General features: G+C 43.1%; 1 protein-coding gene across 1 annotated transcript; it reads left to right on the top strand.

Moving 5' to 3' along the window:
• Positions 1–28,719: 28,719 nt before the first annotated feature.
• LOC108929577 (axin-1-like) lies at positions 28,720–62,722 on the top strand. Its single transcript, XM_018744214.2, has 11 exons — positions 28,720–28,916; positions 32,243–33,199; positions 46,140–46,280; positions 48,947–49,043; positions 50,967–51,104; positions 52,399–52,916; positions 55,806–55,982; positions 56,121–56,369; positions 57,095–57,202; positions 61,974–62,123; positions 62,324–62,722. Exons 2-11 carry the CDS (start codon positions 32,337–32,339, stop codon positions 62,448–62,450), a joined length of 2,568 nt encoding a protein of 855 aa, XP_018599730.2. The 5' UTR covers positions 28,720–28,916; positions 32,243–32,336; the 3' UTR covers positions 62,451–62,722.
• The last annotated feature ends 9,367 nt before the right edge of the window (positions 62,723–72,089 follow it).

Raw genomic sequence — 72,089 nt, 5'->3', positions numbered from 1 at the left:
ATGACTGGGAAATCTGGCAGGGGGTGATTGAGAAGAACGGCTTACCCAATCTGAACCCGCATGGTGAAATGTTATTGGACTTCTGTGCTAGTCATGGGTTGTTCATAACAAACAGCATGTTCGAACACAAGGATGCTCATAAGAGTACTTGGTACCAGAGCTCCTTGGGCCAAAGGTCAATGATCGACGTTGTAGTCATTTCATCTGACTTGAGGCCACATGTTCTGGACACTTGGGTGAAAAGAGGTGCTGAGCTGTCAACTGATCACCATCTGGTGGTGAGTTGGATCAGATGGCGGGGAAAACTGATGGACAGACCCGGTAGACCCAGATGTTTAATGAGAGTGTGCTGGGAACGACTGTAGGAGGACCTTCTCCAGAAGGATTTTAACTCGCACGTCCGGGAGAGCTTCTCCCATGTCCCGGAGGAGGTAGGGGACATGGAGTCTGAATGGACCCTGTTCAAAACCTCCATTGTGGAAGCAGCCAGGCACAGCCGTGTCCAAAAATTTGCTGGTGCCAGCCAGGGCGGCAACCCAAGAACCCTCTGGTGGACACCAGCGGTGAGGGAAGCCATCAAGCTGAAGAAGGAGGCCTTTAGGGCCTGGTTAGCTCTGGGGACTCCTGACTCAGCAGACAGGTACCAGCAGGTGAAAAGGCAGCAGTGGCTGCGGTTGCAGAAGCAAAATCCAGGGCATGGGAGGAGTTTGGAGAGGCTATGGAAAACGACTATCGGTCGGCTTCAAAGAGGTTCTGGAGAGCCATCCGGCAGCTCAGAAGGGGTCGAAGGAGTTTCGCTCAGGCTGTGTACAGCAGGAGTGGAGAAACTCTGACCTCTGATGAGGACATTGTCAGGAGGTGAAAGAAGCACTTTGAAGAACTCTTAAACCCAAGTGATATGCCTCCCTTACAGGAGTTAGGGCCTGAGGCTTTCGGGCTATCAGAGTCAATTTCCCTGATGGAAGTTACCGAGGTAGCTGGTAAATTCCACAGTGGCAAAGCACCAGGGGTAGATGAGATCTGCTCGGAACTGCTTAAGGCCCTGGATGTTGCAAGGCTGTCATGGTTGACACGCCTCTGCAATGTTGCATAGACCTCGGGGACAGTGCCTTTGGATTGGCAAACTGAGGTGGTGGTCCCTATTTTTAAGAAAGGGGATCGGAGAGTGTGTGCCAACTATCAGGGTATCACACTTCTCATCTTCCTAGGAAAGTTTATGCCAGGGTGCTGGAGAGGAGGCTCCAGCCGATAGTTGAACCTCAAATTGAAGAGGAACAATGCGGATTCCGCCCTGGACATGGAAGAGTGGACCAGCTTTTTACCTTATCACAGATAACTGAAGGGGCATGGGAGTTCGCTAATCCAGTCTATATGTGTTTTGTGGACTTGGAGAAGGTCTAAGACAGTGTTCCCCGGGATATTCTGTGGGTGGTGCTTAGGGAGTATGGGGTACCGGGGCTGCTACTGAGGGCCATTCGGTCTCTGTACATATGGAGCAAAAGCTGTGTCCACATACTAGGAATTAAATCAAGCCAGTTCAGTGTGGGTGTTGGACTCTGGCAAGGTTGTGCCTTGTTTCAACTCCTGCTTGTGGTTTTCATGGACAGGATATCAAGGCGTAGTCAAGGTCAGGAGGGCATTATGTGTGGGAGTCGGAAGGTGACGTCTCTGTGAGGGGAGATGGGAGCATGAGATCAGCCACAGACTGGGAGCAACGGTAGCAGTAACGTGGTTGCTGTACCGGACTGTAGTGGTGAAGGGGGAGCTGAGCCATAAGGCGAAGCTCCCCATTTACCCGTCGAGCTACATCCCTACCCTCACCTATGGTCATGAACTTTGGGTAATGACTGAAAGAATAAGATCCCGGATACAAGCGGCTGAAATGAATTTTCTCCACAGGGTGTTGGGACTCAGTTTCCGTGATAGGGTGAGGAGTTTGGATATCCAAGAGAAACTGAGTAGAGCCGCTACTCCTCCACATTGAGAGGAGCCAGTTGAGGTGGTTTGGGCATCTAATAAGGATGCCCCCTGGGCGCCTCCCTTTGGAGGTATACCGAGCACGGCCAACTGGGACGAGGCCCCGAGGTCGGCCCAGGAACCGCTGGAGGGATTATGTCTCACAGTTGGCCTGGGAACGGATAGGAATCCCCCATGCTGAGCTGGAGGAAGTTACGAGGGACAGGGGCGGCTGGACCTCTCTACTCTCCCTGTTGCCACTGCGACCCTATTAGGACAAGCGGGATGGAAGATGGATGGATGGATGTTCTCTGCATGCTATAAAGGCAGCTGAGGTTCGGTAGGAAGCAGCCAGAGTTGTGAGCTCTCAGGTTGACAGTTAGTTTACAGGGACTGACAGACAAAATGTCCATTAATAATAATTTTATTAGTGCAGTTTAAAATATATTGTCACAGCCCCCGCTCCCACGCAACCAGAGACACCTGCGGCTGATCAAGGAACAGAAATATAAAGGGCTGCTCTGGACATAACGGATCGTGGAACCTCCGTTCAGCCTACAGCAACCGTTGCGTTAAAACCTGTTTTCCTTGACTCTCTCCGTGTTTCCTGGTCCTTTGTTTGTCTGCCTCCGTGTCATCATCTCCCCGGTTATCCTGACTCATGGCTAGTTTTCGGAATTCGACCTTTGGATTCTCCCTGTAACCATGTTTGCTCCTCAGTGATCCATTGCCTCTTTTTCGACCACTAGATTTAGCCTGCCCCTTTGAATGAAGAGCTGAGAACCAGCAGTTGGGTTTGTCGCTCCTCTGGAAACCATGATATATATTAAATGTATATTGTTGATCTTCTGCACAGAGCAGAAAAGGAGGACTCCTATAAAGCCTTCTAAGACCAGACCTTGTGATTGTGTATTTCTAAAATGTATCAGCTTCATACAGAACAATTTAAAAATAAAAATACATTAAAAAGTAATAAAATTATAAAAAATATTATGGAGATTACTATTGTAAATTACAAAAATGTGGTAAAATTGAAATGTGGTATTGCCTTGCTAGAACTTGAGGATTATGTTGAACATCCACTTGGTGATCCCTAAAAGAACATTCTACTCAGCTCGCTGGGGCTTGTACCATGCCCAACCCATCCAACTTTCCAGTTCATTATCATCCCTCCTAAGTTGAGCAAGATCAAGGAAAAGAAAATAAAGATTCTCTGTAAAGAAAGCCAGATCTGCTTCAGCCCCAAGCCCAAATGGCATACCATACATGTTATATAAGAACTCGCCTGTGATTCCAAAGCTGTTATGGATCCTGATGAGAATGGCCTGGAAGAATTCATCCTCACCATCTGTGTGGTGAAGAGCAGTGGCTATACTCATCCCGAAAGAACAGCAGTCCCAAAACATCAATCAGTTCAGAAGCATTGGTCTACTGAGTGTGGAGGGGAACATCTTCTTCTCCAACTTGGTGGTGAGTTTAGAGGGAATTATGGTGTTAAATGCTGAGCTGTAGTCAACAAACAGCATTTTAACATAATTTCCCTTCCTGGTGTCAGATGACTCAGTGCTGTGTAAAGGAGGTACACGATGGCATCCTTTGTGGAATGGTTGAAACAGTATGCAAACTGAAGTAGGTCCAGTGTGTCAGGTAATGAAAAGGTGATGAAGTCTCTGACCAGTCTCTCAAAGCTATTCATCACAACTGAAGTTAAGGCTACTGGGCGATAGTCTTTGAGGTAGGCAGTCTGTGGTTTCTTCGGGACAGGGACAATGATGGACTGCTTGAAGCATGTGGGGATTGTCGACTGCTCCAGGGAGAGGTTGAATTTCTCCATGATCACCAGTGCTAGCTGGTCCGCACAGGCTCTTAGGACCCGACCTGAGATGCCGTCTGGTCCTGCTGCCTTCCTGGTGTTCACCCTCCTGAAGGTCCTCCTCACCTTATGCTCTGAGATGGTGAAAGCATTATCCACCCTGGCACTGTCCGCATGCAAACTGGCAATTGCGCTGTTAGTATCACCAGTGCTGATTGCCCCATTAGCGCCTTCAGCAACAGCAGTGTTGTTAGCACCATTGGCGCCTTTTGCACTGACAGCACTGTTAGAGCCATTAGCGCCATTAGCTGCAGCTTCGAAGCGAGCGGAGAAGGTGTTCAGCTCGTCTGCCAGAGAAGCATCTGCATTCACCATTCTGGAGGGTGGTGCTTTGTAGTCCATAATTGTTCTTAGTCCCTGCCATAGGCTTCTAGAGTCACTCTGCTGGACTGTGACTCTAGTTTCCTTTCATAGCGCTGCTTTGCCTCCTTCATCACAGACATCTCAGAGCATCGCGGATGATTTTGTCCACCCACGGCCTCTAGTTGGGAAACGTTCTGATGATTGTTTTATTCACTGTATCATCCACTAGATTCCTGATGAATCCCACAACCGCTTCCGTAAACTCGTTGATGTCATCAGAGCTTTGCCGGAACATGCCCCAGTCTGCGTCTTCCAGTACGTCCTGCAAGGCAGCCACTGATTGGTCCATCCAGCGTGCGACCTTCCTCTTGACCAGAGCTTCCTGTTTCAACCTTTGTTTGTATCTAGGCATGAGGAAGATGGTGACATAGTCTGATTTCCCAAACAGTGAAAGAGACTGTGCCTTGTAGCCCTCTTTGAATGGTGTGTAACAGTGGTCTAGTGTCCTTTTGCCCCTGGTGGGGCAGCTAATGTGCTGGTGGAGATTTAGCACTGTGTGTTTGAGGTTGAGGGGTGTGGTGGCGCAGTGGGTTGGACCGCAGTCCTGCTCTCCGGTGGGTCTGGGGTTCGAGTCCCACTTGGGGTGCCTTGCGACGGACTGGCGTCCCGTCCTGGGTGTGTCCCCTCCCCCTCCGGCCTTACGCCCTGTGTTGCCGGGTAGGCTCCGGTTCCCCGTGACCCCGTAAGGGACAAGCGGTTCTGAAACTGTGTGTGTGTGTGTGTGTGTGTGTGTGTGTGTGTGTGTGTGTGTGTGTGTGTGTGTGTGTGTGTGTGTGTGTTTGAGGTTGGTTCTGTTAAAGTCCCCAACTACAATGAGTGCAGTGTCCTGATGAACAGTTTGTATGTGAGTGAGAACTTCTTGCAAGTCACATAAAGCAGTGTCCTTGTCCGCTTGAGGTGTTAAATAAACGGTGCTGACTATGACCGAGGTAATTTCTGAGGAAGAAAGAAAGGACGACATTTGATGGTCAGAAGCTCCAGGTTGGGTGTGCAGGAGCGAGTGAGTGTAGCAATGCTTGTGCTGTCACACCATCTGCTGTTCACCATTAAACACGCTCCACCTCCCCTTGACTTCCCTGACTCCAGTGTTCTGTCTCCGTGAAGCAGAGGATGTTGCAGCCCCAATTGTCTCTCTGGAACTTAACCTGGGCTCTGAGGTTGTCGAGCTTGTTTTCCAGAGACTGGACGTTGGCTTAGCAGGATACTAGGCAGGGGAGCATGGTGTGCGTGAACCCTCAGCCTGTTCCTGACGCTGGCTTGTTTTCCTTGGGGTCTCCGCGACGTGTCGCATCCTTTGTTTTCTAATGCAGGCCTGATTGGAACACATACTCTTCAGGTACCCTTAAAATTCATCAGCTAGGGTTACTATAAGTAGGGGAAGGCTAGACTGGTATTGGAGCCTGTGGGAGTCAGCAGATCAGTCTGTGTGAAGCAGTTATGATGGAGTTTGAACAGATCACAAGTGGAAAGCAGAAGAAGCAGTTAACCAGGTATTCAACAGACTGCAATATCAGGAGGTAGTGGGGGAGGACCCTTACCTTTGAATGGGGCGGCAGCACTCAAGTTGTGGCATTCAGCTTCCAGGAAGGACAAGAAAGAGATGGAAAGAAGTTCAAAAGAAGCTGGGTCATACATTCCTGATCAGCAGTTCCACCATTTGGTTGAGGTTACTACAAATTAAGGAGGTTCCACTAGTTAATAAATATAAGGGTTCACATACTCTTTTGTTAATGTAAAATGTTGTGTGTGTGTTGTTTACTAAGTAATTCCAAATAATTCCAAAGGGCTCACCAAGTTTTTCTCATAACTGCACATCTGAGAGAAGCAGAATGCTTATTAATCTGTCACCAGTAAACATGAATGTCATATAATCCATATTATTCTAGAATCTGGGCTTTATTTCTATTGTTCAGATTCACTTCATGTTAAGACTATCTTTATTATGTCTGCAAGATGCTTCTTCTCTCTGCTAAAACAGAGGTCAAAGCCAGACAAGATTAATTGAATGGACACACACAAACACACATATATTTTGAACCGCTCGTCCCATACGGGGTCGCAGGGAACCAGAGCCTAACACGGCAACTCAGGGCGTAAGGCTGGAGGGGACACACCCAGGACAGGACGCCAGTCCATCGCAAGGCACCCCATACGGGACTAGAACCTCAGACCGACTGGAGAGCATGACCCGGTCCAACCCACTGCACCACCGCACCCCCTTGAATGGATGCATTTTTTCTTATTATTTTGCTACTTATTTTACCACATTTATTAACTGGAAGTATATAGGTGAAGAATGTTTCTGAAAGTATGGGAATTGAAATGGCTAATTAAATATTCATGCCCTTGTGTCCTTGAGATACAAAACCCTTCAAGAAAGGCTCCAGCTTTTGATAAAGAATGAACATCTGTCTGAAGCATAGGAAGAGAATTTAAATAATACATGTATTGTATGAAAGTAAAAAGAGACATATTTACAAAAGTGATAAAAGTGGGAAAAACATGTTGACAGTATCACGTAGATTCTTGAAACACACTTAAAGGTATGAGAACCCCTTGTGTCCTTTAGTTTTACCTCAACATTGTTATTAAATAAGAACTAGTCTTTCTCATCTGACATAATAGGTATGCAATTACCAGCTCCATGTGCTGTTTAGAGGAAATCATGCGTGTGTTAGAGAAACGGAAGTAGTGTGGGTGAAATAATAAGTGAACCCCTAGTTACATTCATTAAACCAAGTGAGCAAGTATAACGCAGAATCAGGTGTGTAAATCATAGAGCTTATTCATTTTATTTAAAATTTGGTTTATTTTAAGATTTAAGATGTGGATTTCATACGTTTATTTTAATAGTTTATTCAAGAATAATGACCATCTCTGTAGGGTCTACATACCTTAAAGCAATGCTGTATCTCTTCTGTTGAAGGGAAAAAAGGGATAGAATCTAGCTGCCCCTTTATGGTTTACACTCACAAGCGATTTTCACTGGCGTCAATCCAACAGAGTAACTTACTTTCTGTTTCCTGTGCATGTGCAAAGGTGAAGAGCTGATAGTCTGTTTAGGTATAGCTAACTCTTTTTGCCAGAAGTGTGTAAGGTGAGATTTCTATAATCCAGTAAAAATCTATGGCTTCAGGTGAAAGATAGAGAATGCATAGAGCATGAAACCTACAAAATTCCTTCTGGGAATGTATTGATGGTGGGTAAATTTGTATTGTGAGATACACATACCTTAACTACTTGTACACATATTCACAATTACAAGCATAAAGACATGCACGTTCTGTGCACACATGCTTTTCTTTGTGTTCTCTTCTCCTGCAAGCTGCTCTTGGCTCTCCTCTTTTCCTCTGATCCACCTGTATCATCCTTCTTCATCATCTTCACATTAATTGGACTGTTGAAATGTTGCCATTGCATTCCTTCCCATTCTTGTTCTCTGGCCTGACTGACCTCACCTCAATCGTATGGGGAACCCGTTTTGCTGGTTGAGGCTGTTTGTTTGCCAGGAGCAGCATAGAACTGGGCCACTTGTTTTGGTGGCCATCAGCTTCCGTGTGAGCTAACTGCATGGTGTTCCTTTTAAATCCATCCAGTCCCCAGTGACTCCTTACAGGGCTTTCAGTTATTATCAAGTTTTCTGTGTGATTCTGTTCAGCTTAAAAAGAAAACAAATTGTTTAATCCTTTGTAAAAAAATATGTTTAGTTCTTGTGATAGATTTGTCCTCTCAAGTCAAGAAAACTTGCTTTCTACTGTATTTTACATATATGTGTAGATGCATTAGAAAATTTTTGGACAAGTGATGTTTCTAACATTAATCAAGTCACATTATTTCTTTTGACTCTCTTTTCTTGACATCCTGGCACTATAATGAAGCGGTACCAATTTTGCCATAAAAAATTATGCATTTGTTCAGACTGATAATGACATGCAACCAGTTATTACATTTAAAGGAAACTAATTCACAACTTTACTTGTGTGTTCTCTATTAAAATGTTGTCGCATTATATTGTTTTTTGAAAACCTTTAGCACCTATCTGATGTTATCATGGATCTGAGTGTGTATTTATCTTTAATGAGTTCTGCTGGGACGAGAACATCAACATGGTGAAATCATCCACAGGCAAAATGTAATCACTGAATTTTAACAACAGGCCTAGAGCTTAACTTCTCTAATAAGGACAACTCAGTTGAATGGAAAATCATCACAACTGAATAGCATTAACCCTTGCCATTCTCACTCTAACGGGGGTTGGAGGTGAAGTGGAGACATTTTTTCAGTTAGTATCCATAGAGATTGTAACAAGTGGACTACTTTGCAAGGAACCTTTTATAGAAAACATGTAATATTGACCTAATAGGAACTAATTCTATGGAATTATCAGAAAATTGTGTAAGTATTGTAAAATTTATGTAAAATCTTGTCCAAATATGGGAGCAGTAGAACCTTTCATTTAAATATATTTAATACATAGTACATTTACATTTACCTTTACATTTATTCATTTAGCAGACACTTTTCTCCAAAGTGACAGACATCTCATAGAATATACATTTGGTGCATTACGTTGGGAGAATGAGAGCTGCAGACGCGTGATTCTTAACTACAGTTAGTTTCTTTCCACAATATGCAGCAATGTTCATCACATGAGCAGCTGCATATAACTCAGCATACTGACGATTCTTGATCACCTTCCTATTAATTTTTTTCTTTTTTTTTGAGATATACAAACATTTACGTACACGTGGACGAAGTGAGCCTGGAAGAGGTGAGTTTTCAAACCCTTTTTAAATGTGGACAGAGAGAGTGTATTCCTCTGATATTTGGATGAGTGACCCATTGTAAGTAGTGTATCTAGCAGTGTAGTCACCTTGATGAATAAGGTGTGTGGGCTGATAGCAATGCAGCCAGAACCGAGAACCTCCGTGCTTTACCTTTTGTACGCTGGACCACTAAGCAAGCAGAAGTGGAAGAGCGTAGCGGTCTGGTTGAGATGTAGCAGGTCAAGTCTTGTAAATAGCTGGGAGCAGTTCTATTGATGCATTTGTAGGCAATAACTCGGGTCTTGAATTTGATCTGGGCAGCTATAGGAAGCCAATGCAGAGAAATGAGTAGAGGAGATACACTGGAACACTTTGGCCAATCAAACACCACTCGTGCAGCAGCATTCTGTATCAGCTGTACAGGTTTGATGGCAGTAGCGGGAAGGCCAGACAGGAGAGAGTTACAGGAGAATAGTCCAGACGGGACGTCACCATGGCCTGGACAAGTAGTTGGGCAGAGTCAGTTTTGAAATAAGGACAGATCCTGCAAATATTATGCAGGATGTATCTGCAGGACCGGGTTGTGGCTTTGATGTGCTGAGAGAAAGATAGACTTGAGTCAATTGTTACTCCCAGGCTCTTAGCCGAGGAGGTAGGCAAAATGAATGAGTTGTCCAGTGTGATCGAAAGATCGTGACAGGAAGACAGCCCATCTGGGAGATGTAATATATAGGTGTAATATAATACATAATGCTTAATACATTTAATATATTAAAGAGTTGGGGGGTGTGGTGGCGCAGTGGATTGGACCAGGTTCTGCTCTCTGGTGGGTCTGGGGTTCGAGTCCCGCTTGCGGTGCCTTGCGACAGACTGGTGTCCTGTCCTGGGTGTGTCCCCTCCCCCTCCAGCCTTGCGCCCTGTGTTGCTGGGTTAGGCTTCGGCTCCCCGCGACCCTCTATGAGACAAGCGGTTCAGACTGTGTGTGTGTATTAAAAAGTTGAAAATAAGACACACCTCATTTCCCAAAAATCTATATTGAATAGCAAAAACATTTTATATACCGTTTTCACAAATTATTTTGAAATAAATTACTGTATTTGTATTAACTATTGGGAAATAAAGGCCAGCTTATAGCACATATAGTCCTTATTGTCACATCCACGCCCACAACTCAGTCAACAGCATCTGACTCCAGCTCAACACCTAGCCTTTAAAAGACACTCCACAACTCCCAGACCTTTGCGGAATCTCGTCAGGGACGACTGCCCTTTCCCGTGACACTTCGTTTATAAGTATAGCTAGCTCTTCGTTCATGTCCTCCGGTAGTTGACTCTTTGCTTCGTTTCCCGACCACGTCCGTGGATCTTCCCTCTGACCCTGACCGCTGATCGACCGACCCTTCGCCTGTCCCCGACACCGAGAACTCGCCTCATCCCTCGTCTCCGGACGAACGACACTGCACATGGGTTCAGCCGTCCCAGGCCCCTATTTTTCGCGTGACACCTGTTAATATTGCTTGATACTGTACAAAACTATACAACTGCAATTCAAGGGCACAACCCCTCTTGCCCTCAGGTTGAGTAAGTGTACAGAGGGGTCTTTGCATGTAAGTTACTTTAATTACAACAATTGACTGATATGAAAAGCTAATAAATTGGATCTTTGATTCCATTCTGCCATGCTGACTTGTTGTACCTGAACATATTCATTGTCCATACAGTCCATGATGTCAGAACGTACCCCTGAGAGATGTTTCGGAGCAGCAATGAGAGCTGTGCTGTGCACCTCTTGAACCTCCATGAAAAGGGTTAATGTACATAGTGATATACAGCTGGCAGCCCTTCTCATTCCAGTGACTGTAGTGCCTGGGTGTACTTTTTTGAAATCTCCAACCCTTCAGACAGTATTGTAATGACTCACATTACCGAGAGTTTGAGCAGGAAAATGGGTCTATTGTAAATAGCTGAATTGTGGGAAAATTGGAATTAAGTGTTCAACCGCTGGGAGGACTTACGGGGAATATAAGGGGGTGACTGTGTTTGCCAATGGGAAAAAAATGGAGAAAGCCTGAGAGTTGCTAAGTAGGTTGGAAAGACTAGCTTGAGGTGCAGGTCCTTGAGAAAAAGTTGTCCTTGAACTGAGAGCATTATTTCGTTGTGCACCGGTATTCCAATAAATGTTCACAATAAATGCTGTCCCTGCTGTCTTCTTCACTCCATCTTAACCTGTGTGGTATAATATGTTTGTTGCTTACACAATGCCTGTGCACCTCAGATATCTCAACAGATTAATTAAAGGGTATCCACTATTTAAAAAAAAAAAAAAAAAACATTTTGTATGAAAATATTATTGTAATTTCTAATATGTTATTATTCATCTTACTGAGGTTTTTCTCCAAAATAATTGTAGTATTACAATGTGACACAATTATTTACACAACTGTAAAAGTTTTAGTAGAATGATTCAGATTAAATCCCTTGATTATGAATGACACTGCAAGAGGTTGGATTTGAATTTGGCACCTTGGAGCGCAACACAACACTACGTACTATGCTACCCGCTGCTTAGAAACTCTACAGCACAAATCAAGTTTCCCAAGAGCAAAAGTTTTTGTTTTATTAACAAATACAGCAATAAGCATCTGATTATGTTAGAATATTTCCATTTTGGCAGATAGTACAAAAAACCCTGTCAACACTATTTTTTGGTATGGTAAGGTGTTAGATGTAACCAAAAGGGATGCCCTTATTTTCCATGTGAAATTCAGAGCCACAGTTGCCATGGCAATTTACCAAAATTTCAGATAATAACTTGACTGTATTGTTGTAATGTGTCAGCCAAGAGAGTGTCACAAAAAAGGAGACATGTTCTGGTATTCAAAATGGAGATAAGAAGCACAGACATTTAGCATGATCAGGCTCATTTGGACTAATGGGGCATGTGCCCACTCATGTTTACACAATAAAGAATATAAAGAAATAATCTTATATATAATGCTTCAAGGCTATTGTGCCTTGTCTAAGGCTGAAGTAAATGTCCCACATCAAATGATTCTGTACACATTCACTTTGTGCTCATTTTTAATTTTACATATTAGATTTCAAAATGAAAATAACTAAAAATACTGAAGCATTGAAATAATTTTTTTAAGAAGCCTGGGGTGTAACCCCATCCCCCCAGCTCACATTAAAGCAATAGGAAGTGAATACTCAGGAGTCATCCCTGCCTCCTGCATTTACCTAACCAATTTAGTTTTACCACCTACCCTTCCCTCGGTTTTACTGGCTGACTAGTATACATCTTGAGGTCTTGTGCTGATATACAGTGGGAGGCCCAGTGTTCCAAGGCCAGCCTGAGGAAGGGCAAGAAGATTGCAGTAGATCTGTTGATAGTATTGCCTGGGAGGGCTGCCAGGAGCTCCAGTGCTTTCCTCACATGCAGTTCTGGCAGGTGTCCTCTTTTCCTGTGTTTAGACAGAGGGGTTCTGAGAAGCTGTTAGCTTGGCACTTGAACCAAATCCTGTGCTAACTGCCTTGATAGATTACACACACACACACACACACACACACACACTTTCAGAACCGCTTGTCCCATATGGGGTCACGGGGAACCGGAGCCTACCCGGCAACACAGGGCGTAAGGCCTGAGGGGGAAGGGGACACACCCAGGACGGGACGCCAGTCCGTCGCAAGGTACCCCAAGCGGGACTCGAACCCCAGACCCACCGGACAGCAGGACTGCAGTCCAACCCACTGCGCCACCGCACCCCCTTCCTTGATAGATTAGCATTTGATTATGACTGTTCAGCAGATTATCATGGTGTATATTTTCTGTCAGAGGAATAATAATAAACATCTTACAGAAGGGGGCAGAACTGTAAGTGGTATATATGTTATAGTGTTTTTTAATTTTTAATTACCTCCTAAAAATGCCCTTCTCACGCATTTGTCTAAACTTGCATTTTTCTGTTTGCATGTGACAGGTGAAGCAAACACTTTTTCTTGGTGCTCTGTTACAGAAACAAATGGGTAGGAGGTTTGCATATGTATATGCCTGTGGATATCAGTGATTACAAATACACACACACACACACACACACATTTTCAGAACCACTTGTCCCATATGGGGTCGCGGGGAACCAGAGCCTACCCGGCAACACAGGGCGTAAGGCCTGAGGGGGAGGGGACACACCCAGGACGGGACGCCAGTCCGTCGCAAGGCACCCCAAGCGGGACTCAAACCCCAGACCCACCAGAGAGCAGGACTGTGGTCCAACCCACTGCGCCACTGCACCCCCCTCTGATTACAAATACACTTTTTCAATTTTAATTTTTATATTACCTTTTCTATTGCTCCATGTTAAATTAAAAATTTTAAAAGTATCAGAATTTATGAGATTTCATATGAAATATATTTTTCAATCATAGTGTTTCAAACATTTATTTGAAAAAGATAATATTTTGTGGCATTTTACAAGTTGTTCTAAATTCCATCCACATTACAACCAAAACAAAAGTTTAAAAGCTGTTAACAGGTATTTATATGGTGGGAAGTCATGCAAAATACATTTTTTTGGGTAAATAATTTCCATAAATTACTTTTCAAAAGTGTGTCTAATATTGACTTTGTGTTGGATTTAAACATTTTTGAAATGGAATACATCCTATTTTGATTTTAAAATTCATGTTTTGAAATGTATGAAAATTTTAGTGCAATACAGATATTCCAAGGTTTCCCTGTACTGTACTTTAACATGTACTAACTTACAAAGTGAACAAAAAAGTGAAACAAACACTTTTTCTTGGTGCTCTGTTACAGAAACGAATGGATAGGAGGTTTAACCTGATATGGAAAAGCCAGCCACAGACAGTGAACAGCTCTGTGGAACTAACAGGAGCAATGATCTCTCAACTGGGACCCTGTTCCATTTATGATCCAGCAATGGAAGCTTCCACTGATGGACCTGTGTTCATAAGGCCAATGTTGAAGTTTCTCAACAGGAGCCACTGTTCTGTGGAGGTAAAACACTTTATTGTAATTTTTCTCAAGCTTGAGATCTAAACATGCCTTTTATGGGAAAAGGAAGGAATTTTCTCTCTGTGTTTTAACTTAGCACATGGCCTCCTTAAGTGGAATGGAAGAGAAACCGTTAGCGAAATGAAATCCATTCATGAAATTTAACAATACCATCCTACTATCCTGCTAAAACAGTAGGATGTGTTTGTTGTGTGGAGGAATTTTGAATAAACTAGCTTTAGTTCTGATAGCAATACTCCTGGGTGAACAGCATATGTGGGAAAGTAGCATCTGACTGGACCAGATCTTGTCCTGTGTATGGTCATAGTGGTTCAGAACCTGTCCATCTGTCCACCACAGGGCAGATGCAAACACACTAAAGGCAGTTCAGAATCACCACTTCACTTACAACGCATGTAAACGGACTACAGAAGAAAAGTAGAGTACCTGGAGGAAACCCGCACAGAGGTAGGGAGAGAGCAGACAAACTCTATGCAGACTGAACTAGGATCAAACTTACATCCAAAGCTACAGCTCTGACACTGTGAGGTACCTGTGCAACCTTCGCTGGCATCACTATCCCACTTATTGCAAAAACAAAGTGTGCAGAAAAATTGGTCAAGAACAGGTGACTGTAAACTAAAGATTGCCAGCTCAGGATACAGGAGGATTCCACCAATTGTAGTTAAATTAAATCAACCTGAATAAGTGTTTATTAGGGTTAATAAACTTTGAGAGATATCCAGTGTTGCTTAGGGTTAAAACTTCAGTCAAGAACTAAATATTGGCTTATATTTAGCTAATGCTCTTGACCAAAAAGTTGACCATGTTAAGCTACTCTACTTATAACTATTTACTCATGTATACAGCTGCATAATTTCAGAAGAACAATTTAGGGTAGGTACTTTCCTCAAGGGTACTACAGTTGGAGATAAGACCCAAACCTGTAACCTCTGGGGCCAAAGACAGCAGGTCTAACCACTGCACTACCAGCTGCACACTGAGATTGAAGGGCAAAATAGTAGCAGCCAGGAGTGAGGGTGTAGGCAATGTTAATATAGTCAAAGAAATCCATAATAGCCCATAAAAGGACCACATTTATTAAAATGAAGCTGGAGGTATTTCTTTCAATGTAGGATTTTGTTCTGAAGTGATTTTCCTCAGTCTGTCCCCTGTCGGTCAGGTCAACCTTCTGCATCACCTAACATGAGACTAAATATGCTTGTTCTTCCTAATGAGACTCTGTAGCCTCCAAGATTGGTCATAGCCCAGCCTGGTCATCTCTAAGACACATGCTAAGAATGATGTACTGAGGCCCTCTGTGAACATGCAGATTCTTTTTTTGGCATGCAGAGCCTTCAAAAAGACCACAACAAATGAAAGGGCAGCTTGGTGCTTTTGATGGTAACCCAGCCAGTAATGGTCCGTGCAGCAAAGGGGTTTCAACTGGAGTACAAGTTCTGTTGATCCTTTAATTCACACTCTCCTGGACTGCAACTCAGAAAGAGCAGTTCTATAAATAAAACAAACTTAATGGCATTATGAGACATAGCTGTTATGCAACTGCATATAAAGCAGATTTTTATGACAAAATGATTTTCTTGTGATTTTTTACCAACTAAGTGCTATACATGTCTGAAGTCAGGCATAGTCTACTCTCATACAATTACAGTATATTTTAAATAGTACATTATTTATTATGTAGTACTATGTTTTTCTAAATATTGCATTATAGATCAACAAGTGACATAGTGCTTCTGACATGAGTGTCCCTAAAGTAGATCAACATCAATGCTTTTCACAACAAAAGTTCACAGAATACTTTTTAATTCCTGTAAAAGACATTATGTTGAGAACATCCAGAATACAGACTTTTCCCAGGTTAACCACAGAGTGAGGTTGCAACACTAATACTTTCACTCTTGAATAAGCAGAGACTAACAGTGCACAACTGTATGGTAACCCTGAATGAAGTGAGCCACAGATTCTTTCAGGACTTCAGCAGTATTAGAGAATTATAGGTTTGGTGTGGTATAATGTGTAGTTCCAATGAATCACATTTGCCAGCAGCCCTTAGCCAGTGCTGTGTTTAATGACTGTGATAGTTCAAGTGCAGGTCAATAAACTGAAGTATTTTGTTTAGAGAAAGAGAAATATTCTTTGGCTAAGCTTGCTGTAAAGTCTGTTGTGAGATGGCTGGTACTTTCTTTTTATAAATGTATGTGTTTTTTCTTGCATCCTGTACATTTGTTATTATGATTTCTGACCTGTTTTAATTTCAGGGACTACTAAGCCCTTCACACAGTATTTTTTATTTTGAAAAATAAGAAAAGAAAAGAACTTGTAATTGCAGAAGAAAAATACTACATCCTTCATAGAGATGGTAAAAATAGGCTCTTTTGAAATTCTGATTTCTTAGAATACATTCTGAATTCTTAGATAAAATGTTCAGATACCTTTGTTTCAGTGTGTTCCCAGTATATCTACTGTGTTTGGTACGGTATTTGCAGTGTTAGTTTTACTCTGTTTTTAATGATTCTTCTGAGATTTTGTAAAAATAAAAATCACACCGTAATATCAGTTTGAATACATTCAACATGCACAAGATATTGAATTCTGTGCACCTGCGAGCTAGATCCTTCCCTCGCAGCACAAGGCTCAAGGTCAAAGCCGGAGGGGACGGACGCCAGGCTGTTGCAGGGCACCCCAAGCAGGGCTTGTACCCCAGACCTGCCACACAGTTGGCACTGGCCAAACCTGTCGCACCACCACGTCCCCCACAACAACAAGAACAACAACAACAATAATAATTTGAAAGCTTACGCTTTTGACCAAGGCACCTAAAATGCTGGATACACTAAACTACTTACAAGTACCTATCAAGCCATATAACAGAGTGATCCAGTTAACACTGTCAAAACAATGGGAAATTCTCAGTACACCTGAAACTCTTGCCTTTGGACTGTGGGAGCAAACCAAAGTATCTGAAAGCAAACTCGTGTAAACATAGGGAGAACATACAAACTCTGTACAGCCTGAGCTGGATACAAACTCACAGCCCAAGATCTGTAAGGCTCCAGAACAACATGCTGCATCACTGTGCTGAAAACATTAATTTAGTGAGATTTGTAGTCATCTGATGACTGTACAGTCCAGTTTAAAAGTACTTCAAGGAAATGGAGATTGCTGATTTGAATTCCACCTTCACCACTTCTAGAGTAGAGTACTTCACATCAATTACGCCAGTACAACACACAGCTGTTTTAACATATAAAATGCATGACCCATTTTTGATTTAATCATATGCTAAACAAACTAATGTCAGAGGTGGGTAGTAACACACACACACACACACACACATTTTCAGAACCGCTTGTCCCATACGGGGTCACGGGGAACCGGAGCCTGGGTAGTAACAAATGTAGTGAATTACATTTACTTCATTACCATTTTAATTGTACTTTTGGAGAAACTCTACTTTTCAGAGTAATTTTCGACATTAAGAATTTTGCTTTAACTGGAGCACATTTATACTGAAAAATTATTTTAAAATTGTTTTATTATTTTACTCAATTACATTTCAATTACATTCACCCACCTTTTTTTTATTTCAAAAATGCATTTCACCAGCAAATGGAGAATCATACATGTAAATGTGATTCTTAAAACACTGTCCCATGTCATTGTTCAAACCAGAATACATTGAATGAGAAGTTGAATATAGAATTTACAGGAAATAGAAAGGTATTTGTGACAGAGTAGACAGAAGATCTGGAGACAACGGAATCTAAAAGAGATGTGTTTGAAGATCCTTCTTGAATGCTGAGAGAGATTCAGCAGTTATGAGTGAAAGAGGATATCATACTACTACACTACACTGGGGTCAGAACCAGGAACATTCAGGCTTTTATTTTGCATCTATTGTGTGAAGGTCCATCAAATGGCCAGAGATGGAGGACTGTAGGAGTTTGGATGGAGCATAGTGAGCAATCAGGTCCTGTAGGCATCAGGAAGCTGATCAGGTGATGGTCCTATTAGCCAAAATTAGAGTCATGACCTTGATATGAGCAGTGTCAAGCAGCCCGTGAAGAGAGATGAGGAAGGGAAATAGATGGGAATTCTCTGACATGTCAAATACAACTCGTGCAGAGATCAGACCACCTGGTGAGATCCACCTCATGGATACCTACCTCACTGAAACAATTTCAGTGTCGTTCCTTTGAGACCAAGTTGTCCAAGAGAGGAATAAAGAATCTGGTGGTCGACAGTATCGAATGCTACAGACAAGCCGAAGAGAATGAGGAAAGGGAGACTACTCTAGCTGACTGATGAGCCTTTGATACTGTAAGGAGGGCACTCATGGTGAAGTGGCTAACATGTTGTCTTCCTTGGGTAACAGACACACACACACACATTTTCAGAACCGCTTGTCCCATACAGGGTCACGGGGAACCAGAGCCTACCCAGTAACACAGGGCATAAGGCCAGAGGGGGAGGGGGACACACCCAGGACGGGACGCCAGTCCGCCGCAAGGCACCCCAAGCGGGACTCGAACCCCAGACCCACGGGAGAGCAGGACTGCGGCCCAACCCACTGCACCACCGCGCCCCCGCCCTTGGGTAACAATGTATGTCAATCTTGGTGTAAGCTAGCTAGCTGAAATCGACTAGCTCTGCATTTTGTAGCCAGTGCTACAAACCAAGCCAGTATATTCTACTGTCTAGTTTTGATGTCCTAAAAGAATCATTGCCAACCTAAATAACTGTCAAAATAGGTACAGTAGATTGTCTGAGTCAATCAAGTTCAGACAATGTGACCAACCCTTTAGTGTTTACCATCCATCCATTTTCTTTCCTGCTTGTCCTAGTAGGGTCGTGGTGGCAACAGGAAGAGCAGAGAGACTCACCTGCCCCTGTCCCCCACAACTTCCTCCAGCTCAGCCTGGGGGATCCCCAGCGGTTCCCAGGCCAGCTGTGAGATATAATCCCTCCAGCGGTTCCTGGGCCGACCTCGGGGTCTCGTCCCAGTTGGCCGTGCTCGGTATACCTCCAAAGGGAGGTGTCCAGGGGGCATCCTTATGACATGCCCAAACCACCTCAACTGGCTCCTCTCAATGCGGAGGAGCTCTACTCTGAGTTCCTCCCAGATGTCTGAACTCCTCACCCTATCATGGAGAGTAAGTCCCAAACCCTGTGGAGAAAACTCATTTCAGCTGCTTGTATCCACGATCTTATTCTTTCGGTGATTACCCAAAGTCCATGACCATAGGTGAGGGTAGGGACGTAGATTGACCAGCAAATGGAAAACTTTGCCTTATGGCTCAGCTCCCCCTTCACCACTACAGTCCGGTACAGTGACCACATTACTGCTGCTGCTGCTTCCAGTCTGCGGCCGATCTCACACTCCCTTCTCCTCTCACTCGTGAACAAGACTCCAAGATATTTAAACTCCTCCACCTGGGACAAATTCTCTCCCCTTACCGGGAGGGGGCATGCCATCCTTTTCCGTGAGAGAACCATGGACTCAGACTTTGAGGTGCTGATCCTCATCCCATTCGCTTCACACTCAGCTGCAAACCGTTCCAGTGTGTGTTGGAGGCAATCATGTGACGGTGCCAAAAGGATAACATCATCTGCAAAAAGCAGAGACATCACCTTCCGACTCCCACACAGAATGCCCTCCTGGTTTCAACTGCGCCTTGATATCATCTCCATGAAGACCACAAACAGGAGTGGAGACAAGGCACAACCTTGGCGGAGTCCAACACCCACATTGAACGGGCTTGACTTAATAGCGAGAATGCGAGCGCAGCTTTCGCTCCGTTTGTACAGAAACCGAATGGCCCACAGTAGTGGCCCCAGTACCCCATACTCCGAAAGCACCTCCCACAGAATTTTCCAGGGAACACGGTCATAGGCCTTCTCCAAGTCCACAAAACACATGTAGACTGGATTAGCGAAATCCTATGCACTGTTTTATTTTTTGAGCTTCTCCAGTGTTGTCCTGACCTTGAGACCATTATCTTGTTGGAAAGTGAACTTTCTCCCAAGACAGTTTCTGAACCCCCTAAACACATTCTCTTCCAGTATTTCCGTGTATTTAGTTTGATTAATTCTTCCATCAGTCTTAAGAAGATTCTCAGTCCCTGCAGAAAAAATGTATCTCCACAGCATTACGCTGCCAACACCATACTTCACTGTAGGGATGGTGCTTTTTGAGGCATGGGCAGTGTTACAGCTTGTCAGCCAAAATTTGTACAGTACAGTTTGATCTGTCCACAACAGCTTTTCCACATCCTTGCTGGGTCCCTCTTACACATTGTAGCAAACTCCAGATATTCCTTTTCATAGATTTATATTATTGAATAATGGTTTCTTTCTTGCCACTCTCCCAAATAGGCCAGTGTTATGAAGAGCTGTTGATATTGTGGACTAATGCACAAGTACCCGAGTTTCTGTAACTGACTTCTGTAGTCCCTTCAAAGTGATGGCTGGCACCTTTGTCGCTTCCCTTACCAGTTTATGTTCTGCTTGGTTATTAAATTCTGAGGGACAGCCTTCTTTACACATTGATTGTAAGGTATGATACGCCTTCCACTTTCTGGTGATAGATCCAACAGTGCTCACTGGGACATCCTTTGATATTTTTTTACTATTTGTATTTCTTTTCCTGACATGCATCTGGATCACTTTATCTCTCTCTTCTGTGGTATGCTCTTTTCTCTTCATTTTCACAACAGGGTCATCACCTGGCTAATAGCTCCTACACAGGGTGATTTTTATACCAGGAAAACATGGCCTTTACATTAATTGCTCACTGGGAGGAACTAATTATTGTATTTTGTCAAAATAAGGGGCAAATGAGTCTTGTTCAGGAAAAATTTTCCACTTTAAGCTTTTGGAGCACGAGGGGTTTGAATACTTACGCAAGTAGCACATTTTTGTTTTACATTTTCTTATTAATATATAAGGACAAGGGGGTGCGATGGCGCAGTGGGTTGGACCACAGTCCTGCTCTCCAGTGGGTCTGGGGTTCAAGTCCCGCTTGGGGTGCCTTGTGACAGACTGGCGTCCCGTCCTGGGTGTATCCCCTCCCCCTCCGGCCTTACGCCCTGTGTTGCCGGGTAGGCTCCGGTTCCCCATGACCCCATATGGGACAAGCGGTTCTGAAAATGTGTGTGTGTGTGTGTGTGTGTGTGTGTGTGTGTGTGTGTGTATATAAGGACAAATAACTCATTTTGGCTTTTGAAGAAGACTGTTAGCATGAAATACTCTAGGTCTCAGTAAAAATAGTGACTGAGAGAACATTTGTATGTATCCTTTGAAATCCAGAAAGTGGTGCTAACTTTCAAGGGGCTTGAATATTTTTGCATGGCACTGTACATACATTTCCCTGCTTGGGGTGCCTTGCGACAGACTCGCATCCCGTCCTGGGTGTGTCCCCCTTCAGCCTTGCACCGTGTTGCCGGGTAAGGCTCCAGCTCACCACGATCCCGCTTGGGACAAGCAGTTGTTGACAATGGATTGATGGATGCATATACATTACTTAACAAATGATTACAAATGAAATAAAGGTATACGCGATACTTTGTGTTTAATGTTTATAGTTAAAATCATATAATCACCGGATGGCATGGTGGCACAGTGAGTAGCACTGCTGTCTCACAGCACCTGGGTGGTGTGAGAGAAGGTGGGTTTGATCCCATGCTCAATCTGCGTGAGTTTCCTCTGGGTGCTCCAGTTTCCTCCCACAGTCCAAACACATGTTGTTCAGGTTCACCCACAGTGTGTGAGTGATACATAGTGTGCGTGTGTTCCACTGATGTATGGATGAGTGACCCATTGTAAGTAGTGTATCTAGTAGTGTAAGTCACCTTGGTGAGTAAGGTGTGTGGGCTAGTAACACTACATAATATCCATTGTAAGCTGCTTTGGAGAAAAGTGTCTGCTAAGTGAATAAATGTGATGTATAAATTTAACCTTCAATAAAAAAAAGCAAGAACAATAAAAAAATTTCTTATACAGGAACATTCAGGTGGTCAGTAGCAGAGAGACTCTGGTTTAAAAGCAACGTATGTCTGCTGGTCTGCAAAACATCTTTTGTACCCAGATTCTTAATGAGCTTCTCTGAAAGTTTCACCTGCATGAGCTTTACCTGGCCTTTCTCATTCTCTGTCAAATGAGGAATCCATTTTGACAGAACCCTTGATAGCCATCTCTGAGGAACCTGTGAGAAGTGGTTTGAAGAAGTCAGAGGGCATCTGTGCACTTAAAAGAGATGGGTGTCTCCAGTTAGTGCTAGCCTGAGTTGATTGAATGAGAAGATATGATACAAAAGGATTCCACTGCCACCATGATGTGAGCACGTTTCATGACAGCAAATCTCTGTGCTTTGCATGACATTTCAGAATCAGAATCAGAATCAGAACGAGCTTTATTGCCAGGTATGTTTGCACATACAAGGAATTTGTCTTGGTGACAGGAACTACCACAGCACAGACAGAATGACAGTGACAAGACAGTTGAGAAGATAGAGTATGTGAGCAAGGGATAAAAAAAATATTTAAAAAATATAAAGTACCCAATATACAAAAACAGTCACTAGATACAAATGCAAGGGAGTGTGAGTAAGAGATATGTGATAAATAGTTATAAATATAAATATAAATAGCATTATGTATTGCACGGTTTACTCTCTAGGGGAGAGATTTAGGTGTTCATGAGGTAGATGGCCTGAGGAAAGAAACTTTTCTTGTGCCTGGCTGTCCTGGTGCTCAGTGCTCTGTAGCGCCGGCCAGATGGCAAGGGTTCGAAGAGGAAGTGGCCTGGATGCAAGGGGTCTAGAATGATTTTGCTAGCCCTTTTACTGACTCTGGACGAGTGCAGTTCTTGGAGAGCTGGGGGGGATGTGCCGATGATTCTTCCAGCAGTCCGAACTATCCGCTGCAGTCTTCTGATGTCTGACTTCGTAGCTGAGCCGAACCAAACAGTTATAGAGGTGCAGAGGACGGACTCAATGACTGCGGAGTAGAATTGCATCAGTAGCTCCTGTGGCAGGTTGAACTTCCTCAGCTGGCGAAGGAAGTACAACCTCTGCTGGGCCTTCTTCACAATGGAGTCTATGTGGGGCTCCCACTTCAGGTCCTGTGAGATGGTGGTGCCCAGGAACCTGAACGACTCCACTGTTGCCACAGTGCTGTTCATGATGGTGAGTGGGGATAATGCTGAGGTGTTTCTCCTGAAGTCTACGATCATCTCCACTGTTTTGAGCGTGTTCAGCTCCAGGTTGTTATGACTGCACCAGACAGCCAGCTCTTGGACCTCCTGTCTGTAAGCAGACTCGTCGCCATTCTGTATGAGGCCGATGAGTGTGGTGTCGTCTGCAAACTTCAGGAGTTTGACAGAGGGGTCTTTTGCGGTGCAGTCGTTGGTGTACAGGGAGAAGAGCAGTGGGGAGAGCACACATCCCTGGGGGGCTCCAGTACTGATTGTGCGAGTTTTGGATGAGAATTTTCCCAGCCTCACTATCTGCTGCCTGTCTGTCAGAAAGTTGGTGATCCACTGACAGATGGAGGTGGGCACAGAGAGTTGGGTTAATTTGGACAGGAGGAGGTATGGGATGATGGTGTTGGTAGATAAGGTAGATAAGAAACAACTTGAACCTGTGGATAAAGCATATAGGGGAGCTTCAGATTTGTTATGTGCAGATTTTTTTTGTATAACTGCTGTCTTTAATCAAACCAAACTGACTAGGCAGCAAAAAAGACTGAATTCAGGACCAAGGCACAACTATTGCACAGCAATTGCTTTGATTTTAACTATAAAGTTATCTTGCCTCCATTTACTTTTTAATACACAAAAACTGATTTCATGGGTTCATTAGATTTCTTTGCGTGTGAAATAAATTAGTAAGCATTACAAAATGTGGGATTTAAAATGTGTAAATAAATTTACATTTGAAATCTGATTTTAGTTTTATAGGGAGCACTTTATGAGTAAACAGTACTAAATATGTCAACAGCAGGGATTTGTAACCATGGCATTGAAAGTAAAAATCCCATCATGCAAATTCTTCAGTGAAATTTAACCCAGCCTGAATAAGGCAAGAAATGGTGCACGCTGAATTCCTTGATTCCAGTGCATGAATCCAATATTTTTAGAGTGCAAACTAAAGTTTGCACATTAGTTTATGGCATTAACACAAATTAATTACAGTTCATTTTTATTTGTAGTATTATATTCGTTGCATTAATGGCAGTTGAAAGAATACTAAATCTGAGTTTCTGAAAGTATAATTTAAACAAAAAGGTTGGTAGTACTGCATTCCTTCAAGAAAAGCCACTCAACAAAACCTCTCAGTGTAACATTCACTATCAGCTAAACATCTTCCAGCTGTTTATTAAATCAATGCATAATGGTACCCTCTGCAAAGAACGGTGACCTTGTGTTATACTTTTACCAATACTTAGTAAATGTTTTGTTTTACAAACTGCATATCCCTTCCAGACATGCTGTTTATCATGATCTTCTCTGATTTATTGTCACCATGTCAACTGGGTCAGGACAGGTGATCGGTACAAAAGAAAAACTTAATAGATCTGCTTTAAAAAACTAAATCTTGCCTTTGGCAGGATTGTAAAGCTTGAGGAAAATAAATTCTTATAGAGTCTAAAAAAAGTATATGACCGTTGTGAAGAATTTCTGTCTAAATTCCATATTGCTAAATTAGTAATTGCAGTAAACTGTTATGTCTGTTCTATTACATTTAATCTTACTGGAATCAGCAATTCAGCAACATGGAATTTAGAGACACACAAATATCGTAATGACATAGTGTACATAGTCTGCAGATTAATTTTCTGTCTTAAAAAACTCACTAATGCACTGTGACTTGCTAAATAAGGTCACCTTAAATAATTAATTTCACTCATAACTATCACTAGCAAGTTTTCAAGGATGATCCAAGTACTTTGTTCTCAAGTATTGCAGCACTCTGCACTTGGAGTTCAGACGGGGAAGAAGGATGCACAGGCACCGTTCATTATGAACGTTTATTTGAACACCAGCACACAGCGAGAGGTATAGGCACGAAACACAAGGAAACAATGCTCTTGGGCCAAGGACTCCTTTTCCTTAAGTACCTGCACCTCAAGCCAGCCTGCATAGTGCCCCTCAGGCACTACCAGAATATCATCGATTCCTAAACATCTTCCTTGTAGTTTTTTTTTTTTTGAGATACATATAAACATTTACATTACATTGCAGGAGTGGCTCGGTAAAGGATTGATCCGAGCATGATCATGAACAATTATACAACAATATAATAAAAATTATACCTTAGATGAACTTAAGAGATCATGGGCAAAGTGAGTCTGGAAAAGTTTTAAGAGACTTTTTAAATGTAGAGAGAGATTCATCAGTTCTGAGCAAAAGGGGTAGGTCGTCCCACCACAATGGAGCCAGAACCAAAAACCTCTGTGTTATACCATTCGTGTGTGGGACCACCAAGCAGGCAGATTTAGAAGAGCGTAGCAGTCTCGTTGGCGTGTGTGTGTGTTGTTTGTCCGTCGTTGTCAACGAGGACCATCTAGTCAGACTGGTGTAGGGGCGGGGGTGCGTTGTGCGTGCACAGGTGGCCGATTAGACCGATTTGTGCATGAAATGTTCTGTGACACTGTGGACACGTGATTGTGAAATTTTGTTGGGAACGAGCTCCTTGAGATTTCCGTTCCTGTCATTTTTGCATAGCTAAAGTTGTTTTATTAGCTTTGTACAACATAGTGCCTTTATGTATGGAGGTGCGCCATCTTGTTCTGTTCTTTGCAGATTCTTCCCAGCTATCCGTGTCAATGCCAAATGCCTTTATGGACGATTTGAGTGTGTCCTTGAATCGCTTCTTCTGACCACTTCTAGATCAGTTACCTTGGGATAGCTCGCCACAGAAGAGTCATTTGGGAAGCCGTAGGTCTGACATGCATACCAAGTGACCTGCCCATCTAAGCTGGGAGTGCATTAGAATAGTGTGAACACTTGGTAGGCCAACAGGGACGAGAACCTCCTTATCGGGAACCTTTTCTTGCCTTTTAATAGCAAGAATTCTATGTTAAAGTTTTCTAGATAGCTGGGAGCAGTTCTACTGATGCATTTGTATGCCATAATCAGGGTCTTAAATTTAATCTGGGCAGCTATGGGAAGCCAGTGCAGAAAAACAAGTAGGGGAGATACATGGGAATGCTTTGGCAAGTCAAACACAACTCGGGCAACAGCATTCTGTATCAGCTGTAGAGGTTTGATGGCAGTAGCGGGAAGGCCACATAAGAGTGAGTTGCAGTGGGTCCACACGGGTTGTCATCATAGCCTGGACAAATACTTGGGCAGAGTCTGATGTGAGGTAAGGGCGGATCCTGTGAATGTTATGCAGGAAGTATCTGCAGGTCCAGGTTGTAGCTTCGGTGTGCTGAAAGAACCATAGACTTAAGTCAATCATCACTCCCAGACTCTTAGCTGAGGAGGTTGGCAAAATGAGTGAGTTGTCCAGTTTGATCGAATGATCACAACAGGAAGACAGGCCAGATGGGAGGTGTAGGATCTCTGTTTTGGAGAGGTTGAGTTGTAAGTGGTGATCAGACATCCATGCAGAGATGTCCGATGGGCAGGCAGCAATGTGCATGGAAATGTCTGATGCTCCAGGTGGAAAAGAAAGGAAGAGCTGAGTATTATCAGCGTAGCATTGGTATTTGAGTCCATGGGAGGCAATGACAGGGCCGAGGGAGGAGGTGTAGATCAAAAAGCGCAGAGGGCCCAGTACTGAGCCCTGTTGGAGAGAGGCAGAGGAGAAGAATGGGAGCCCCGCCAGACCATTTGATAGAATCTGTCAGATAGGTAGGACTCAACTCAAACCATCTTAATGCTGTTCCTTAGATCCCAAGCTGACTAAGAGAGAAGAGTAGAAGCTGGTGATTGACAGTGTCAAACGCTGCAGACAGGTCAAGAGGATGAGGACCAAGGAAAGGGAGGCCACTCTGGCCAACTGGAGAGCATTAGACACTGCCAGAAGCGCCATCTCCATGGAGTAACCAACTTTGAATCCAGACTGATATCCATTGAGGAGATGCTTCCGGATGAGGAATTTAGAAAATTTATCACAGGCCGCTCATTCTAGAGTTTTAGACAGAATGGAGAGGAGGGAGACTGGCCTATAGTTTTGGACCGGGTTAGGTTCCAGAGAGGGATTCTTTACCAGAGGTGAAATGAGAGTAGTTTTGAAGGCAGATGGGAAGCAGCCAGAAGAGAGCGAGGAGTTCATGATCTTAGCGACAAAGGTGGAGAATTGCAGGGAGATGGTCTGTAGGAGCGAGGATGGGATTGGATCTAGCGAGCAGGTGGTGGATCGGTGTGATATCAGGAGGTTGGAAAGTTCAAAACTCAAACCACTAGTAACCCGGAAAAATGGATTTATTGTACAGTACTGTGCAAAAGTTTTAGGCACTTGGGGAAAAAAGCTGTAAAGTGAGAATGGTTCCAAAAATAATGCTCTTAAGTAGTAAACTTTCTACAAAGCTTAATAACCACACTAATAGAGAAGACATTAAATGCCCATCTAAAACAAATAAACAAATGTTTATTTTCTGGAAATATATCTGTCAGTGATAGTCACTGAGAAGAATTAACTCAACAGTATATATGAAATAGGATATGCTGTTTGTCCTTAGATGCAGAAAAGTTCCATATTTCACTGAAGGTGAAATATCTGAGAGTGAGTGTAAACTCTTTGCTATTTTCATACTTAAGAACTTGCAAAAATAACAATTGCGTATTATAGTCATAAAACTTTAATGTTAAATCTTTCATTTGTTTTACTAGGCTTTTTCGTGTGTCATTTTACATTATGATAGCTATTTTACATGTTTACAAAAGATATATTCTGCAGTCTACATTTACATTTACATTTATTCACTTAGCAGACACTTTTGTCCATAGCGACATACATCTCAGCAAAAGTACAATTTATCCATTAAGAGAAGGAGAGGGAAAAAGTTTTCTAATTCTAACTCAAAAGTTTGCAACATTACTTCCCATAACAAAACAACTAGAAGTTTTGTTATATGATGTTAAGGGAATTAAATAATCCAGAAACCATTACCTTACGTATACAGGGAAAAACTGAATTTTTATTTTAAGCTTGATATGATGCTGACAGGAATCAGAAGAATGTACGAATGTTAAAAGGCTCTATATTTAAATGCTTTATATCTGTAGAGCCAGAATGTGGATCTCCATCATAAAAAAAAGATACGTTATGAAGCGCGGATTAAGAATATGTAATAAAATAACAAGATAAAATTTCTGTATACTGTTAGTGTTAGGCCAACAGTTTAAAGGCATATTTAACCTGTTACAAAGAAGCAAGGGTTAAAAAGACAGTGAGATGATGATGGCCATGATGACAGTTATGATTAAGTATGATTATTATTTCTGGCGTCGTTTTATGTACCCCAATCCTTTAGTGACATGCTTTATTAGGCTTTATTTTTGTTAGGTTTACTGAAAGATTTGCGGTTTTATTGTTGATAACTGTAACTGATCACATCAAGAGCTCTTTTTTCTGTGGTTCTTCTCTTTTTAATTTTTTGTCATGATACCAGGTATACAACTCCCTGCGTCTTGTAGCATCCCACCCCCCACCTTCCCGGCTCCCCTCCGCACACGACATGCGCGTCGATGTCCGCGCGTGGCGCTGTGCCGCATCCCTCGCTCCACACACACACTCACGCACACAGTCGGAATAAGAGTGAGACACAGCCATGGAGAGGTGGAAGAGAATCGATTGTTTTCTTTGTCATTTTTAAACTGTTACTACTCGTCCCTACGAGCCGACTGGAGGCGCGCGATGTGCGCCGACATTCTCGATGCACTCGGAAGCTGGAAGCGGCCTATCACGGGTAAAGTACCAAACTTTCCCTCCTCCTTGCAGTGAGCAGGCTGTAGGATAGGATTGCGTTAGAAAGAAATGAAACGTGCCATCGCTTTGCTGTGTTTCAGTCGGTTTCGGGGTCGAGCGGATTTCTTCCTGAGACTCTGAGAGCGATTACTTGCATCGTAGCGGTTATCCTAAAGGAAATTCTCTGCTCTTGTGGCTGCGAATAAAAATATATATATAATGTTGCCAAGTTTAATACTTATTTGTCTGCAGCAGGAGAATGGCTTGGCTCTCTCTCCTCTGTCTGTGTGTGTGTAAGAGGGAGAAGTTTGGCTACTAGCTCCCCTCCCCCGCCGCCCGGATTCTGCTGCCGACGTTCCGATCCGAGAGGCCGACACTTGAATGCGGCGAATATGGCTTACAGTTCAAAGCTCAGCGGTGGCGGACACAGACTGTCAATCACAGCGCCGTGTCCGCGCAGCCTCTGCCTCGCACCTCCTCACGCGCCGCGTCTCTCCTGGACGTAGGCGCTCGAGCGAGCGAGGTTGCTTCGCGAGCTGGATCCTCGCGATGCGCCCACTGTGACTGTGCACGAGCCCGTCTCAGTTTGCCAGCCGCGGCGCAGAGTAGCTAAGCGGCTAATGCAAACTTGGATTTCCGTGACTGTTCCAGCAGAACATAATATGGAGCCGGCCGCCCAGGCTCGTAGGGTTATACGCCGCAGACTCGAATTGCATTGGTTAGGAGGAATTCCGATTTCAAGGCTTTATTTAAAATCAGCATACCACTGTCAGTGAGCTGACGTTCGTACACACATGACATGGCGATGAACAATATCATCATGTGAAGCCGACGCTGATAAATCAACCGGCAGCTCGTGATTCGCTGCATCTCGGTTCAGTTCAGCAAGAAACGCATAGCGAAGAAGAGCACACACACACACTTTAATCCATGTTGTTTGTATTTTTCCCGTCACAGGATTCTTGCTGCTCGTGTTTTGCGGGACTCTTTGTTTGTACATGTGTGACACTCCGTACGGCACGGCTCGCTTAGTCGGAGACACCCGTGTGTTACATGTATGTTTAATCGCCACAATAGGACGCAAACGCATGGCCACTGGCCTTCTGCCTATTGTCTGCACTACCAGTTGGAAGTTTATATTTCACCTGCACAGATTTCCCGACTTCACAGTAAATTGTGCCTTGAACGGTACTAATTTGTTTTTAAATAGACATATTCTTGGAAACAATGGTTTCTACGGGTCTGATGCGTTCCCATTTCCAACATAAATGTCAAAGCAAAGGCTACAGCAGCCTTACAGCTCATTCATTGTCATGTTCCTGTCAAAGCATCCCTGCAAAATTTTACTGATTCCATAGAGCTGAACTGAATGTCATGCAGTGTCTGTGTTCAGCCTGAACCTTAAGTACATTTTTGAGATCACACTGTCATAGATGTTTTGGGAGAGAAGAATTAGCTGTATACAAGTTCTACATCTTCTTGTGTGTGAGGTTTGGAGTGAGGAATGATCAGTCCACCTGTGAGTAACAAATGACAGGTTTTTAACTGACAGATCTACAGTTGTCACCTGTTAAAACAGCCTATATGGCCTGATACTGCAGAAGTCTCAAACAAGTTACATGCCAAAGAACTCAAAACAAAATCCATAATTTCATGGTAGATAAAACAAATGTTCTGCTGTTTAAAAAATACTTTTAAGATATCTGCAAAAGGCTGTCCTCACTCAACTGCAGTAATTATGTTACTTAATTTAATTTTGTAATATCAGGGTATTGTCTTTTAGAAAAACAAAACTAGTCAAAGATAAGGAAGGTATTTTTTTGGGAGGTCATACTTAAAAGTCCATGTTTTTTTTTTTTTGTAAAGCATTTTTCTTCCAAAACAATGTTAAATCAGTAGTGTCCAGCTTTCATTTAATTGTCTTTTCATTTCATTGGCTTGCAACAATGGAGGTGGGTTTTTGTTTTCATATGTGCAATCTCAGAATTTCTGATAAGGTTTGCTACAGTGGTTTTATCCAGTACATTTCAATATCGCAGTTATATGTTAGGGAGCATAGGGTTCAGATCTGCTGCACTGTACTCAAAGGACTTGGGTTCACATCCCATCTCCTGCTGTAGTAACCTTGACCAATGTACTGAACCCTGAACTGCACCTGTAAAATTTGCCCAGCTCTCAGCAGGGCCCACTTGCATTCATCAGTTGTACAACTTCATGCCACGAGCTTTGAATTGTTACGCTGCCTGCTGCTGCGATATCTCCCCCTCCCCTCTCATTCCTTAGACCTTCTGATTTTTAAATACAGCTTTCTCTTTGTGTAGGTGACTATAGCTCTTTTCATTTATTTATTTATTTATGTGCCTTTAGTACGGTACATAAAATTGCCTTCCTCTAAATTTACAGCTGTGGCCGGGGCACCTGGTGGCGTAGTGGTTAGAGCTGCTGCCTTTAGATCCAAAGGTTGCAGGTGTGAATCTCATCTGTGGCTGTAGTACCCTTAAGCAACGTACCTACCCAAAATTGCACCAATAAAATGACCCACCTGTATAAATAAATGGGTAACCAGTTGTAACTAGATTAAAATTGTAAATTTGGAGAAAAGTGTCATCTAAATAAGTAAATATATAGCCATGTGGGATGACATAGTACAATGTTATACATTGTATAAGTAATGTAATAATGCCTGTTTTTGCAGACCTCTGGCAAATCATATTTGTTCTAAAACAAATGATTTCTGAATAAATATTTTTAGCATTTTATTTCCTAAAATGTACAATTAGAAGTGTCATAATTTACAAAAGTAGCAGTTCTAGTAAATAATATTTCACTCCTGTAGTTGAAATGTACACAGACCAAACAGACTTGGAGAATATATACAAATTTACAGGTTTATGGTATGAAATAACATTGCTAGAACCTGGATTATTTGTGACTGATCTGTAGCTGCATCTGTAAATTGAAATGGAGTATTCTTTGTTGTGTTCACAATTCTGAGTGTTCAAAGAAGGAAGTTGGACATACCTTGAGCCTTGTGCTTCATATTAATGAGGTCTGTGTTTTGGGATGTGTTCAATATTTCATTTTTGCAGTCTGTCTCATAAATTGGTAGTATATTAATGTTAATAAAATGTGAATATTGTGATGTTTTTTGCCTTGTTCCTTTCTTGTTTTTGGCTTTGCAGGCTGCTAATGTGGCCTCAGGTGAAGACTGAGCTATGTCCTAAAGGAGTAACTTTCTAACATTGCACTCTTCTGCTGGCACTGGGTCAGAAGCATTGAGGAGAAGTGATGTTTGGGCTCATTTTTTTGCTTTCTCTTTCTTCTCAGGAGGAATTCTTTGGCAGCCACTTCGGTGAAAATCTGGATTTGATCACTTTGAAGCTCGGGCTGTGCTGGGGCTTGGCGTGTGGACACAGTGAGCATGAGCGTGAGAGCGAAGGAGTTGCTGGTAGACCTGGGGGGCAGCTTCAATGAGGATGCCCCGAGACCCCCTGTGCCGGGGGAGGAGGGCGAGCTGGTGTCCAGAGATGCATGGCAGTGCGGTCAAGGTTTTCACTCCATTAAGGGTGAGGCATCCATGGCCACACCTCGGCGGGCTGACCTGGACTTGGGCTTTGAGCCTGAGGGTAGTGCCTCCCCCACACCACCCTACCTAAAATGGGCTGAGTCTCTTCACTCACTCCTGGATGACCAGGATGGGATCCACCTGTTCATGACCTTTCTCAAGCAGGAGGATTGTGCTGACATGCTGGATTTCTGGTTTGCCTGCAGTGGCTTCCGCAAGCTGGAAGCCAGTGAGTGCAGTGAGGAGAAGAAGCTGAAACTGGCTAAAGCTATTTACAAGAAGTACATCTTGGACAGCAATGGGATTGTGTCACGACAGATTAAGCCGGCTACCAAAAGTTTCATCAAGGACTGCGTGGCCAAGCTCCACATCGACCCTGCCATGTTTGACCAGGCCCAAACTGAAATTCAGACCCTTATGGAAGAGAACACCTACCCGCTCTTCCTTAAGTCAGACATCTACTTAGAATATACCAGGACAGGTGGTGAGAGTCCAAAGCTGTTCAGTGACCAGTGTTCTGTGCCAGCAAATGGCAAAGTGCTACCAGGATACCTGTCAACAGTCAAGGAGGATGAGGAGTGGCAGTGCGACCGAGAGGCAGAGGAGCAGCCTCTGCGCGATCAGACCCCCAGCAACCTGCTGACGCAGAAGCTTCTAATGGAGACTGCTTCACATCGGGTGGTCCCAAGCAAGAAGTACCAGGATAACCAGGAGTATAGGTAATCCTCTGCAGTGGTTGTTTTCTACCTCTACTTTGCCTGTCATCCCAGGTTCTCCCCTTGTTCTGAGCATTTTTCATATTGCACCAATCTGAATCTAAACCCAGTTTTTCTGCTATCTTAATGATTTGAGTTGTGAGTGAATATTTGTGCTTTGTCAGGATCAAAAGGATTTCTGAGCTTGAGTGCAACTGACTGCAAAGGATAAGAGGCACACTGTGTAGGCTGTAGCTTTTAAATTGCTGTGGCAGCATAGCTGCAGAAGGGTGGGTGGAGCTACTTCTACATGTTTGTTGAAGGGTGGGGCTGAGGTGTCACAAACCCTTAAGAGAACAAAAACTGGGAACACAGGTTACAATTCATTATCCAAGCCGAAGGTTTCTGGTCCCATTGGCTGTCTTACAATGTTGGTGGTTTCAAGCGGTGAAGTACATTTACATTTATTTATTTATTTTTCTCCAAAGCAACTTTCAGTGAGCTCTATGTAGTATGATCAGCCCACACACCTTATTCACCAAGCTGACTTACACTGCTAGATACACTACTTACAAAGGGTCATTCATCCATACATCAGTGGAGCACACTCTCTTAAAAAGCATCTGAAACTCACCTCTTCCAGACTTACTTTGTCCATGATCTCTTAAGTTCATGTAAGGTGTAGATGTTCATGCACCATAACCCTTTATGCAGCTACTCCTGTAATGTATGTAAACGTTTGTGTATCTCAAAAAAAATTAGTAGGAAGGTGATCAGGAATCATCAAGTTTTATGCAGCTACTCATGTGATGAACATTGGTGCATATAGTATAAAGAAACAAACTTACTTAAATCACGTCTGCAACGATGTCTCCTAATGTAATGCACAAATTGTATTTTCTATGAGATGTGTCACTTTGGAGAAAAGCATCTGCTAAATTAATAAATATAAAGCAAGTGCTTGTAAAGCGAGGTAGATGTGTATTATGTATATGTTAGAAAAACATAGCCCCAAAAAGTTCAAAGTGGAAGCACAAGGATTTACAGAAAATTTTTTTTCTGACTACCCAAAACCCTAACTTGATGTAGTACCCTCACTACTTATTTAGGAGAAAAACAAAAAAATGATGCCCACAAAGTAATCATTGCAAGAAAAAATTACAGGGGGCTTTAAAGGGATATAAAGGGATACCTGGATGTTACAATCCCCAGGCATCTCGGTTTGTGGTCACCAGCAACAAGGGGCCCCAAAAAAAAAAAAAATCACACCTACAAAGATGAAGGCCTTAGGGAAAGTTCTTTTTACTGTGCTAATTGGTGTAGATATTCAGACAACTATTTACAGAACATAAATATACTTTCTAGGGGAAAATGGAGCTAAGGTAGTGCCAAAGCACTATGGAAAAATCAAACCAAACTATCTCAAGTTAGCACACCCACTTATGGAAAACAAAGTGGTTTTCAGCATCTATGATGCTGTAACCTACTCTTTCTTCCAAAAACCAGAACTACACGGGCTGGCACCTGGCTCTTCCCTAGTATGTCTAGAAAGGCTGCTGAAACCTACATGTTGGATATGTAGATAATAATGTAACATGCTAACCTCTCCACTTTTCCTCCAAGACAACACTGCAAAATCAAACAACTAATCATCACAATAAACCAATGAATAAACAAATACATAAATCAACTGAACTGAAACAGTCCTAATAATGATGGACAAGGATGACAACCAATAGTAGGCAACAGAACTCTACAGGAAGCAGAAAATACAAAACCACAGAAAGGAATAACAAAACGCACCAAAACTCTGAATAGGGACATAGCAATGGGGATCCTGAGCGCTATATCATTATGGTGTCCTACTGCTCTCAGCCCAGATCTACCCCCAACTATTTGCTAAACTGAGTTCCAGAAATTGTCTAAAGGGTTGTTGGCTATTTCATTTTTATTTTCAGATCAATCATCGATGAGCTTCAAGCTTCTAAGAAATAATTTTAACCTACCAAATACAGACATATATATCTACAAGTACATCATTTTATTGTTGCCCTAGAAAAGAACAGATTATGGACAGAATTTAAAAAAAAAAAAATTAAACTGAACACCTCCAGGGCCATGATTTCTGTACTCTATACCATTTTATCAAGTGATAAATTGTAACCTTTTGACCCTGAGCCCTTGTTCTATGTATGTGGACATGTTTTTTCTCAGTGTACTGTCTACCTCTATGCTGTTTTGACCCTGTGCTGTGCATGAAACCAATAAATGTGGTGATTCACAACCACAAAAAAAGAATGATGGAGCTGAGAGTGATATTGACTCCTCCAAAATGAACTGAGGGATGTAATCCGTTGCACATGAATTATATGTGTTATATGTAATCTGTATGCACATATGCACTACATCTCCAAACTGCCAATAAATGGGCCCCCATTTTTTTCATTAGTGTTAGGACTCAGTGATTTCTCTTTCCCATTTTGTCACTGAAAGGTATATTCCTGAATCAACACATGACCATTAATGAAATCTGGAGAGATTTTTTGTGGATTTCCTTATTTTGTTTGTATTATACAGTTTGTGTAAAACCTTCTGCCATTTCTATTTCTTTGGGTAAAAGAAAATTATTCATTCTCAACCTAGTAGATTCTTCAGTTTTTTATTTCAGTGTGAATAATGGACATGTTGTGGTGGGGGGGCGCACTGGAAAGATGGGGTGTTCAGAAATAGTGTGCTGTGATTTCCTGCTATGAAAATAGAATGTATATTCTCTTCCCATGCCCTCTGAGCATAACAAGATTTTAAATAGTGGAGAGTACTGCATTTTGAGGCTTTCCTATTATTTTTTCATTTGTGAAATAGTTGGCAGGAAAAAGACAATCTTCTTATTTAAATAGGTCTTTATGATCTCACTCTTTGGGTTTTTGTGTAGCTAAATTTTACATCAGTCATATGTCTGATTTTTCTGATAAATTGCAAGAAGCATGAAAATTCTAGTTAACATCTAACTGCAGAATTATACAGTCACTTCAGTAGTGTCCTGAAATTGTCTAGATAGTGTGTGTGTGACCAGAAAATGAAGCTATTTTGTTTGCTTTTGTATAGTTTAATTGAACATGGAGTTTTTATGAAAAACACTTTCTGCTTTACATTTCATGTGTAGATTTTTTTTTTTTTTTTTTACTGTTTGAAATATTTTAATGCTAAGTATTATTCTAGTCCCACACAGACCTGGGGATTTGACGGCCCCCGGGCCACATCCGGCCCTTTGACTGTCCCTGTCTGGCCCGCGAGAGATCAATCGGAAATTAGAAACCAAATGTAAATAAGTGTACGCCATGCACAGAATACAGCCGCATTGCTTTTTTTCAATTTATGTATGTTCATGCGTGCCGTAATGAGAAGGATCGAGGACATTGGTCGCGAAAATCTGAAGCTTCAGCTGCAAAACAAAGCGGACAAGTTTGACTGTTTCTCCTTCGCTTTGATGAGAGCTGCGATGTCCGCAACACAGCCCAGTTACTCGTCTTTGTACGTGGGATAACGAAGGAAAGTTTAAGATTACGGAGGAGCTGGCAGCAATGCGGTCAATGAAAGGGATGACGACAGGCAGGTATAATGGAGGTAAAATGCATAGTTGGACAAGCTGGGACTGAAACGGGACAAATTGGCAGGTGTTACAACGGATGGTTGTCCAAATCTGATGGGGAAAATGTCGGACATATGAAGCGTATGCAGGATTAAGTGACTGAAATGAACCCAGAAATTGGTATTTTTACATTGTATTATATCAGGAGGTGGTAAGTCAGTGCTAAAAATTACCAGTGTTACTGATGTTGTGACTAAAATAGTTAAATTCATCAGGGCATGAGCATTGAATCAGAGATAGTTTGTCGCACTTTTCTTTATCCCCCTGCAGTGTGGATAATACACCCAGCGATGTTCAGCTCAAACTCATTGACCTGCAGTCTGATACACTACTGGCAGAGCACTTTTAGTCAGTATCACTGCTGGATTTTTACTCTTCTCTCAAAGAGGAGAACTTTCCACACATGAGGAGGCATGCTCAGAAGATGTTTGTTCTCGTTGGCTCTACCTACATATGTGAACAAACATTCTCAGTGATGAAGTTAAACAAATCTAGATACAGATCCTTTGTAACTCATGATCACCTGTTAGCTGTCCTTCACATATCCACCTCAGATATTCAACCAGACTTCAGTGCACTTCTTCAAACCCAAGACAGACTGGATTTTTCTCACTGAACATGAAAAAAGAACCAAAAAACATCAAAAGCACTTAATGCTTTTTGTATAAAGTGAATTAATTGCTGGTCTTTAACATAGTGCAAAGCATACACATTTTCAGTATTGTTTTTGTGATGGTTAAAAGTATGTTAAAAATAAAATGAAACAGTGGTATAATGCTTGGCTTTTCTACTATTTTTTACTGCTATATTTGACCTACTCAACATTTTTGTACCCTTATTGTAACATGTATTCGTACGCGTAGCAGCTAATCAAAACCATACAATTTCTTGCTTTTTATGAAGCAATATACAATAATACACAAGGAAAGATGTTCAACCCCTCGTGCCAAAATCAAGGGGGCTAGACACAAACCAACCACGCCGCAATATTCCATCCCTCCCAAAACCCCACCAAACAATTCCCTTCACAAAAAAAAAAAATAAAAAATAAATAAAAAAAATAAAAAAAAAAATCAGCCCACATCATGGGCAAACACCATCCTCCTTGCCGGGAGCCACCGCGTGCACTTCGTTGGGGTTGTCAAGTGGGCACCTTCCTTCGTTGATGTTTCATTGAATTGAGCCCACGACACCTCCAGAAGGCTCAACGGCGAGATCTGGCGTCCCAGACCCACCCCCCTCCATGCCCACAGTGCCATCCCAGCGACTCCACCCACAAAAAACCCACCCCAACCACCAACAACCAACCAATACACCACATCAGCATATGGAGGTGACAACAAAACTCAAACCATTGATGTTCACCTAGGCGAGTACTCCCCACTCAAGTGTGCTTCCCCCAAACACTCTGGTGCCTTCTCATCCACAACCACTGACTAGATCTTTCTGCTACCTCTGACAAGCCTTTAATGGCTGCTCTTATCGACTGACCCCTAAAACCAAACTCCAACAGTAGCGACGTGGTTGATTTTGCAACAAACCCTCTAGTACCGATCTCCACTGGTCTAATAACGCACTGCCAGCCTCGCTCCCTCACCTCACCAGCCAACTCAGTGTACTTCAATTTCTTCCTCTCAAAGGCATCTTCCAATGAGTCTTCGAAGGGTATTGTTAATTCAATGAAGTACACTATCCGTGCGCCCTCGGAGTACAGCACAATATCGGGTCTCAACGCCGTGATCGCAATGCACTGCGGCATCTACAGCTGTTTTCCCACGTCCGCCACCAACTTCCAGTCACGCACTTCACCCCATTTAAAACTCGTATCACCACGACCACGCACGTGACTTATAACACTCTCCCCCTCCCGCACAAAAGAAATAAGCTTATTTCTTCCATACTGCGGGAGTGAATTAACTTCAACCCGCTTGTTCTCCAACAAGCATGCCAAGGATCTTAACACCAATAAAATAGTATTGATCAGAATTAAGTTCAGCCTATTGGGTTGGCCCTCCAGAGCAGTCCCAGTTTCTCATGTGGCCCCTTGGAAAAATTAATTGCCCACCCCTGCACTAGAAGGTAACATTTTATTGCTTTGTTTCTGGTAAGGTTTTAGCCTTCTGTGATTCAGTAAGACCTCATGACATCTTTATTTTGCTAGTGGAATTAAATATGATTCCACAGTATGCTTCAGACTTCAGGAATCACAGTAGACCTCATTGTTTTATGTACAGGCAGTCCCCAAGTTACGGAAGTCCTACTCGCATACAACTCGTACTTACGAACCACCCCATTACTGACCGAAGTTGATTTTTTTTTTTTTTTTGTCACCCTTAAGTAACAATCAAATGAAAACTTCATTATTAAGCCTATTATATTAAAAAAATTCCAGTTACTGTATATACAATGGTTTGTAATAAGAAACGGGCACTTTGCAAAGCTCATCAAAACATTGTGCATCTACAGCAGTTTGTTGGCTCGTGAGCGGGGCACGTGAGCCCGAGGTAGGACAGACTTCCTTCTTTTCCCATTAACAGTGTCTCGTGTTACTGTATTTGGCTTAATTTTTTTTTTTTTGTTTTTACCCTCCTAACCATGGCACCAAAGTGTAAATGTGATGCAAGTGATGGTGATGCATCCAAGAAATGGGAAACAATCATGATTGAAACTAAAGAGTAAATAATAAAGCAAAATGTGAAACACCAACGAATAATGGAAAAGTGAACATTAAAGCTTCTTTAATGTTTTGCAGGCGTGTGCACACACGCACGTGTACACACCGTCTCTCTCTTTCAATCGACCGACCATCCCCCCGTCCCCGACCACGAGAACACGTCTAGTCCTTTGATTCTGAATAAACTATCCTGCATTTGGGTCCAGCCTCCCGTGTCCTCTGTTCATCACAACAGTAGTAACATGTATTATCTCTTTCTGTGTCCCTCTCTATTATACATACCGTAGTTACATTTATTATTATTACATTTATTATTATTAATGTTCTTATTATATTGTTATAGTAAAGATGTTTTAGTGTAACCAAAGTGTTTCTTTAATGTTTTCATACATAGAAAGGTACACGATATACTAAGTCAAACATTTGACAAACTGACATTAGATACCCACCATATCTAACTGTTCCGACTTAAGTCAAAATCCAACTTTAAGACAGACTGAGGACACGGAATTCATTCGTAATTTGGGGACTGTCTGTATATTGTTTTTGTACTGCAAGTCCATTGCCAAGCATTATAGATGAAAAAATGTGCACAACGCATGATACAGGGTAGGGAGCTACAGCTGGTACGGCACCTGAGAGCATAGTGGGTAGAGTTGTTGCTTTTGGACCCAAAGATTACAGGTTTGAACCCCACCTGCAGCTGTATTACCTACCTTTAAGGAAGGTACTTATCCTAACTGCTCTTGTAAAATTGCTTGGTTGTATAAATGGGTAAATAATTGCTGGTACCTAGCATTGTATGTTGCTTTGTAATAAAGCATCAGCTGAATGAATAAATGTAACGATTCAGTATTGTACAACTATATTTACCATGTGCAAATTCATATTAAAAGTTCAAATAAATAGATTTGAATAAATGTAACAGTTACGATTCAGTTTTTTAAAAATGACATAATGGGACAATACAGGTAAGTGAAGTATAGCAAGAAAAACAAATAAGTGATAATACCAAACAAGGAAGTCATGGTCCCAACAAAAGAAAGGCATTATCCACATGGATTAATAATAAAATTCGAATTACAAAAATGTGTTAATTGTAATGCAGATGTTTTTTCACTGTTTACTTTGTAGTATTGTTGTATCTACATATTCTGCATTTTTCCTTGTGCATGCCAAGCAGCCACTTTTCTTCGGCCCTAAATGTTGACAGTAATAACAAATCTTGCAGACCCAGCCTTGGCTATGGTGGCATGAGAACGAGAGATTTTAACATTTTTCTGTGTTCTGTTGTATATTCTGGAATTGTGAAAGTGTTTCATGTTTGGCTTACCTGTATTCTTAACAAATTCTCCTTGAGAACCTGCCTTTTCAGATTTAATGTATGTAACGTACAAGTAGTGCTTTTTTAGGTTCTGTTGCTGTATGTTTTTCACTTGAAGTAAAGGGTTTAACTGAATATATTGCTCTTTTGAGGGGGTGCGGTGGCGCAGTGGCGCAGTGGGTTGGACCACGGTCCTGCTCTCCGGTAGGTCTGGGGTTCAAGTCCCGCTTGGGGTGCCTTGCGACGGACTGGCGTCCCGTCCTGGGTGTGTCCCCTCCCCCTCCGGCCTTACGCCCTGTGTTGCCGGGTTAGGCTCCGTGACCCCATAAGGGACAAGCGGTTCTGAAAGTGTGTGTGTGTGTGTGTGTGTGTGTGTGTGTGTGTGTGTGTGTGTGTGTGTGTGTGTGTGTGTGTGTGTGTGTGTGTGTGTGTGTGTGTGTGTGTGTGTGATATTGCTCTTTGCAAGGGCTTTTCTAGCACAGTCTCATGTTGCAGGTGCTTTACATGTTTGATGGGGAAATTCCTCTGTTGCCATGCTCTGTAGATAATCAGTCAGTCATCGAATTCTCATACCAAGTGGCCATCTGATGATACAAGCTGCTTGGCTCTCAGGTGATTTATCAGACTAAAGGTGGGGATAACAAGATCCTGTATGAAGAACGAATATTAGTAGTAATAATGATGGTGGTGATGATGATAACCTTCAGCAGTGGGGCAACACAGTGGTGTGTCCAGAATAACTAAATTTAGTGTGATGTTATTTATGATCAAGAAAGAGCTGTAGGAAACGTGTATAATTAAATCAGATGACACATTGCAGGCTGGTAATGGTAGCTGGCTGAGGAATGTGAACTGCTGGGCTAGGGAAGTCTGCTCAGGAAGCATAAATAACTTCTATATTTATTTGAGTTTTACAGACGTCTTTATGGAAAATAGGAAAATGCAGGCAACCTCTATGCCGTTTGTTAAGACATGCAGGGCTTGTACATAGCAGTGCTGAAGCAAGGCAAGGTTTTCAGAGCAATTTCACAGCACATTGACTGAGGAATATGCTTTTTGGTAATAATGTTTAAAATTAGATATTTTGGGAAAATGAACAGTCTTGGTTTAAGATTTTAAACAAGTGGCATTTTCAGTGCTAATTTTAATCCCAAATCTTGAAATGAATTATGACTGTTTCAGAGAAATAATAATTTTCAAGGCCAACTGGGTTATTTTAAAGATGATGAAAGAAACATTGTTTCTTAATGGTTATAATTTTGTTCAAGAATAAGCAACCGATAATTAATTAAAATAAGAACATTAGACAATTAAAACATTTATTATCCCTTGTTTTTTAGATTTGGCATTGGATGAAAAGATTACATGCTAAGAATAGTAAATTGCAAAATAACTGCAGTGGTACACCTTCTTTTGGTTCATTGGAATCATTAACACATCTTGAAAGACTTGTAAGTTTTATAGATCTGTTCAAGAGACTGCTGCTATTGATCAGGCAAGGATTTTGCTGTCTAAAAGTAGCTTAAAGTTTATATCTTCTCAAGCTGTTTTTTTATTTGCTTCATGGGTCATTGTGCTTTTCTTTTTGTGCTTTGTCCTTAAAGAGTTTGAAATGCAGATGTTGGAAAACATTAGTTGTCTTGGGCTTGCATTACAGTTTGTTACATTCTCTACTGGGAAAGTGCTTTTAAAAATGGCACCATTTGCAAGAAAATTAAATGAATGCAATTTTCTGATTATAAAAATTGACACACGGACTGTAGCCTTTCCGGCAGATACATGATCCAATCGCACCCCCCGCTGACTACAGCCCTGCCCACCAACCACTATAAATACTTAAACTCCTCAATCAACCTAACAGACTACGTCAATGATCCGTGAAGACAACATCTAACGGTTTACGATGCAGAACCCTGAGGATGTTTCCAACATACGAAACGAAACGTTGGGATTAGTCTCTATGACAACGTGGTCTACTCCGGAAGATGTTAAATTCCAGTCTAATGACAATGGCCACGGAAGCCTACGTGACTTGATGTAGCCTTTCAGTTAATTTTAAAAGATCAGTTCTGGTTTGAGTATTTGTGGAGCATGTCATTTAACTAAGGTTATAAAAAGCTTCATTCAAGTGTTTTACTGTCACTCAAAAGTCATAATTATAAGGCATGTTGTCAGCATCCAGTGAAGTGATGGATCTGGAGTCTGACAAACTGGTGGAAACACAATGAACAAATTTAAAACTGTAACTACAGTAAACAAACCAAGCTGTTTAATAATTGAGTCAAATGCAAGAGAGACAGAACACCTGAGTGCAAAATTTCACCGGCCTACATCCTGGTCTAAGGTAACAGAAGATAGTAGTACCTCCAGGCTTCCAGGGTATGAACTCAACCGGGATTATTATGCAGTACTAGATCCATTAAAAGTACATACAAATAACTCTGAGCCTAAGGGTAGATTTCTGCTCTGCTCATTTTGTATAGTGTTGTGTGAACACCACTAGCATCCTGGAAGTCTCAGTCTTATATGGGCCAAAAGGTCTGCTAGAATGGCTTTAATGTGAAAACAGCCTTTGGCCAGTTTGGGTGGCCTCTACAATATTTTGTTTTTGATGTGTTGGTAGGTATATCTGGATTTACTGCATATTTAACTCAGCCGTGTTTGTACCATGAAGTTTTTAGGTAAATTTACCTGAATGTTTTCTTCCAAGGAGGGCGTGGTGGTGCAGTGGGTTGGACTTGGTCCTGCTCTCCTGTGGGTCTGGGGTTCAAGTCCTGCTTGGGGTGCCTTGTGATGGACTGGTGTCCTGTCCTGGGTGTGTCCCCTCCCCTTCTGGCCTTATGCCCTCTGTTGCTGGGTAGGCTCTGGTTCCCTGCGACCCTGTATGGGACTAGCGGTTCTGAATGTGTGTGTGTGTGTGTTTTCTTCCATCTTCACCCATCTTTCACCTATTACATCTGTCGGGGTGGAATGGAAACATTCACTGATATAAATGAATTTGACATTGTATAGCAGAGTGTCCAGGTCAAAAGATGAAATATCTATACAGCTGTTTTACACAAAGGGTTCAAAAGTGACAGTGATAGAGAGAATAAGTGTTTACAGCATAGTGGCCAGAGTGCATTTATGCAGTGAAATAAATGGAATTAAATCACCTCTGACAAGCTTCAGTGGATCCCTAGTTATTCAGAAGTTGAATTAAATCCATGTTTTCCCCTGAAATGTGCTGTAATGCTTTAATCCGAAGTTCGAGTTTAATGTGATTGAGACTCAGTCTGTAATATTCGTTTCACTACATGTGGCATGTATGATTACATAAAATATAAGCTTAAAGTTGGTGTATCAAATTTCCGGCCCACAAGAGGAGGTAGTACGGCCCTCATTATATTGCAGAGTGTCAATGCCTTCCGGCCCGGGAGTAAACTTGTTCACTTGAAACCACACCCACGTTCAGTAAACTGCTTTTTTTGTGTATGCTTCTAGTGCCGATTACTGTTCTGTTAAAAGTAAATAAGCAAGCAAAGCCTTCTCCACGCCATTTGGAAGTTAACAGCTACCTGCAGTCTTCCCCCACTATGGCCCCATCGAAACAAAAAAAGAAAGGTTTATCTTGAGTGGAGAAAATTTCAAGAAAAATGAACTGTTTATGGGGTGCGGTGGCGCAGTGGGTTGGACCACAATCCTGCTCTCCAGTGGGTCTGGGGTTTGAGTCCTGCTTGGGGTGCCTTGTGACGGACTGGTGTCCCGTCCTGGGTGTGTCCCCTCCCCCTCCGGCCTTACGCCCTGTGTTACCGGGTAGGCTCCGGTTCCCCGCGACCCTGTATGGGACAAGCGGTTCTGAAAATGTGTGTGTGTGTGCGTGTGCGTGTGTGTGCGTGTGTGTGCGTGTGTGTGTGTGTGTGTGCGTGTGTGTGCGTGTGTGTGCGTGTGTGTGTGAACTGTTTATGAAGGGTGTGGTGGTGCAGTGGGTTGGCCCAGATCCTGCTCTCTAGTGGGTCTGGGGTTTGAGTCTTGCGTGGGATGCCTTGTGACAGACTGGTGTACTGTCCTGGGTGTGTCCCCTCCTCCTCCTGTGTTGCCAGGTTTGGCTCTGGCTCCCTGCGACCCCAAATGGGACAAGCAGTTTGGACAATGTGTGTGTGTGGACTGTTTATTATTTTTTGTCAGGTATAATGGAAATACAACCTGGCTGATTTTCAAAGAATAGTTATGACAAAATGTAATGTTAGGGGCCATTATAGAACAAAGCATTTACATTTGTGCAAAGAACAAAGGTGAGCAAAGCGATGAAGTCTCAGAGCTAAAAAAAATAAGAAATATCTTTCTACCCTGCAAAATTTATTACAGAGAGCTAAAAAGGAATCTGATGTAGCACTCTTGGCTAGTGACTGAAATTATGGTCAAAGCTGCCAAGTCATTTAAGGAAGGGAAATTCATCAAAGACTGCATGCTTCAAGTGACTGACATGCTTTGCCCCAATGAAGGCGCTTGTTCAGTAAGGTTAGATTTTCCGCACGCAATTTTCTGATTGGATACGTGAGTTATCGAACAACATCTATGGTCAAATTTGGGAAAAAATCTAATCATTCAGTATGTACTCAGTCATACTTCACGAGACCATGGATGTTAATAGCAATTTGCAGCTGGCTGTCTTTGCTAGGAGTAAATGATAACTTTGAGTTCACTGAAGAATTGCTAAATGTAGACTCGCTGTGTGGCTGGGACAGCAAGGAACAAAATTTTCTGACAACCGTTTTAAACAATCGAGCATGCTGGGCTCCCATGGAACTGATTAACAGGCATCATGACAGCTCTGGCTCCCTGCAACCCCAAATGGGACAAGCGGTTTGGACAATGTGTGTGTGTGTGTGTGTGTGTGGACTGTTTATTATTTTTTGTCAGGCATAATGGAAATACAACCTGGCTGATTAATAGGCATCATGACAGACAGTGTTCCGTCAACGGGGAAGAAAAAGTGTGTTGTAGCCCTTGTTTAAAAGCTGGAGAAAGAAATTGTACCTCCAGCAATTGCACTGCACTGCATTATTTACCAGCAAGTGCTGTGTAGCTTTGAGAATGTGAAATCAATTTAGAGTTCCTGGTTCTTTGGTTTAAAAAAAAAAAAAAATTACTTGAAAGAGGATGTATGTATTTGTATCTGATGTCAAAAGTCTGTCAAAAATGGAAAGGGAAGCTTCCATAGATTGGCTGAACCCTCAAATTAAGCTTTTCTCCAGGGACCAGCGTATCCAGGTAGACTCTGTGGAATGGCACTTTTTGCTTGTGTAATGTTTCTCTTGTCTTGTTTTCCATTCAGATGTTCAGCATGGAAGGAGCCAGCCAACCCGTACTATGTCAACACTGGCTATGCCCTGGCCCCCACCACGAGTGCCAACGACAGTGAGCAGCAGAGCATGTCTAGTGATGCAGAAACCCTTTCCCTAACCGACAGCAGTGTGTATGTACCTGAACCGAAAATACAAGATTACAAACACCTTGAGTCTGGGAGATTCTTCAAGTTGTCAAGGAATGGGGCAGTTCAAGTGACAAATGGAGACATTTGGTTTAGACATTATTTGTATTTTTTATAGGTCCGCAGCATCCTTCTTGACTGGATTTGATACAGCAGGCTTTTAACCATGAGCCTTAAAAAGAATGCAGTTTTCTGTTCTATAGAAACTTGCAGCTCATACCAAGATTGTTAAAATTGTGCAACAGTGCCTATGTATGTATATGACATGACTGGTTGCAGGACATGAAAGTTTTGTCCGGCATTTTGTGAGTCACAAGATCTTGTTTTTTTTTTTTAACCAGATAACTTCTCAAAAGCTTGTTTGTTTGATTCACTTGTATTGGATCCCTCCCTTCTATTTGTTTAAACCACATTCTGGTATCTTGGCTTTTCCCCAAGTTCATGTACCTAGCCCAACTGCCACATACACCACATTAAAAAGTTCAGCATCACCTACAGATTTCCATATTTTTGAAAGAACTGATATTTTTTTTAAAATCAAGGCACCATTAAATTGCTTTAAATTTTAGCCAAGCCATCATTACTACTGTTGCAAATGGCTATTAATTACTGCTTAACATGTCAGATTGCCAAGAAATTAATGATTTCATACAAAGTCGTCTACTACTGTCTTGAGGGAAGAGGGCAAACTGGATCTAACCAGGATAGAAAAAGAAGCTGATGGCCAGATGCAGAACTGCACAGATAAGTACTTCAGAGTCTGTAGTTTCAGAAAGACATTTTACAGGTCCTCAGTTGGCTGCTTCCTTAAATAGTGCACACAAAAAGCCAATGTCATCTTCAGCAGTGAAAAGACACCTAAGACGCTGGCCCCAGAGACAAAGTTTCAAATAAAAAGCCATGTCTGAAACTGGAAAAAACAAAATGTTAAAATAGGCAAAGAACACAGACATCGGATGGTGGATGACTGGAGAAGAGTATAATGGATGGAGGATACAGTTTGAAGTGTTTGGATTAAGGAGGACAACATATGTGAGACATACAGTCAATGGAAGAATGTTAGAATGCTTGATGCCTTCTGTAAAGGATGGCAGAGGAAGTGTGGCTGCTTTGGTGCTGGTAAGAAGGGAGATTTACAGTGGGAGTGCAAGGAATAATGAACAAGAAAGATTACCGCTATATTTTACATCATGCCATCCCCTGTGGTCAGAGTTTGATTGGTGCAAATTTTATCATGGAGGAGGGCAACGATCCAAAGTGTACTTCCCAGGCTTTGCAAAACCTATCTGGTGAAGAAACAGGAGGCTGGAGTAGTCTTTGACAGACTAGCGGGCACAGTGGAGGATTCTTTGAATGTAAAGTTTGATGCATAGAACAGTTATATGAAATTTAAATAATGTTGAGATTGTCAATGTATTCACTATTATTTCTGATCAGTTTAGTGGGACCATGGTGAATAAAAATATCAGTTTTAAAAACATGAAAATTTCTTGGTGTTTCCAAACATTTTTCACTTGGTCCTTTGTGTTTTGGTCTTTTGAAATCTAGCATCTAAGAGTTAGAGCTGGACAATATTACTTATACTAATTATATAGAATTAAATTTGGTTGCTTGAAGAATGTTAAGATTTAAATGCATTTCAAAAGCATTGATCAAAGCACTGATTAAAGAGATCAGATGTATACTGATGGGGATATTAAATGCAAAAATGGAATAATTTAAAAAAAATAAGTTGCTCATTGAATGTATACACTGCTGCTAGGTCTGTCAAGTATTCTGTGTAATGATCCAGAATTCATCATTGCAGTGCATTCATCAATATTACAGAGCAAGGTAAATAACTTCTCAGTATCAATTCCATAGTGAATACAAATAGTTCCTCTTCTGTAATCCATACTGATAAAAAATGAAGTTTTGGTGTATGATTTGCTGTCAGATAGAAACAGTTCCAGTTCCAGAAGAGTCCCCAGCAATTTTAAAATTAAGATGAAACCAGGGGTTTTTTTTTAGTTTTCAATGCTGAAAAAGTCCCAGTGTTTGCTAGTTGATCCAGTGCTTGCCTGGATCCTGGTCATAATTTAGCAAAAGTGTCACCCTATCCCGTGTAGCAGTAAGCTTGCTTCGTTTTGCGAAGCAGTGAACTGTGTGGCGAGACATGGGCAAAAGTGTACCTGTTGTATGCGTGTGTGCCAAAAGAGTCCAAAGTTCCCTATACCCCTAAAAATGGAGGTCAAATTCTGGACTTGTAAATAAAAAGGCCAATTCCATGTGTGACCTTCTTTATGCTATAAAGAGAGGTGTATTGTGGGCATAGAAGATCATGACAAATCACACTGAATTAAAGCAAATTCATAATGTACAGCACTAGTCTAAAGGATGATTATTGTAACCATCCCATAGCCTGATTATGCCATGAACCCATAAATAAGTTAATTTTTTTTTGTCAACAGCTTACCAAATTATCTTACTGTGATGTTACTGTTCATTCATATCCAGTCCTAAAAATATAGGGCGTAAGGCACAAAATCACCAAGCCACGCGTTTGTCAGGAGGGACTTGTGGACAAGGGCATAAAATGTGATTTCCACACAGACAAGGCTGCGTAAACCTGCCGAAGCATGGAAGTGGTAACAGCTTTCCTCTGCTTGCAGAGATGGGATTCCACCTTATCGTTATCGCAAGCAGCATCGGCGAGACATCCAGGAGAGTGTCAAAGCAAATGGGCTTGTGCCCCTACCTCATATTCCTGTAAGTCCCTTAGAGTTGACTGTGTGGCCCTATTTATGTCTGTCTGTGATACATGTCTACAGTGTCTGGATTTGCGTATTGTATCAACAGCCAGGATATGCAGGCACTGCAATGAGTTAGTGTTTCATGCTATGTGAAGCCACAAGATTTTAACTAGAATGCTGATGTGGTGTCATTTTGACACCATGATTTCATATAATATGTGTTAACTATAAAACATCACATTTTGCCATGTCACATGTGCAAAGCACAACTTATGTCCTCATGAAGTGAATGCTTCATTTAGTGTTTTTACTTTTTAGACATTTACGTTTTTTATGCTAGACTGAATTCCCATGGGGTCTCTAGAATGCACAACATGTCAAATAAGCTATAATGTGTAGTGTGGGGAAGAGGGGTGCGGTGGCGCAGTGGGTTGGACCGCAGTCCTGCTCTCCAGTGGGTCTGGGGTTCTAGTCCCGCTTGGGGTGCCTTGCGGCGGACTGGCGTCCCGTCCTGGGTGTGTCCCCTTCCCCCTCCGGCCTTACGCCCTGTGTTGCCGGGTAGGCTCCGGTTCCCCGTGACCCCGTAAGGGACAAGCGGTTCTGAAAATGTGTGTGTGTAGTGTGGGTCAAATTTTTGTTACAATGTTTGTTTTGATATGCGAATGGATGCATTGTTTGCTGTACCACAGAGAACCAATGCAACTTTGTTATACTTCCACAGAAACACTGTTTCTGTATGTGTGTGTGTATATATATATATAAAATAGGTATTTTTGACCCATGTTGTGCATTCAAAAGGTAATTCTTGTCATAAGTACAAAATCGTATTTCTGTGTTGCAAAAAAATATTTTCTATTTTATGGCTCATTATGTCATAAACACATGTCTGGGGATAAATTGACTGCACATTCATAGGTGTTGGTAAATCTACCAGGGTTCATTAGTAAAGGCACATGGCGTGATGAGATGAACCAGAGTCTATTTTCCCCCACCCAGATTATGGCCTCCTTTTTCTGCATTGTATCTGTCTACTCATTGTTTGTTTGTAGTTCGGTATTTGGTGGGTGACATGGTGGTACAGTGAGTGGCGCTGCTGTCTCACAGCGCCTGGTGCGAGAGGAAGTGGGTTTGTTTCCCCTTCAGTCTGTGTGGAGTTTGCATGTTGTCCACATGTCTGAGTGGGTTTTTTCTAGGTGCTCTGGTTTCCTCCCACAGTCCAAAGACATGCTGTTCAGGCTGACTCAGAGAGTGAGGTGTTAGAATTCAGGTGTTATTCATCCTTCACAAGTGACTGCTCAGGCCTATAATGTCTGCGTAGTCAGTCCCCTCTGCTGTGACTTCTTATTCGTCTCTCTCCATGTGGTACCACTTAGCCTGCACTTTGGATCCACAGAAAAACATTTGGTGTTAGGTGTGCAACAACTCTCTATTGAAAAAAAACTGTCCTTGGCAACGTCCAGCAAATAAAAACTTCCACTTTTTGGAAGCTGAAGTGTTACTTGTAGCTGCATCAGCTCATGGAACTGACTGCTGTGTTGTCAAATAAATGATTTTTTCCACATAAGACATGATTTTTTTAATTTTTTCATTCTTGCCAGTCTGTTAGCAAAACAGCACATACACATGCTATGTTTCACAGCACTGCAGTGCTCTGAAGTATGTGACTGTTAGAATGTGTTTCTGTTTATTCACACAAAAGGTCCTGCCGAATTCATGGGATATTGGAAAGAATTGTGTTCAACAAATTAAATGTCCCCAGTAAAAGTAACGAATGTAAATGTAACCTTCAGATATGTAGCTTGTGAACTAAGAGTGTAAAACATGAAGAGATCAGTGTACAAACTATCAGGGTGTGAAAAGATGTGTCTGATTTGACTGGTGTGAGACTAGTTTGTTTTACTTTTTTCCTCGCCCCCTCATCTCATTTGTCTATATGCAGCGTACATACCGGATGCCAAAGGACATTCATGTTGACCCAGAGAAGTTTGCAACTGAGCTCATCTGTCGACTAGAAGGGGTTCTGCGGGAGAGGGAGGCACAGGAGAAGCTGGAAGAGCGGCTGAAGAGGGTCCAGTTGGTATGAGCATGACAATAATTAGCCCTGCTCTCATTTAGTCACTGATTCTTTTGGACCGTTACTTTCTGATCTGGGAGGGTCCTCTATGATTTTGTCTCTGTCTGGAGGGTTCTGTCTGGTGCAGGTGGTTGCATCCTGAAATTCTGTCACTTTCTTCTATGTTTATATGCTTATGTGTTCTGATTAACCTCCTTTTGTTTGATAAGGTTGCTGACTTGCAGGTATTCACATGTCAGAAGATGAGTCTGAATGTGGATCATTTATGTTGACTGGTATCTAATAAGTGAAGCTTACAAATGGCTTCCCTCATTTCTCCTTTTCATTGTTTTCACCACCTTCCTTGCCTAAAGGACTGGCTACAGTTTTAACCATTTTGCAAGTATTAATTGATAGCTTTGCAAATTCATGTTGGCTTTTCTGTCCTACTCCTCCTATCATTACATGCTGTGACAATTTTGTGATATACTAAATGAATATATCTAAATTTAGAATGGAAAGAGGTAGAGTAGTGGTTAATGCTGCATTCTCCTTCGGTACCTTTGAGCAAGTTATTTACTCTGAATTACTCCAGTAAAAACGGCTCAACTTTATAAATAGGTAGATAGGTAAAACATTTTAAGTAGCTTAGTATTGTAAGATGTCCTAGAGAAAAGTGTCTGCTAAATGAATGGCAATCTATTAAGTTAAAATTATATCATACTGGGAATTCTACTCAACTGGGATTTCATATCATGCCTCTGCCTATAATAGTAATGTTAGACAATGATTTCTTAAGTGCTAACAAGTTTGTTTAATTTTGGTCATCTGTGTAAACACATCCTCTGTACACTGAAACTTACAGTGACTCTCCAGGATTTAAGTACTATAGCAGGAGATGATGTACATGTGCTCCTTGAGGGTAGGAATTCTGAAGGTCTCAGGAAATATTTCAGTTAGTGCTCAAGTTACAACTGAGACATCATTCGAAGGGACCAAAATAATGACTTCAGTGAAGCTATTAAAGAACTGACTTTGTCCAAAAGCTATACCTACCCTACAGCTCTCAAGGGCTGCCACTGTGCAGCACAGCACTATACATGGACAAACGGCATGTGGAAAACACTTTGTAAATCAGACTGGTGCTGTAAGTTCCTGAAGACTGTATATTTGCCAGTTTTCACCTTCACACGCATTTCCCTGCCGTTTGTTTAGCACTATTGAGTAAGATCATTAGTGGTAACATTCTCTTTTGAGAAACCTGTACTTAAGTACATTGTCATTACTTATCCGTAATTGCTCGTTTTATTTCTTCAAGGAGGAGGAGGGAGACAATGGACATGTCTCCATGGTCTCCTCACCTGCGAGCCACAGGACACCCTTCCCCACTCACCCCATACACTACACTCCTCGCTACTCAGATCTAAGTTACAGTGGGCTGCCCCTGCGTGATTCCCATGAGGAAGACCCGGAGAGCATCCTGGACGAGCATGTGCAACGCGTAATGAAAACACCTGGCTGCCAATCGCCTGGCACTGGGCACCACTCGCCCAAGTTACACTTGCCAGATGGCACCCCATCAGCCCCACCATCAGCCCATGGAAAGAACCCAGCCAAGCTGGTGCCTAAGCCAGAGGCCAGAGGCCTGTATCACCACAAGTACATGCACCACCATTCAGGGGCCAAAGAGCAGCTGGAATTGGACACAGCCCCCAGACTACGTATGCAGAGTAATTTCGCCTGGACCACAGAAACGCATCACTATGCAAACAAAGCTTGTGGATATTCTGACAGCATGGGCATGGGTGCCAGTGCTACGGACACCCTCGGACATAGGTATGTACCTTCCACACCATCAATTAAAGTTCTGGTCACATAAAAGGAAACAGATGAGTTTAACAGGAAAATTTGTACTGTGGATACCAGTTTTCAGGTTATAACAGAGATTTTCTGAGCTGTGACTGGACCATTCCAAAATACTGACCTTCTTTTTAAAAGCCATTTCTTTCAAACTGTGTTTTACAATATTATCCTGTTGGAATTTGAATGTTCCACTAAAGCCACTTGTCAACTCACCAGTTTGGCTGTATTTGATTTTGTCCATCTGCCTACCATAGGTAAAAGTTTTAAGTTGCTTTTCCGAGACAATTTCCTTCTGCCACCATCATGTTTGACAATATAGGTTGTTTTACCTGGGCACTGGGCTGTGTTTTGTTTATGCCCAGCTTATCACTTTGTTTTTATGGCAGAGAATTCAACTTTAGTCTCATCAGGCTATAAAATCTTCCAGAAGGTCTTGCAGTCTTCACTGGGCCTAATATTGCTCTTTCCTAGAAGTTGCTTCCATCTAGTCACTGCCCCAGAGGTGATGGCGTAGTGATCTCTGGACAGTTTTCCAATGACACTTATCTTTTCTCATCCTGATATTTAGTTTTTTAGGGCAGTGTGATCTTGGTGGTGTTTGGGATGTGTTGTTTTCGCCCATTTTGTTACAATGGACTTAACTTTGGAGGTTCAGAGCTTCGCCATTTTTTAAAAATCTTTTAACTTCCTTTCAAAGTTCCACGCTCAGTTTCTTTGCCTACATAACAGTGTAAAGTGTCTTATTTTTTTTTTTTTTAATCATTAGACTTTCATCTCGACATCTAGGCAATCATAGACACTAGACTTAGACTAGAGTCAGTAATATTTGTTCTGTTCTCTTTGTAATATTTATATTATTCCTTGTGCAGTTTCCAAATTAGCACAGGTATATGTATGATATATGATGTATGTATGATATACAGTACTGTGCAAAAGTTTTAGGCACTTAGATGTTTCACAAAAATATTTATTGTCTTCTGCCTCATTGTCAATGGGAAAGAGCATATTGTGGCACGCAGCACCGTGAGTTTGGATGGGGCGAGGAAGGACGCAGGAGCACCGTTCATCTTGAACATTTTATTGAACACCGGCACACAGGGAAGTAATGCTCTTGGTCCAAGGACCCCGTTTCCTCGAAGACCTGCGCCTCCAGCCAGCCTTCCCAGCCTGTTTAATGTCCCCAGGCTCTTTCTTCTTTCTCCCTCTGGCAGACGCAATCACCCCCTTATATCCTTCGTACGTCACTAAAAGCTAACCAATTACAATAAACACATTTCCTGCTTAAACACAGTAAGGCAGGTCGTTATAGTATTTTAGATTTCCAGGCATTCCTTTTGCAGAAAGGGATTAGGGTTAGACACACACACACACGCTGTCTGAGACCGCTTGTCCTGAGTGGGGTCACAGCGAACCAGAACCTAATCCAACAACACAGGGAGCAAGGCTGGAGGGGGAGGGGCCATACCCAGGACGGGACGCCAGTCCATTGCAAGGCACCCCAAGCAAGACTCGACTCCTAGACCAGCCAGACAGCGAGACCCAGCGAAGCCCGCCGCGACCCTGCCCAGGACAAGTGGTTGTTGACGATGGATGGTTACTAAGCTTTGTAGAAAGTTTATTAATTATGATTTTTTATTATTTTTAGAACCATTCTCACTTCACAGCTTTTTGCCCCAACCAAGTGCCTAAAACTTTTGTACATCTTTCATTAATTCCCATCGCTGCTGGTGTGATATGACTGGGTTGAGTGATGGAGGAATGTTTTTTTAAATAGGTTTACACTTCCAATATCTCAGCTCCATGGTCCAGACTAGTTGGTGGCTTTAATGCACTTTTTGTTAGTATGCCGACCTCCACTGCAACTTGTGTGTACAGTCATGTGAAAAGTAAGGATATCCCATGGAAATTTTTTCCGTTTTCAATAAATTTGGACATGTACGCATTTTATTTTCATTTAGTTTCACTGCCTATATATAAAGGTGATATACTTGAACAAATGGCATTATGTAGTCCTTTTTATAATGTAAACAAACTAAAATACAGATCTGTTATATGGAAAAAGTAAGAATACCCCAACAGTTTTCACTACTTCAAATGCAGAAAATTAGAATCAGGTGTACCAGATGAGGTTCCAGTGGTCAGAACATTGTTAGGGAGTATCCTGGAGGAGCCTGTGTTATTTAAACCTCAAACATCTAGGGTGTAGTTTGCTCTTTGTTATTGAATTGTGTGGTGTCACCATGCCTTGATGAAAGGAGTTCTCTAACACCTTCAGAAAAGATTGTGGATGCCCATGAGTCTGGGAAGGGTTTTAAAAAGATCTCTAAATTATTTGAAGTCATTCATTCCACTGTACAGAAAATCATCAATTTGAAATAACTGCCAGTTTGTCTATGACAGGGCGGTCCAGCAAATTCAGCCTAATAGCAGATCGTAAGATGCTTAAAGAAGTCTCCAGCAACCCTCAAATTTCATCCCAGGGTTGTAGGTAACTCTTGCAACTGTTGGTGTCAGCGTACATGTGTCTACCATCAGAAAAAGATTGCACAACTTTGATCTGCATAGGAGGTATGCCAGGAGGAAGCCTTTACTGTCCAAAAACAACATCAAGGCAAGACTAAACCAGAAGTGGACCCTTCAGCAAGATAATGATCCTAAGCATACCAGTAAATCTACCAAGGAATACCTCAAAAAGAAGGGTTATGGAATGGTCTAGTTAAAGCCCAGATTTGAATCCCATTGAAATGTTGGGGTGGGAATTGAAATGGGCTGTATGTGCAAGAAAACCGTCAAAGTTAAACGAATTCTGCATGAGGGAGTGGGAATACTCATGTTCTTGCTCTTATGTTCCTTTTTCAACAGTAAGGTAAACTCACTATTAAAGCGAACCCTCAAGAAGGTGGACCTAGGGAAAGCTGACGAAATAAGGGGCTTTGAGCTGCTGGTATCCTCAGAGGAGCTAGAGAGGAACCAGAAAATAATCCAGTGGATGAAGGAGGGGGAAAAGGAGGTGGGGCGCCACAAGAAGAATTCTTGCAGGTGAGAATAAGGAATTCTTTGCTGAGATGGGGAAGGTGGAGGCTGGCTTAAGTTGTGTCATCAGTGTTCTGACATTTAAGACTGTTTCACAGTGTGCAGAAAAGTCAAGCTATATGGACCATTGTACTCCTTCCCCAGCAACTCTGCCAGCTCCAAGAAAATCCAGGGGTATGACGTATTGCGGTCCACTTCAGCGGAGAGGCCTGGGCAAGTGCATCCCCGTATCAGCGCCCAGCTTCGCAACAATGTGCAGCCCTCACATCCGTTTATCCAGGATCCTACCATGCCTCCCAACCCAGCCCCAAACCCCCTTACGCAGCTGGAAGAAGCACGCCGACGGCTTCAAGAGGAGAGGAAGACGTCTGGTACCCTCCAGGCAAAGCAGCGGTAAGACTTAGGAGCAGAGCCCACTACATGATTTAGGCCCTACAGTTATCCTTTTAAAGCAGAGATCCTCATTCCTAGCCCTGGTAGGATGTTCTATATTAATTTTAAAATGTTTGAAACTGGGGGGGTGCGGTGGCGCAGTGGGTTGGGCCACAGTCCTGCTGTCCGGTGGGTCTGGGGTTCGAGTCCCGCTTGGGGTACCTTGCGACGGACTGGCGTCCCGTCCTGGGTGTGTCCCCTCCCCCTCCGGCCTTACGCCCTGTGTTGCCCGGTAGGCTCTGGTTCCCCGTGACCCCGTATGGGACAAGCGGTTCTGAAAATGTGTGTGTGTGTGTGTGTGTCTGTGTGTGTGTTTGAAACTGCTAACGTTCTCAGGCTAAATTCTTTAAAATTATCAAAGTAGTAACTTCAGTGAGCCTTAAGTAGCTTAAGGTTGACTTACACTTTGGAAGTATGTTGTCCCACTCGGACTTGGGTCCCAAAATTTCTACTTCTGAGATGTTAATTGTGTTTCACTTAGGAGCAACATTGTGGTTGGGAAATGGTTGTACTTGTTCTTAAGAGTGGATCTTATGACAGCCTGCCCACTAGATGCTGAGTGTCAGTAGGTGGATAGAGCAGAATGAAAGCATGACAGCATGTCAGTGACAAGTTGTGAGAACTGGCACAGGGCACATGATCCAGGTGTGTCTGTGTACTGCCTAACTCTTCAGGTCATTCCCCAGGTATGTGCTGGAGGTGATCCAGAGAGGCCGTTCAGCTGCGAGGCCCGCTCTGTTCCCACCACTCAGCATGGTGCCTGCTGTTTCCGACATTGATCTCTATGAGCCCGAGTAGGTTCAGCTGCTCTTCCTGTCAAACTCTCCTCCTGGCCCACTGTAGAATCCTTCACTTTGCTAGTTCATAACCCATTCCTGCCTCCCACAGTGAGTGCCATGGTTTCCTTACACCTTCCACTTACAGGCTATTCTGCCCATAAGACGGAGAAGCCTTTGTCCACTGTTTACTTTCATAATGTAACAAAAGTGTGCATGTTCATTGATAATTAGGACAGCAGGTAGGACAGTGGTTAGAACTGTTGCCTTTGGACCCAAAAATCACAGGTTTGATTACCACCTCCAGCTGTAGTACCCTTGAGCAAGGTACTTACCCTAAATTGTTCCAGTAAAATTACCCAGCTGTATAAATGGATAAATAATTGTAACTATCTTAACATTGTAAGTTGCTTTGGAGAAAAACCTCAGCTAAATGAATAAATGTAAATATTAAATGTAACATTCAAATTTTTAGACAGTATGATTTTATAAATGTAGTTTTCAGTGATGTAATTTAGTAATTTTTTAACATCCTTTGAAGGTAAATGTGTAGCATACTCTGTTGAAGAGTGCATGGGATTTAAGATCGTAGGAAATGGTTATAATATATAATTCTTTTTTAAATTGAAATTGCAGCAGGAAAGTGGCCCAATTATATAATGGTTATATAATAATAATGGATATGGTTATGTAGCTAACTGTCGGGTGGGATGGAAGATTATATTTGGATGCAGATTAATCTGAGGGTTTCTTTCAGCTCCTCCGTGAACCGCCACCTTACCGTGGTGGAGGGGTTTGAGTGCCTGAATGAGTCCAGGAGCTATGTTGTCTGGGGCTATATGCCCCTGGTAGGGTCTCCCATGGCAGACAGGTCCTGGATGACAGACGAGACAAAGCGCGGTTCAAAAACCCCTTATGAAGGAAAAAGCAAGGCTTTCGTTTACCCCGCCCAGTATGGGGTCACCGGGGCCCCACCCTGGAGCCAGGCCTGGGGGGGGGGCTCGCATGCGAGCGCCTGGTGGCCAGGTCTATGCCCACGGGGCCTGGCCGGGCTCAGCCCGAAGCCACGACGTGGAGCCGCTCTTCGGTGGGCTCACCACCTGCCGGAGAAACCGTAAGGGGCCGGTGCATTGTGATTTGGGCGGTGGTCGGGGCCGAGTGCCCGGCCGACCCAAACCTCGGGCGCCAACTCTGGTTTTTGGGACTTGGAATGTCACCTCACTGGCGGGGAAGGAGCCTGAGCTGGTGCGGGAAGTTGAGAGATACCATCTAGATATAGTCGGGCTCACTTCCACTCACAGCTTGGGTTCTGGAACCACTCTCCTCGATCGAGGGTGGACTCTCCACTATTCTGGCGTTGCCCAAGATGAGAGGCGGCGGGCTGGTGTGGGCTTATTAATAGCCCCCCAGTTCAGCCGCCATGTGTTGGAGTCTACCCCGGTGAATGAGAGGGTCGTCTCCCTACGCCTTCGGGTCAGGGAATGGTCTCTCACTGTCGTTTGTGCTTATGCGCCTAGCGGCAGTGTAGAGTACCCGGCCTTTTTAGAGTCCCTGGGGGGCGTGCTGGAAAGCGCTCCCACTGGGGACTCTGTCGTTCTACTGGGGGACTTTAACACCCACGTGGGCAGCGACAGTGACACCTGGAGGGGCGTGATTGGGAGGAACGGCCTCCCTGATCTGAACCCGAGCGGTGAGTTGTTATTGGATTTCTGTGCTAGTCGCGGTTTATCCATAACGAACACCATGTTCATGCATAAGGGTGTCCATCAGTGCACTTGGCACCAGGACACCCTAGGTCGGAGGTCAATGATCGACTTTGTAGTCGTTTCTTCTGACCTTCGGCCATATGTCTTGGACACTCGGGTGAAGAGAGGGGCTGAGCTGTCAACTGATCACCACCTGGTGGTGAGTTGGATTCGATGGCGGGGAAAAAGCTGGACAGATCTGGCAGGCCCAAACGCATAGTGAGGGTCTGTTGGGAACGTTTGGCGGAGGCCCCTGTCAGAGAGGTCTTCAACTCCCACCTCCGACAGAGCTTCAACCAGGTCCCGAGGGAGGTGGGGGACATTGAGTCTGAATGGACTATGTTCCGCGCCTCCATTGTCGGGGCGGCGGTTCGGAGCTGCGGCCATAAAGTCTCCGGCGCCTGTCGCGGCGGCAATCCCCGAACACGGTGGTGGACACCAGAAGTAAGGGATGCCGTCAAGCTGAAGAAGGAGTTCTATTGGGCCTGGTTGGCTCATGGGACTCCTGAAGCAGCTGACAGGTACCGACGGGCCAAACGGAGCGCGGCTCTGGCAGTCGCCGCGGCAAAAACTCGGGCTTGGGAGGAGTTCGGTGAGGCCATGGAGGAAGACTTTCGGTCGGCCTCAAAGGTTCTGGCAAACCATCCAGCGACTCAGAGGGGGGAAACGGTGTTCCACGAACACTGTTTACAGTGGAAGTGGTGCGCTGCTGACCTTAACTGAGGATGTCCTCGGGCGGTGGAAGGAGTACTTTGAGGATCTCCTCAATCCCTCTGACACGCCTTCCGTAGAGGAAGCTGAGACTGGGGACTTGGAGGGGGACTCGTCCATTACCCTGGCTGAAGTTGCTGAGGTAGTCAAAAAACTCCTCGGTGGCAAGGCTCCGGGGGTGGATGAGATCCTCCCCGAGTTTCTCAAGTCTCTGGATGTTGTGGGGCTGTCTTGGTTGACACGCCTCTGCAGCATCGCGTGGAGTTCGGGAACGGTGCCTCTGGACTGGCAGACCGGGGTGGTGGTCCCTCTTTTTAAGAAGGGGGACCGGAGATTGTGTTCCAACTACAGGGGGATCACACTCCTTAGCCTCCCTGGGAAAGTCTATGCCAGGGTACTGGAAAGGAGAATCCGACCGATAGTCGAACCTCGGATTCAGGAGGAGCAATGCGGTTTTCGCCCTGGCCGTGGAACACTGGACCAGCTCTATACCCTCACTTGGGTGCTGGAGGGTTCGTGGGAGTTTGCCCAACCAGTCCATATGTGTTTTGTGGACCTGGAGAAGGCATTCGACCGTGTCCCTCGTGGCATCCTGTGGGGGGTACTTCGGGATTATGGGGTTCGGGGCTCGTTGCTACGGGCTGTTCGTTCCCTGTATGACCGGAGCAGGAGCTTGGTTCGCATTGCCGGCAGTAAGTCAGACCTGTTCCCGGTGCATGTTGGACTCCGCCAGGGCTGCCCTTTGTCACCGATTCTGTTCATTATCTTTATGGACAGAATTTCTAGGCGCAGTCAGGGAACGGAGGGTGTCTGTTTTGGTGGCCGCGAGATCTCGTCTCTGCTTTTTGCGGACGATGTGGTCCTGTTGGCTTCATCAAGTCAAGACTTGCAGCGTGCACTGGGGAGGTTTGCAGCCGAGTGCGAAGCGGCGGGGATGAGAATCAGCACCTCCAAATCCGAGGCCATGGTTCTCAGTCGGAAAAAGGTGGATTGCCCCCTCCGGGTTAGGGGGGAGTTGCTTCCTCAAGTGGAGGAGTTTAAGTATCTCGGGGTCTTGTTCACGAGTGAGGGAAAAATGGAGCGGCAGGTTGACAGACGGATCGGTGCGGCGTCCGCAGTAATGCGGTCATTGTACCGGTTTGTTGTGGTGAAGAGGGAGCTGAGTCGTAAGGCAAAGCTCTCAATTTACCGGTCGATCTACGTTCCTACCCTCACCTATGGTCATGAACTCTGGATCGTGACCGAAAGAATGAGATCGCGGATACAAGCGGCAGAAATGAGTTTCCTCCGCAGAGTGGCTGGGCGCACCCTTAGGGATAGGGTGAGGAGCTCAGTCACCCGGGAGGAGCTCGGAGTAGAGCCGCTGCTCCTCCGCATCGAGAGGAGCCAGTTGAGGTGGCTCGGGCATCTGTTCCGGATGTCTCCTGGACGCCTCCCTGGGGAGGTGTTCCGGGCTTGTCCCACTGGGAGGAGGCCTCGGGGCAGACCAAGGACACGTTGGAGAGACTACGTCTCCCAGCTGGCCTGGGAACGCCTTGGGGTTCCCCCAGAGGAACTGGAGGAGGTGTGCGGGGAGAGGGAAGTCTGGAGGACTCTGCTCGGACTGCTGCTCCCGCGACCCGGCCCCGGATAAAAGCGGAGGAAGATGGATGGATGGATGGATGGTTTCTTTCAGGCCTGGGAGATCAGACTAGTAATGAAATACCCAATAATCTCACTATGGTGTGCAAAAGTCAAATGAGTGAATTGTTAGTTTGTATGACCGAAGGGCAAAATGTCACCTAAAATATACAGCATCTAAAAATCTGTGAAATGGTCTTGAGGCCTGGAGACACAGGACACCTCTTTGAAGATTGTTGCAGTTCTCAGCTGTTCAGAACACTGTCACGGAGACTGCTTAAACTGGACATCTTCTGAACCCAACAGCCTGTCGAACTATAAATCCTGCATTCGTGTATCTGTGAAGCTTCTTGGTGAGGAATCCCTATCTAATGAAGATGAGCTGGGTAGTTGATGTGCAGTCAGAAGTAGAGGAATGATTTAAAAGAAAAAAAATGTTTCTCAGCCTTTCATTGTGAGATGTTGCCTCCTGCTGAGACCTGTAACTCTATGTCTGTGAGGAAACCAAGGTCTGTTTGTGCGCAGGCTGCAGAATGCATGGCTTACTGCGGAACAGTGAGGTGATCTGTTCCACTGGCAAGCAAAGACTACAAATCTGCCATTAATTAATCTGAACAGAGATGTTGTAGAAAAGGTGGTGGAGATTTCATTGTTTTGTGGCTGTGGTTTTATCTTGACAACTGTGTCTCATGTGCTGTTATTTTTTATAACAGGCAAAAGGGGATGAAGAAAGCATCACTTGAGAATGTCACTGTGGCGTACTACTTCTGTGGCGAGCCAATTCCATACAGAACATCGGTCAAGGGCAGGATTGTCACATTGGGACAGTTCAAAGAGCTGCTCACTAAGAAGGGGAGCTACAGGTGAGAAAGGAGGACACAGCTTCATACTTGTAATCCAAAGGTTTCAAATGCCACCTCCTGCATTTGAAACAAGGTACTCACCCTAAATTGATACGGTAAAAAAAGTGTGAGGAAAAATGAATTAATTTTAAGCAGTACAAAACTATTCTGTACTGAGACTGCCTCTATGGTCTTCATTTTTAAATTTCTCTTCCTCTCAGGTATTACTTCAAAAAAGTGAGTGATGAATTTGACTGCGGTGTGGTTTTTGAGGAGGTCCATGAGGATGATGTGATCTTGCCTATTTTCGAGGAGAAAATTATCGGGAAGGTGGAGAAGATTGACTGAAGAAGGTTTGGGGCAAAGTGATCAATACATCAACAAGCGCCTTCCATTGGTCAGTCATGGAAACTGGGGTGGCCATGCTACTTGACGAAGTACAAAAAATGCATTCCACAAGGGAGAACCGAGGGACGGTTGGTCAGTGGTACAAAGCACGTATGATGTTCTAGTGAGAGCATTGTGGAGAATAAGTAACTGGGGCACTATGGAAAGTCCAACACTGACCTTTGCTTCCAATGCAACCCAGGGGGCTCCTCTTATTTTTTCTTTACTGCTTTGTGCCAACAGAGATAAAACTGCTGTTAACTGAAACTCAGAAATGTCGTAAAAAGGAAGACAACATAACATTTACTCTGATACATTTCTGTTTCTGTAATGTAGCTTTGTAAAGTTGTGCTAGAGAAATTCTGTAACAGTTCTGTTTACTAAGCTGCATATTTTTGATATAAAAGAAAGGAGGTTTCCTTTCTGATGCAACACTTGTAATTTTGATGTGTACAGGTATTAAATATGTCAGATGTGTACAAGCATCTGACATCTCATTTTAAAAGCAAAAAAGAGTTTTATATATATATATTCAAATATTTAATTAAATGGTTATTGTTTTGATCTTATTGCTTGCATGGGAACAGAACAATTTTTCTTTTTCTTCTGCAGTCCATGTAGCGTTATATTTCTCTAGCTCTTTTTTTGATCTTCCATCATGTCTTAAATCTGAAGCTTAAGAAATGCAAACGCGCGTGACTCATGCTAGAGTCTAGCGTCAGCGAATGTTGTGTAACCATACAGTTTTTTTTTTTTTTTTTTAAAGTATGCATTATTACAAAGTGGGCGGAGAAATGTGTGTGTGCATTACATTGCCAGCTTGTCTTGTTCTGCCTTATGGAAAAATTCAGGTAGTGACCCTGTTCAGATTCCCAAGTGGTCATTGGCCATGCTCACTGTGGAGCTTCTGTTTCTGGGGCTGTTTCACATCCAAACTTTGCCACAAGGCCTCGGGTGATGTGTGGGATACTTGATACTTGTGCTTGAAATTTAATCTATCAACAGTACACTTCAAGTTACTTTTACTGTCACAGCATTTTCATTTTAAGCCTTAAACTCTAAAATTAAAACGGAATAAAAATTTAAACTTTTAACTATTTTGATAAAATACAGGTGCCTAACAGTAAGTTCATCTTTTTTAATGTAAAATGATCAACTTCTTGAGACAGCACAAAACACCAAAGAGCACCATATACATCAGAAGACAAAAACTTAGAAATTATTGCCGAGAATCTAAATACATGTAGTTGTTTGCAGGATATGTATTTTGTACATAGAAAGGAAGTTGCACTAGGGGTTCTTGGGACATATAATAGAAGCTGAGTGCCACACTGTAGCTATGCCCTGTCTGAGGCATTTTTCATTTCCTCTGTTTGCTGTTTGTGTATTTATTTAGTTTTTTTTTTTTTAATTCTATGCTTCTGTGGCACCTTATTTCACATCTAGCAAGCGATTTCCTGCTTTTCTACAACTTTTTCTCCATTTAACATTACTTTCTCTGGAAACTTGAACAATATTGGTACCAAAAGAAAGATCTGACATCATTCTAATGCAGCATAGCTTCTCCATTTTGAAATTTTTGTGTTTTAAAACAGGGTAAAAAATGAGACTTTTTACTGTAGATGCCCAAAGGTAAGTCCTCCCAATTGTCATAGGTTTAAATCACAGAGTGCCTTTATACTGTTGTCTGCTCATGTGTCTGCCAGTGGTCCCCCAGCGTCCACCCAAGCACAAGACTTTTCTTAATAGTTTTGACTTTCTTAAAAAATGATTGTTTGACAGTCTCCTTAAATGTCATTGCATTAATGTTGATATGCCTTTTTCTATGTAAATATGTAAATTTTTGTGTTCAGCAAGCATTTTAATAACCAAATCATACTTTAGCCTGCTGACTTCTGCAGTTGTCTTTAAAAGGTACTTTGGACAATAAAGAAAAGTAATTAAAATGCATGTGGTTTTCTGAGTGAGTGCCTTGCCACGAAATCATCAAAAGTTTATGCAAAAGTTTTGTAGCGCTACTAGTTGTGTGTTCATTATGAAGGTTTAAATAAAGCTTCATCAATTTCATTTATAGTTTGTTTGAAGCCATGCCAACATATGTTGGAACAGGTACAACCTACCAATTATGTCAGTTTTGCATGTATTGTAAATTGATTGGGTTTTGGTTTGGCCCAGAACCAATGAGAGAAAAGAGGGGTGGAACGAATGGGAAAAGTTTCTAGACTTTTCGAGAAGGGTCTGAGAGAGAGAGGGAAAAAAGGAGGTGTTCTAGAGAGAGAGAGCTCGAGAGTGTGAGGAGGTGATATTTTCCTGGTTGCTTGAAAAACAACCAAAGGGGCACAATATCATTTCGAGTTGACTGCGTATTACAGAAGTTTAAGTTCCGTGGTGTACTCGTGGTCCCATGAGACAGTATGTGAAGAAACGACGAGTTGTCAGCCCGTCGCGTCGAGCTGCGAGAGTCGCGGAGGAGGACTGAGGCGAACCCAAATACTAGCGCTTCGTGCTTCCGGCAACGCTGAAGAGTTTACCTGCCCTGAACACAAGTAGACGGCTGACAAGGTGGTAAACTGCAGTCTTTTTACTCTGTATTTGCAAGAGTAAAGCGACCATTTTGGGTCTCAATGTACATAAGCGGCGATCGGGCCTGCAACGACGAGGGCCCGGTGTTTTATGTTAGAAATACTCAGGAGTATTCGAGGCACTAATCATATGTGTACATGCAAAAAGAAGGTTCTGCAGATAACTTCTCGAGCCCGTTGCGTTGTGTGTTGAAGTGTAGTGGTGAGGTCATTCGTTGTTTGTAATATATTGGAGTGTATTAGTTCGTGAAGTTTGTTTTCTTATGTTTGGTTATTTGCATTTGATTTGTTTGGATTGGGGTTTTGTATTGGACAATAACTTTGAATATTTCTTTGGGTTTTTAATTACAAGATGTTTGGAGAATTTTTAATAAATGTTTATTCTGTTGCTGAGTTAGGTTATAACATTTTAGTTAGAATAGAACCCAGGGCACCACCCTCATAGCCAGGTGAAATGGAGTGTGGCGCTACATTTATTTGATGGTAGTTTTCACGATTTTCTGGCAAAACTATCTGAAAAACTGCAAAAAATGAAAGTTTTTTTTTAATTTTCCCTAGAATTAAATGTATAATTGGCTTTTGGATTCTAAGAATTTACTACATGAATTTATGTTCACTCTTTATTACTTTGTTCTACAGCGCTTTGTGCCTGCAAAATACTCACAAGCCAGCGGCTGTCTGCCATACAGTTGGAGTTTGTCCTGGTGGATGAGAGGGTTGCCTCAATGCGACTTAAGGTCACCAAAAGGAAAACTTTGACTGTTGTCTGTGCTTATGCACCAAACAGCAGTTCAGATTGTTCAGCCTTCTTGGAGAGAGTGGGTGGGGTTCTGGACAGGGCCCAACCTAGAGACTCCATAGTCCCACTGGGGGACTTCAGTGCTCATGTTGGCAATGACTGGGAAATCTGGAGGGGGTGACTGGGAAGAATGGCTTGCCTGATCTATACCCGAATGGTAAAATGTTATTGGACTTCTGTGCTAGTCATGGTTTGTCCAAAACAGACACCATGTTCAAACACAAGGATGCTCATAAGCGCACTTGGTGCCAGAGTTCCTTGGACCAAAGGTCATTGATTGACTTTGTAGTCATTTCATCTGACTTGAGGCCACATGTTCTGGACACTTGGGTGAAGAGAGGTGCGGAGCTGTCAACCGATCACCATCTGGTGGTGAGCTGGATCAGATGGCATGGAAAACTGATGTACAGACCCGGTAGACCCAAGCTGATAGTTAGGATGTGCTGGGAACGACTGTCAGAGGATTCTGTCCAGAATGATTTTAACTCCCACCTCTGTGAGAACTTCTCCCCTGTCCCAGAGGAGGTAGAGGACATGGAGTCTGAATGGACCCTGTTCAAAATCTCCATTGTGGAAGCAGCCAGGCACAGCTGTGGACAAAAGCTTGTGGATGCCATTCACAGCTGCAACGCAAAATCCCACTGGTGAACACCGGTGGTGAGGGAGGTAGTCAAACTGATGGAGTTCTTTAGGGCCTTGTTGGCTCTGGGGACTCCTGACTCAGCAGATAGGTATCAGCAGGCAAAAAAGGCAACTGCGGTTGCAGAAGCAAGCTCCGGCGCATGGAAGGAGTTTGGAGAGACCATGGAAAATGACTTTTGGTCGGCTTCAAAGAGGTTCTGGAGAACCATCTGGTGGCTCAGGAGGGGTCGGAGTAGCTTCCCTCAAGCTGTTCTCAGCAAAGGTGGAGAAACTTATCTCAAATGAGGTCATTTGAGGAACTCCTAAAGTCAGGGCCAGAGGCTTATAGGGTATCAGAGTCCATTTCCCTGGTGGATGAAATTTGCCCAGAACTGCTTAAGGCCCTGGATGTTGTAGGGCTGTCATGGCTGACACGCCTCTGCAATGTTGCATGGACCTCAGGGACGGTGCCTTTGGATTGGTTCGTTACATTGCCTCCTGGTCGCATTTAGAGTTGATTATAAAATCCTTCTTTTGACCTATAAGGCAGTACATGCATTGCTCCGACTTACCTTTATGAGATTATTGATTCTTATATCCCAGGACGATATCTTCGTTTATTGGATACAGGTTACTTTAAAGTACCTGTGATCAATAAGACCTCAGTAGGAGGTCGTGCCTTTAGTTATAGAGCACCTAAACTAGGGAATACTTTGCCTGTTACTGTCAGAAATGCCCCGTCCGTTTTCAAATCCCTACTAAAGACTTACATGTTCACTCAGGCATTCCACCTCAAAATGTAATTCCACTTGCCTTGGTTGTTTTTACCACCTTTATACAAATGCATATTAAATTGACTTAAGTTGCAAATTACTAACTCTGTTCTTCTTGTTGAGCACTGCCTCGCTACATAAAACTTGAGGAGGCCGGCAGGTGGTGACAGACGAATCCCATGCTGACTGAAGATGATGACCAACTGCCATGATGCACTAGATGTTCCATTCTGAGCTGGGATCCAAGATGCCATATAGCAACATCATCATTACTTGTTAACTGGCTTAGAATTGTTACTTAATCTAGAATGCCTAGGAAGGGTCAGCAACCACTGGCCCTTGGACCCCCAGAGGTTTTTTTCTCCCTCAACTTTCAGTTGGAAGTTTTTGTTCCTTTCCTCCACGGTCAGTAGGCATACTTGTAGCTCTATAAAAGTATTATATTATGGTAGTCATTAGCTGTCTTTTTTTTCTTTGATGTATTTGTTTTTTTTTGTCTTATGCCTGTGTTAAAGCGCTCTGTGTCACTGTGTGAGCAGAGCGCTCTATAAAAACGAATTGAATTGGTAAACTGGGGTGGGGGTTCCTATCTTTAAGAAAGGGGCCCAGAGAGTGTGTGCTAACTTATTGGGGTATCACACTTCTCAGCATCCCTGGGAAAGTCTATGCCAGGGTGCTGGAAAGGAGGGCTCTGGCTGATATTTGAACCTCAGATTGAAGAGGAACAATGCGGATTCCGTCCTGGCCACAGAACAGCGGACCAGCTTTTTACTCTCGCTCGGGTAATTGAAGGGGTATGGGAGTTCGCTAATTCAGTCTACATGTGTTTTGTGGACTGGGAGAAGGCCTATAACCGTGCTCAGAGAAATTCTGTGGGAGGTGCTTCGGGTGTATGGGGTCCCGGGACCACTACTGCAGGCCATTTGGTCTCTGTACACACGGAGCGAGAGCTATGCTCGCATTCTCGGCATTAAGTCAGGCCCGTTCAATGTGGATGTTGGACTCCACCAAGGCTGTCCCCACTCCTGTTTGTGATTTTCACGGACAGGATATCAAGGCGCAATCAAGGTCAGGAGGGCATTCTATGTGGGAGTCGGAAGGTGATGTCTCTGTTTTTTGTGGATGATGATGTCCATTTGCCACCATCACGTGGTTGCCTCTAACACACACTGGAACGGTTTGCAGCCAAGTGAGAAGCAGCCGGTATGAGGATCAGCACGTCCAAGTCTGAGTTCATAGTTCTCTTACAGAAAAGAATGGCATGCCCCCTCCAGGTAAGGGGGTAAGAGAATTTGCCCCAGGTGGGGGAGTTTAAATATCTTGGGGTCTTGTTCACGAGTGAGGGGAGAAGGGAGCGTGAGATCGGCTGCAGACTGGGAGCAGCAGCAGCAGTAGTAATGCAGCCGCTGTACCGGACTGTAGTGATGAAGTGGGAGCTGAGCCATAAGGCAAAGCTCTCTATTTACCGCTTGGTCTACGTCCCTACCCTCATCTATGGTCATGAACTCTGTGTAATGACCGAAAGATCATAGATACAAGCAGCTGAAATAAGTTTACTCCGCAGAGTGCTGGGACTCACTCTCCGCGACAGAATGAGGAGTTCGGCCATCCAAGAGGAACTCGGAGTAGAGCCACTACTCCTCTGCATTGAGAGGAGCCAGCATATGTGGTTCGGGCATCTGGTAAGGATGTCCCCTGGGCGCCTCCCTTTGGAGGTATACCAGGCAGAGCCAACTGGGACTAGACCCCGAGGTCAGTACAAGACCCCCCTGGAGAGATATCTCCCAGTTGGCCTGGGAGGGGCTTTGGATCCCCCGGGTTGAGCTGGTAGAAGTTGTGAGGGGGAGGGACGTCTGGACTTTGCTCTCCCTATTGCCACCGAGATCCTGGAAGGACAAACGGTCAGGAAAATGGATGGATGAACTTTTTAATGCATCTTTGAAATACACGCACACACAGACAGTCTAAAGCCACCTGTACCAAGCATTCTACGTGGTCAGGGCACACCGGAACCTAACCCGGCAACACAGGGCGCAAGGCTGGGGATGCACCAGTCTGCCACAAGGCACCCCAAGCAGGACTCGAACCCCAGATCCTCCCACATCCAAATATTATTCTATTAATTAATGATAATTGGAAGAATCTTCATTTTCTGTTTAACGCAGTTGCTTACCTAACTGGTAAACAACTATATAAGACATGTAATTCTATTTAAATTACTAATGAATTTATACCATTTTTAACAACTCAGAAAATATCCAGACATCAATCATACTGTCTACTGTGGTCCTAGCCAGTGTAGGGAGTTCTGGCTTTGATGATATATTGTCTGTGCCATTTGAGTAGCTTTGATTTAATTAGTAAGGAGGAAATTGCTTATTCACTCAATGAAATCAACTACCTGTCCTTTAGACCCAAACCCCACTAAACTGCTTGAAGCTGCAATATCCATTCTCACCAATCCTCAATTACCTCTAATCAATTTTATCTAAAATTTTAGAAAAGACTTTAGATTCCTAAATTGCAAAACACCTTCATCGTTATAACATATTTCAAAAATTTCAGTCTGGCTTGCAACCTGGTCACAACACTGAAATTGCACTCACCTGTGCTGTTAATGATATTCTTCTCTCATCTGATGTTGTTATTATTATTATTATTATATTTTTTATAGAGCTCTCTTCTCACGCAGTGTCACAGAGCGCTTTAACACAGACATGAGGCAAGAAAAACAGATCCAAACAAAGAAGACGGTCAACTAATGGCTACCATAATGAAGAACTTATTATAGAGCTATAAGTATACGTATGTCATAGTTCAGCTGTTATGTTACTGGCCTGTCACAGTTTTTCATGACAGAGGAAATTAGAAGAAACTGTACACATGACAACAATATCATGGGTAATTTACAAATGTGTGCTTTCAGGACTTATATGAAAACTTCTGTATGTTAGGCCAGACGTGATTGTGGAGAGCTCAAGGGGACCAAGTTGAGGAAAATAATCTGACCAAGACAATTTTTTTTTTCACCTCAACCACATAGTTTTTGTTTTAGAGACTGGAAAACTTTTAAGAAATACTGAGTGAACTGCTCCAGCTGCAGCTGAGCTTCTTCACTTGCATAGAATTCTTGTCAGTGGTGTTCTCTGTGCACTGCTCTGGCCTGGTAGATGGGCAAATGATAGATAGTACAGCAGAAACTACATCTGTGAGGGAAGAGACACCTTAACTGTCATGAATGGCTTTGATTTAAATGGGTAATCACACACACACACACACACACACACACACACACACACACATTTTCAGAACCGCATGTCCCTGACGGGGTCACGGGGAACCGGAGCCTACCCGGTAACACAGGGCGTAAGGCCGGAGGGGGAGGGGACACACCCAGGACGGGACGCCAGTCCGCCGCAAGGCACCCCAAGCGGGATTCGAACCCCAGACCCACTGGAGAGCAGGACTGTGGTCCAACCCACTGCGCCACTGCGCCACCGCACCCCCATGGGTAATCACATCCTTATAAATTCTTATATTGTTTCTTATATTCTTCTAAATTTTTTAAAATTTGTTTTAGTTATATATATTCGAGACTTTTACAAAATCTAAAATGTAAATAAATTAAGGGACAACCATATTATTCAAAAATTATGAATTGCTTATATACTCACAAAGTTGAAAGTAACAATAAGCTGAGGAACATTCTACATGGCCAGCAATGGGACTTGGATAAAAAGTTGTAAAGGTTACACATTTTAATTTTTAATGAATTTAAGTTAATTAAATTTTAATGTTTCCAGTTTTAGGGGTGCGGTAGCGCAGTGGGTTGGGCTGCAGTTCTGCTCTCCGGTGGGTCTGGGGTTCGAGTCCCGCTTGGGGTGCCTTGCGACGGACTGGCGTCCCGTTCTGGGTGTGTCCCCTCCCCCTCCGGCCTTACGCCCTGTGCTGCCGGGTAGGCTCCGGTTCCTTGTGACCCTGTATGGGATAAGCGGTTCTGAAAATGTGTGTGTGTTTCCAGTTTTTTTAATGAGTGCTTTTTGAAGTTTTTACAGATATTGAAAAACAAATCAACCAGTGAACATCTGTGTCATGACATTTTTATTGAATGTGATTTAGTTTTCTATATACTCATATGCTGGGGCAATATCATGTTATGACAGGGTGCTTAGAGCTCGGAGTGAGGCTCGACTCTCTGGAGGAATAGTTAAACTCCAAGCCATCACTGCCAGTGACCGTCCGTCCATCCTTCCTTCCTTCCTTCCGCATGAATACAAATAATCTCTGTTTAAACAGATTTTGCTTCAAGGACATAGCACATGCAGGAATATCTCAGTCATGCTCAGGATCTCCAAAGAAATTAATACTGGAACATAACTTCAGCACCTGTACAAGAGCATTGAGTGAGGACTGTTGTTATTGACCAGATGCTCAAGGCTGAGTCTATCAGTGTGGGAGCCACCAAGGACCTCCTGATAGGCACGGCACACCATAGCATTTGTCAGAGAAAATGAAAGAGCAGAAGGAACACACAAAACAGTAATTGAGGGCTCCTGGTGACCGTACAAAACTGGTCGTTTATGGTCAGCTTACTGTAGATTTCTGGTCACTTTCATTAATTTAACTGATGCTTTTCTCCGAAGCGACTTACAGTGATTTACCCATGTATACAGCTGGGTAATAATACTGGAGCAATTTAGGCTAAATACTTTGTTGAAGTGTACTATGGTAAGAGGTGAACTTTGCTTTGAACATGCAACCTTTAGGTGTAGAGGCAGCAGCTCCAGCAGCTACACTACCAGTCACCCTGCAGTGATCTCTTTAA

This window comes from Scleropages formosus, chromosome 3 (genome assembly GCF_900964775.1).
Source record: "Scleropages formosus chromosome 3, fSclFor1.1, whole genome shotgun sequence".
Lineage (NCBI taxonomy): Eukaryota > Metazoa > Chordata > Actinopteri > Osteoglossiformes > Osteoglossidae > Scleropages > Scleropages formosus.
Note: the sequence above shows the minus strand (reverse complement) of the source record. Positions and strands in the feature narration are given on the sequence as shown.

What these genes read in the sequence shown, in the direction of transcription:
- LOC108929577 (XM_018744214.2), top strand. Translation starts at nt 32,337, where the DNA reads ATGAGCGTGAGAGCGAAGGAGTTGCTGGTAGACCTGGGGGGCAGCTTC. An exon ending in TCCCTAACCGACAGCAGTGT is followed by an intron (nt 46,281 to 48,946) that starts GTATGTACCTGA and finishes CTCTGCTTGCAG; the next exon opens with AGATGGGATTCCACCTTATC. An exon ending in ACCCTCCAGGCAAAGCAGCG is followed by an intron (nt 56,370 to 57,094) that starts GTAAGACTTAGG and finishes GTCATTCCCCAG; the next exon opens with GTATGTGCTGGAGGTGATCC.